The sequence below is a fragment of the Triticum aestivum genome, chromosome 1A, assembly GCF_018294505.1.
Source record: "Triticum aestivum cultivar Chinese Spring chromosome 1A, IWGSC CS RefSeq v2.1, whole genome shotgun sequence".
Lineage (NCBI taxonomy): Eukaryota > Viridiplantae > Streptophyta > Magnoliopsida > Poales > Poaceae > Triticum > Triticum aestivum.
In genome coordinates this window covers 548,694,870-548,765,708 of record NC_057794.1, presented here as the reverse complement: position 1 = coordinate 548,765,708, position 70,839 = coordinate 548,694,870, and the positions used below count along the sequence as shown (strand labels likewise).

The 70,839-nt window shown below is 46.1% G+C and overlaps 4 protein-coding genes, 1 long non-coding RNA gene and 1 pseudogene across 6 annotated transcripts; 2 read left to right on the top strand and 4 right to left on the bottom strand.

Annotated features, from left to right (window-relative positions):
* Nucleotides 1–36,608: 36,608 nt before the first annotated feature.
* LOC123065864 (protein HEAT INTOLERANT 4) lies at nt 36,609–42,526 on the top strand. Of its 2 annotated transcripts, none has more exons than XM_044489076.1 (14): nt 36,609–37,060; nt 37,665–37,703; nt 37,803–37,856; nt 37,946–38,009; nt 38,594–38,647; nt 39,349–39,473; nt 39,612–39,671; nt 39,859–39,917; nt 40,821–40,894; nt 41,442–41,480; nt 41,563–41,625; nt 41,752–41,799; nt 41,883–42,011; nt 42,099–42,526. In XM_044489076.1, the coding sequence occupies exons 4-14, from the start codon at nt 37,974–37,976 to the stop codon at nt 42,144–42,146; spliced, it is 735 nt and encodes a 244-aa protein (XP_044345011.1). In that variant the 5' UTR covers nt 36,609–37,060; nt 37,665–37,703; nt 37,803–37,856; nt 37,946–37,973; the 3' UTR covers nt 42,147–42,526. The 2 variants fall into 2 exon arrangements, with proteins under 2 accessions (XP_044345011.1, XP_044345005.1); XM_044489070.1 differs by having other exon boundaries at nt 38,589–38,647.
* A 633-nt stretch (nt 42,527–43,159) lies between these two features.
* LOC123065859 (uncharacterized) lies at nt 43,160–45,366 on the top strand. The gene is made up of 3 exons (XR_006431155.1): nt 43,160–43,640; nt 44,435–44,511; nt 44,671–45,366. It is a non-coding gene; the product is annotated as an uncharacterized lncRNA (long non-coding RNA).
* Nucleotides 45,367–53,597: 8,231 nt separating this feature from the next.
* LOC123180444 (transcription factor bHLH14-like) lies at nt 53,598–54,388 on the bottom strand (annotated as a pseudogene).
* Nucleotides 54,389–57,042: 2,654 nt separating this feature from the next.
* LOC123065850 (uncharacterized) lies at nt 57,043–60,231 on the bottom strand. The gene is made up of 7 exons (XM_044489056.1): nt 60,120–60,231; nt 58,311–58,386; nt 57,933–58,225; nt 57,663–57,849; nt 57,479–57,586; nt 57,180–57,408; nt 57,043–57,107 (listed from the first exon to the last, which is right to left on the bottom strand). The coding sequence occupies exons 1-6, from the start codon at nt 60,206–60,208 to the stop codon at nt 57,271–57,273; spliced, it is 891 nt and encodes a 296-aa protein (XP_044344991.1). The 5' UTR covers nt 60,209–60,231; the 3' UTR covers nt 57,043–57,107; nt 57,180–57,270.
* A 52-nt stretch (nt 60,232–60,283) lies between these two features.
* Nucleotides 60,284–61,517, bottom strand: LOC123046495 (ubiquitin-like-specific protease ESD4). Its single transcript, XM_044469907.1, has 4 exons — nt 61,376–61,517; nt 60,859–61,286; nt 60,570–60,761; nt 60,284–60,475 (listed from the first exon to the last, which is right to left on the bottom strand). Exons 2-4 carry the CDS (start codon nt 61,078–61,080, stop codon nt 60,284–60,286), a joined length of 606 nt encoding a protein of 201 aa, XP_044325842.1. The 5' UTR covers nt 61,081–61,286; nt 61,376–61,517.
* Nucleotides 61,518–63,282: 1,765 nt separating this feature from the next.
* Nucleotides 63,283–68,553, bottom strand: LOC123046425 (uncharacterized). Its single transcript, XM_044469820.1, has 8 exons — nt 68,490–68,553; nt 68,341–68,406; nt 68,189–68,266; nt 67,165–68,100; nt 67,004–67,081; nt 66,837–66,914; nt 66,476–66,732; nt 63,283–66,387 (listed from the first exon to the last, which is right to left on the bottom strand). The coding sequence occupies exons 1-8, from the start codon at nt 68,551–68,553 to the stop codon at nt 63,283–63,285; spliced, it is 4,662 nt and encodes a 1,553-aa protein (XP_044325755.1).
* Nucleotides 68,554–70,839: the final 2,286 nt, after the last annotated feature.

Genomic DNA, 70,839 nt, shown 5'->3' with positions numbered 1-70,839 from the left:
TGACTGCAGCAATCTCTAAAGCATAGCCCCAAAATGACAGCGGTAAATCGATAAGAGACATCATAGATCGCACCATATCCAATAGAGTGTGATTACGACGTTCGGACACACCATTACGCTGAGGTGTTCCAGGCGGCGTGAGTTGTGAAACTATTCCACATTTTCTTAAGTGTGTGCCAAATTCGTGACTCAAGTATTCTCCCCCACAATCTGATCGCAAGAACTTGATTTTCCTATCACGTTGATTCTCAACCTCACTCTGAAATTCCTTGAACTTTTCAAAGGTCTCAGACTTGTGTTTCATTAAGTAGACATACCCATATCTACTCAAGTCATTAGTGAGGGTGAGAACATAATGATAGCCACCGCGAGCCTCAACACTCATTGGACCGCACACATCTGTATGTATGATTTCCAATAAGTTGGTTGCTCGCTCCATTGTTCCTGAGAACGGAGTCTTGGTCATCTTACCCATGAGGCATGGTTCGCACGTGTCAAATGATTCGTAATCAAGAGACTCTAAAAGTCCATCTGCATGGAGCTTCTTCATGCGTCTGACACCTATGTGACCAAGGCGGCAGTGCCACAAGTATGTGGGACTATCATTATCAACCTTACATCTTTTGGTATTCACACTATGAATATGTGTAGCATTATGCTCGAGATTCATTAAGAATAAACCATTCACCATCAGAGCATGACCATAAAACATATCTCTCATATAAATAGAACAACCATTATTTTCGGATTTAAATGAGTAGCCATCTCGAATTAAACGAGATCCTGATACAATGTTCATGCTCAAAGCTGGCACTAAATAACAATTATTGAGGTTTAAAACTAATCACGTAGGTAAATGTAGAGGTAGCGTGCCGACGGCGATCACATCGACCTTGGAACCATTCCCGACGCGCATCGTCACCTCGTCCTTCGCCAGTCTCCGCTTATTCCGCAGCTCCTGCTTTGAGTTACAAATGTGAGCAACCGCACCGGTATCAAATACCCAGGAGCTACTACGAGTACTGGTAAGGTACACATCAAACACATGTATATCACATATACCTTTTGTGATGCCGGCCTTCTTGTCCGCTAAGTATTTGGGGCAGTTCCGCTTCCAGTGACCACTTCCCTTGCAATAAAAGCACTCAGTCTCGGGCTTGGGTCCATACTTTGGCTTCTTCCCGGCAGCTTGCTTACCGGGCGCGGCAACTCCCTTGCCGTCCTTCTTGAAGTTCTTCTTACCCTTGCCTTTCTTGAACTTAGTGGTTTTATTCACCATCAACACTTGATGTTCCTTTTTGACTTCTACCTCTGCTGATTTCAGCATTGCAAATACTTCAGGAATGGTCTTTTCCATCCCCTGCATATTGAAGTTCATCACAAAGCTCTTGTAGTTTGGTGGAAGCAACTGAAGGATTCTGTCAATGACCGCGTCATCTGGGAGATTAACTCCCAGCTGAGTCAAGCGGTTATGCAACCCAGACATTTTGAGTATGTGCTCACTGACAGAACTATTTTCCTCCATCTTACAGCTGAAGAACTTGTCGGAGACTTCATATCTCTCGACCCGGGCATGAGCTTGGAAAACCATTTTCAGCTCTTCGAACATCTCATATGCTCCGTGTCGCTCAAAACGCTTTTGGAGCCCCGGTTCTAAGCTGTAAAGCATGCCACACTGAACGAGGGAGTAATCATCAGCACGTGTCTGCCAAACGTTCATAACGTCTTGGTTCTGTGGGACGGGTGCGTCACCTAGCGGTGCTTCTAGGACATAATCTTTCTTGGCAGCTATGAGGATGATCCTCAGGTTCCGGACCCAGTCCGTATAGTTGCTGCCATCGTCTTTCAGCTTGGTTTTCTCTAGGAACGCGTTGAAGTTGAGGACAACGTTGGCCATTTGATCTACAAGACATATTGTAAAGATTTTAGACTAAGTTCATGATAATTAAGTTCATCTAATCAAATTATTCAATGAACTCCCACTTAGATAGACATCCCTCCAGTCATCTAAGTATAACATGATCCGAGTTGACTAGGCCATGTCCGATCGTCACGTGAGACGGACTAGTCAACATCGGTGAACATCTTCATGTTGATCGTATCTTCTATATGTCTCATGCTCGACCTTTCGGTCTTCTGTGTTCTGAGGCCATGTCCGTACATGCTAGGCTCGTCAAGTCAACCTAAGTGTATTGCGTGTGTAAATCTGTCTTACGCCCGTTGTATGTGAACGTTGGAATCTATCACACCCGATCATCACGTGGTGCTTCGAAACAACGAACTGTCGCAACGGCGCACAGTTAGGGGAACACTTTCTTGAAATTATTATGAGGGATCCTCTTATTTACTACCATCGTTCTAAGTAAACAAGATGCAAAAACATGATAAACATCACATGCAATCAAATAATAGTGACATGATATGGCCAATATCATATAGCTCCTTTGATCTCCATCTTGGGGCTCCATGATCATCTTGTCACCGGCATGACACCATGATCTCCATCATCATGATCTCCATCATCGTGTCTCCATGAAGTTGCTCGCCAACTATTACTTCTACTACTATGGCTAACACGTTTAGCAATAAAGTAAAGTAATTTACATGGCGTTTCTCAATGACACGCAGGTCATACAAAAAAATAAAGACAACTCCTATGGCTCCTGCCGGTTGTCATACTCATCGACCTGCAAGTCGTGATTCCTATTACAAGAACATGATCAATCTCATACATCACATATATCATTCATCATTCATCACAACCTTTGGCCATATCACATCACAAAACACTTGCTGCAAAAACAAGTTAGACGTCCTCTAATTGTTGTTGCAAGTTTTTACGTGGCTACTATAGGTTTCTAGCAAGAACGTTTCTTACCTACGCCAAACCCACAACGTGAATTGCCAATTTCTATTTACCCTTCATAAGGACCCTGTTCATCGAATCCGATCTGACTAAAGTGGAAGAGACAGACACCCGCCAGCCACCTTATGCAACTAGTGCATGTCAGTCGGTGGAACCGGTCTCACGTAAGCATACGTGTAAGGTTGGTCCGGGCCGCTTCATCCCACGATGCCGCCGAATCAAGATAAGACTAGTAGCGGCAAGCAAATTGACAATATAGACGCCCACAACTACTTTGTGTTCTACTCGTGCATAGTAACTACGCATAGACCTAGCTCATGATGCCACTGTTGGGGAACGTTGCAGAAAACAAAAAAAATTCCTACGTTTCACCAAGATCAATCTATGGAGTCAACTAGAAACGAGAGGAGAGTGCATCTACATACCATTGTAGATCGCGAGCAGAAGCGTTCAAGAGAACGGGGATGATGGAGTCGTACTCGCCGTGATCCAAATCACCGATGACCAAGTGCCGAACGGACGGCACCTCCGCGTTCAACACATGTACGGAGCGGATGACGTCTCCTCCTTCTTGATCCAGCAAGGGGGAAGGAGAGGTTGATGAAGATCCAGCAGCACGACGGCGTGGTGGTGGATGCAGCAGTGATTGCAGCAGAGCTTCACCGAGTTTCTGCGAGAGGGAGAGGTGTAGCAGGGGAGAGGGAGGCGCCAAGACTTGAGGTGCGGCTGCCCTCCCTCCCCCCCTCCTATATATAGGCCCCCTGGGGGGCGCCGGCCCTGGAGATGGGATCTCCCAAGGGGAAGGCGGCCAAGGGGGGTGGAGTGCCCCCCAAGGCAAGTGGAGGCGCCCCCCCACCCTAGGGTTTCCAACCCTAGACGCAGGAGGGCCCAAGGGGGGGGCGCACCAGCCCACTATGGGCTGGTTCCCATCCCCACTTCGGCCCATGGGGCCCTCCGGGATGGGTGGCCCCACCCGGTGGACCCCCGGGACCCATCCGGTGGTCCCGGTACAATACCGGTGACCCCGAATCTTTCCCGATGGCCGAAACTACACTTCCTATATATAATTCTTCACCTCCGGACCATTCCGGAACTCCTCGTGATGTCTAGGATCTCATCCGGGACTCCGAACAACTTTCGGATTACTGCATACTTATATCTCTCAACCCTAGCGTCACCGAACCTTAAGTGTGTAGACCCTACGGGTTCGGGAGACAAGCAGACATGACCGAGACGACTCTCCGGTCAATAAGCAACAGCGGGATCTGGATACCCATGTTGGCTCCCACATGCTCCTTGATGATCTCATCAGATGAACCATGATGTCGAGGACTTAATCAATCCCGTATTCAATTCCCTTTGTCAATCAGTACGTTACTTGCCCGAGACTCGATCGTCGGTATCCCAATACCTTGTTCAGTCTCGTTACCGGCAAGTCACTTTACTCGTACCGTAATGCATGATCCCGTGATCAACCACTTGATCACATTGAGCTCATTATGATGATGCATTACCGAGTGGGCCCAGAGATACCTCTCCGTCATACGGAGTGACAAATCCCAGTCTCGATTCGTGCCAACCCAACAGACACTTTCGGAGACACCTGTAATGTACCTTAATAGTCACCCAGTTACGTTGTGACATTTGGCACACCCAAGGCACTCCTATGGTATCCGGGAGTTGCACAATCTCATGGTCTAAGGAAATGATACTTGACATTCAGAAAAGCTACAGCAAACGAACTACACGATCTTTGTGCTATGCTTAGGTTTGGGTCTTGTCCATCACATCATTCTCCTAATGATGTGATCCCGTTATCAATGACATCCCCATGTCCATAGCCACGAAACCATGACTATCTGTTGATCAACGAGCTAGTCAACTAGAGGCTCACTAGGGACACATTGTGGTCTATGTATTCACACATGTATTACGATTTCTGGATAATACAATTATAGCATGAATAATAGACAATTATCATGAACAAGGAAATATAATAATCATTTTATTATTGCCTCTAGGGCATATTTCCAACAACGGCCCCTTCTGTTTTAACACCATCCCTTTCGGGCTCAAAATCACCGGTGCAACCTATCAAGGCATGATTCAGACATGCCTGGAAACACAAATCGACAAAACAGTGGAGGCATACATAGACGACGTGGTCATTAAAACCAGACACGTCGAATCTTTAATTGATGACTTGAGGCTCACGTTCGACAATCTCCGAACATATGACATCAAGCTCAATCCGGAAAAATGCGTTTTCGGCGTGCCCGCCGGAAAACTCTTGGGCATCATCGTCTCCAATAGAGGAATTGAAGCAAATCCAGCTAAAATCCGAGCTTTGTCACAGTTGGCTATCCCAACAGACCTCAAGCAAAGACAAAAATTAACTGGATGCGTGGCTACCTTAAGCCGCGTTATCTCCCGATTAGGAGAAAAGGCACTACCTCTTTATCGCCTTCTTCGATGCACCGAACACTTCGAGTGGATCAATGCGGCCACGGCCGGATTGGAAGAAATAAAAGCAGTATTGGCCACCAACCCAATCTTGGCCGCACCAAATGTCGGCGAACCAATGCTGTTATATATAGCGACAACACACCAAGTTGTGAGCGCAATGCTCGTCATCAAACGAGAGACGGACGGACATAAGTTCCCGCTTCAAAAGTTGGTATACTATGTATCCATTGTCCTCACTCCATGCAAATCACGGTACCCACATTATCAAAAGATAGCATACGCGGTCTTCATGGCATCCCGGAAACTACGATACTACTTTCAAGAGTGTTTAATTACGGCGGCCTCCGAAGTACCACTCAACGACATAATAAATAACCGCGATGCCATGGGCCGGATTGCCAAATGGGCTATCGAGCTCCTCCCGTTCGACATAACATATAAACCACGGCGAGCCATTAAGTCACAAGTACTGGCTAATTTCGTCGCCGAATGGATGAAAGCCGAACTCCCTAAAGAGTACGACGCGTACTCCAATTGGATCATGCACTTTGACGGCTCTAAGATGCTGGTTGGTCTGGGGACAGGCGTCGTTCTGACATCCCCCACCAAAGATACAGTCCAATACATACTCCAAATATCATACACAGACTCCAACAATGCAGTAGAATATGAGGCCCTGTTGCATGGTCTCCGGATGGCAGTCTCCATGGGCATTCAATGCCTAGAGGTGCGTGGGGATTCGAACCTCGCAATATCTCAAATAAATGGAGACTTTGATGCCAAGGACCCAAAAATGGCGGCTTACCACAACGTCGTCCTCAAAATGTCAGCTCAGTTCGAGGGGCTTGAATTCCACCATGTGGTCCGGGAAAACAATCAAGCGGCGGATATCCTCGCCCGCATCGGCGCTAAGCGCGACCCTGTCCCACCTAACATCTTCTTGGAAAGGCTGTTTAAGACATCTGTGGTATGGGAAGGAGAGACCGGCAACAACAGTCCAGACCCGACCACAACGCCAGATACCGAACACTCTGACATAATCGGAGGCTCTGCCACCGAAATAACGCCTTCGGCCCATGTGATTATGGTTGTCATCGCCCCGTGGACAGAACCCTTCTTGGCTTACCTAACTAGGCAAGAACTCCCTGATGACCCAAACGAGGGACATTGCATTATGCGGCGGTCTAAAGCCTACAAGGTCCACGAGGGAGAGCTTTATAAGAAAAGCGTTACCGGAGTACTTCAAAGGTGCATCTCCGAAGAGGAAGGACGGCAACTTTTGGTAGAAATTCATGCTGGACTCGGCGGCCACCACGCTGCAGCTCGGGCCCTTGTAAGCAAGGCCTTCCGTACATGTTTTTTCTGGCCGACGGCCCAAGCAGACACACAGGATCTCGTTCAACGATGCGTCGGTTGCCAGCTTTTTGCAAACCAAAGCCATATGCCACCTACCGCTCTCCAAACAATCCCCATTACTTGGCCCTTTGCGGTTTGGGGGCTTGATATGGTAGGACCCCTTAAAGGGGGAAGCCATAAGAAAAAATACCTATTGGTCATGGTGGATAAATTCACCAAATGGATAGAAGCCAAACCAGTTAAAACGGCTGAGTCTGGACCAGTGATAGACTTCATATCCGGGGTTGTACATCTTTACGGCGTCCCCCACAGCATCATCACCGATAACAGCTCGAACTTTATAGCCGACGATGTAAAAACTTGGTGCAGCAAAATGGGCATTAAGATCGATTATGCCTCTGTCTATCACCCGCAAAAACGGTCAAGTCGAGCGAGTAAATGGTCTTATCATGAGCGGCATTAAACCTAGATTAGTGCGATCCTTGAAGGAATCAGACACGCATTGGGTGGAGGAGCTTGAGTCCGTACTATGGGGGCTGCAGACCACGCCGAATCGCACTACCGGATACACACCGTTCTTTATGGTGTACGGCGCAGAGGCGGTACTGCCCTGCGACATCATTCATAACTCACCTTGAGTGCGCATGTACGAAGAGAAAGAAGCCGAGCTTGATTGGCAGGACAGTTTGGACGCCCTGGAGGAGGAGCGTGACATGGCAAAAGCCCGCTCTGCATTCTATCAGCAATAGGCTCGGCGATATCAAAGCAGAGAAGTACAGGCCAAAACTTATAACGTTGGCGAACTCGTTCTACGCCTACCGGAGAAGAAAAAGGACAAGCTCAAGCCCAAATGGGAAGGTCCCTTTGTTATTGACAAAGTTCTGACCGGTGGAGAGTACCGCCTGCGGGATGCATCGAACAATTGACTCGAGCCAAACCCATGGAACGCAGCCAGACTCCGAAGGTTCTACACCTAGTGCCGGACTCTGTGTTCGTCTCCTTACCTCCGTGATTTTTTTAATATATCTGTTATCTGTCTTTTCTTTCTTTCTTCCCTTTTTCTTCACGGCCTTAAAAGGTTAAAATGTGTCTTGACTACACAATCTTGACACGCTAGGCGTGCTCATTATACCTGGGGGCTTCTTATACAGAAGCTTAATATAACTATGTTCCGGGCTCTATGCCCCCCGCACATGTGTTACTTTTCCACATGTACCTTTTCTTTGCCATTATATGCATCGATATGACTTAAGTTTTGTCCAAGCTGGGTTGCCTAGCTCTTGTGTTTATTCCCTATGTTCCCGTTAATTCGGCTAGGGCATAAGGGGAGCACCTCTGCGATTGTTACTATCGGGTCAGCCGGATGTGTACCTCAGACTGGATGAAGCCGAAAGCTAGCGTTCTTAAGGGAATATTCGGTCGGTGAACAAAAGATGGCTTTTATTTATTATAATACATGCCCCCAGATGTTTATATCCTGTGTCTTTTCTCGCAGTTCGGGCATGCACATTAATGCATGCGTACCCAGGGAAAGGAACCCTTAACGGAACTATTCTCCCTAGAAGATGTTTCTTACTATCCATGTAATATAACATAGCTAGTTGGGTACTTGTCTGTTCAAGCACTTATGACCCCTACACCTGGTTTCCACGCGTACCCCAGTTTTTACATAACTGAGCAGGTATTCGGATACACTCCGGACTGTCGGATCCGGAGGTTGAAGCGAAAAGGTCCGCCATGACAAATGATTTACAATCCGGCTAGGGACAATATATGTCACTTGAATTACACAGTCACTTAGACTGACTAAATTCTTCTTCTATACCATCCAACGGGTTGTCTAGCCTACAATCCTGTTGGGAATACTTTGCGGCTAATTTCACCTGGTCATACACCAAACTAATGAGGATCTCTTTCCCATCAGACCCCACAGGTCCGACCTCGGCCATGTGGTTCGGGTCAGCCTCTGTATATCACGTCTTCACCATGCCCCAGGCTTCCCTTGCACCTTGTCGGCAGGCTGATATCTTCCATAATCGGAAGCGGTGTCGAGCTCCCTTAAGCATCTCTACAAGCTCCCACATGCCTCCTGGCAAGGAGGTGAATGGCCACAAGGCTTGGGCAATGCCCTGCATCACCTGCCGAACTTGTTCGTGCAGTTGTGAGAGCTCTGGCAGAAGATCACCCGCAGACCCGGGCATCTCCTCTGCGGGACGACCCGTCAGCATACCTACAGATATAACTCTGTTAGCCAGTTTCCTCGCCGAACTCTATAAAAGTTCGTTCAAGCACTTACTAAAAATGCCACATCGAAGCCTCTTATTCTCCTTTACGGAGTCAGCAAGCTGGGCCCGAACATCTTTCAGTTCAACGCCCAGCCGGGTATTGGCATCTTGGAGATCGTTTTTCTCCAGCCTAACCTGCGTAAGCACGTGCTCGCCAGCCTTTAACTGTTGTTGAGCATGTTGCTCATCCCCTCGCACGACCTCTGGATTCACTCCGGGATCATCTGCAGAATCTATTGTTAGATTTGCATGCATGCTGAATACTAACTGGTACATGTCATTATTTTAGATAGAAACGAGTGTTACCAGATGGGGCTTTGCACTCCTTCATTGCGGCAACTGCGGCCCGTAGCTGGGCTTTGCAGTCCTCCAGCTCTTGAGACAACTGGGTATTCTTCTCCGTAAGAAACTACACAAACAATGATCCTTAAATCAGTTGTGATAGCTGTTTCAAGTCTCAAGGGCTACTGATATACATAATTATTAGATTTTTCTTACCCATATATCCTTCACATACTGGTCCATGTCTCAGGCAAGACCATTTTGAGCAGCTCAGATGTACGTGTCTCCTGAGTTGAAGGCATCGAACGCCTCTTGAGAGAAACAAGCATAGCGGAGTACGGCCCAGCGACGCCTGTGATTCATAGCACTCTCCACTTCGGAATTCGTAGCGGATAGCCTATCCGCATCCTGTGTAGGAGGAACATCCGGTGTTGGCCCCACATTAGCATCTGCCTCTAAGTCCGGCTCTGGAGCCCGGCTGGTGGAGGCTTGGCTAGCAGGCTCTCCGGATATGGTCCGACGAGCGTGAGGGAGTCCTGGATTAGGGGGTCTCCGGACAGCCGGACTATATCCTTTGGCCGGACTGTTGGACTATGAAGATACGAGATTGAAGACTTCGTCACGTGTTCGGATGGGACTCTACTTGGCGTGGAAGGCAAGCTAGGCAATACGGATATGCATACCTCGTCCTTTGTAACCGACCTTGTGTAACCCTAGCCTCCTCCAGTGTCTATATAAACCGGAGGGTTTTAGTCCGTAGGACAACATATAATCATACCATAGGCTAGCTTCTAGGGTTTAGCCTCTCTGATCTCGTGGTAGATCAACTCTTGTACTACTCATATTATAAGAATAATCAAGTAGTTCGTAGGGTTTTACCTCCATCAAGAGGGCCCGAACCTGGGTAAAACATCGTGTCCCCTGCCTCCTGTTACCATCCGACTTACACGCACAGTTCGGGACCCCCTACCCGAGATCCGCCAATTTTGACACCGACATTAGTGCTTTCATTGAGAGTTCCTCTGTGTCGTCATCATTATGCTTGATGGCTCCTTCGATCATTGATAGCGATGCAGTCCAGGGTGAGACTTTTCTCCCCGGATAGATCTTTGTATTCGGCGGCTCCGCACTGCGGGCCAACTCGCTTGGCCATCTGGAGCAGATCGAGAGCTACGCCCCTGGCTATCAGGTCAGATTTGGAAACTTAAACTACACAGCCGACATCCACGGAGACTTGATCTTTGATGGATTCGAGCCCTTGCCGAGTGCGCCGCACGGTCACAATGAGCATGGTTTAGCTCTACCATCGGATAGTGTTCGGGAGATGGCACCGGCGACCGCTCCGACCCTCAATTCGGAGCCAATTGCGCCATCCAGGGACGGGTGGATAGACCCCACCACGGAGGCCACATTTTCATTGGCGGTCGAGCCGAATATCGACCTTACCCTTCACGAGAGCTGTGACATCAAACTGCCGGATTCTTCCCTGGCCACGGACTCCGAACCGCCTGCGCCCGTGCCTATCGGATCCGACTGGGCGCCGATCATGGAGTTCACCTCCGCGGATATCTTTCAGCACTCGCCCTTCGGCAACATACTGAGCTCATTAAGGTCTCTCTCCCTGTCAGGAGAGTCCTGGCCAAACTATGTTCGGCGGGATTGGGATGCGGATGACGAAGAAATTCGCCACCCACCCACCACCCACTTAGTAGCCACTGTCGACGATTTGACCGACATGCTCGACTTCGACTCCGAAGACATCGACGGTATGGACGACGATGCAGGGGACGAACATGAACCACTACCCACAGGGCGCTAGACGTCCACTTCATCATATGATGTATACATGGTGGACACACCCAAAGAAAATGACGACGAGGAACGGAAGGACGCAGTGAAGGGTTGTCCCCTCGAGAAGCAGTCAAAGCGGCGGCGTAAGCACCGCTCCAAATCCCGCCTCGGCAGAAACAGTGATCATATAGACCCGGCGTTAGAGCAGGGTGGACCATCGCCCGACCACGGTAACACGAAGAATCAAACCGAACAACCCGACTCCGTCGAAGATAACAGTCCGGACGACATCACACCGGACAGGCGCCCGGAGCAACAAAATGCCCATCAAAGGCTTGTTGCCACTGCGAGGAGTCTGAAAAAGCAGAAGCAAAGGCTCAGGGCTGCACAAGACACTCAGAATCAGATGGAGTGAAGTACTCATCACTGCAGCGAAGTACAGCGGTAATCGCCACACCAAGAGCTACCCGAAGCGAAAGTTGCTACCTGAATTCGATGAGCAGGCCTTAGATCCCCCGCAATTAAAAAACAAAATGGCCATCTGGTCGGATAGACGACCTCGTGGCTAACATAGAGCGGCAAACGACGTCGCACACAAGCTAGTACGCGATCCACGCGAGGGCTCGCATCAAAAGGACGGCGCAACCAGATCCATATACGGGCCACGCAAGCGCGCTCCAGCATGCAATGCAACACAACAAACATCCGAACACCACGGTACACCCAAATACAAGGGTGCCGCGCACCCCCTATGTTTCACCGATGAGGTGCTGGACCATGAATTTCCAGAGGGATTCAAACCCGTAAACATGGAGGCGTACGACAGAATGACAGACCCTGGGGTCTGGATTGAGGACTATATCCTCCATATCCATATGGCTCGAGGAGACGATCTCCACGCCATCAAGTACTTACCCCTCAAGCTCAAAGGGCCAGCTCGGCACTGGCTTAAAAGACTCCCCAAAAACTCCATTGGAAGCTGGGAAGAGCACGAAGATGCCTTTCGGGCAAATTTTCAAGGGACCTATGTCCGACCACCGGATGCAGACGATTTAAGTCATATAACTCAACAGCCTAGAGAGTCATCCCGAAATCTTTGGAACAGGTTCCTCACTGAAAAGAACCAAATAGTCGACTGTCTGGACGCCGAAGCATTAGCAGCTTTCAAGCATAGCGTTCGAGACGAATAGCTTGCCAGACACCTCGGCCAAGAAAAGTCAAGAACAATGGCAGCATTAACAAGCCTCATGGCCCGCTTTTGCATGGGCGAGGACAGCTGGTTAGCCTGATGCATCACCAGCGACCCAAGTACATCCGAAGTCAGGGACGGAAACGGGAAATCACAACGCAGCAAAAACAAGCGCCAAAATAAAGAAGACAGCCCGAAGAGCACGGCGGTAAACGCCAGATTCAGAAGCTCTCGGCCAGGTCAGCAAAAGCTGCCCTCCAAAGGCAACAGAGACGAACTGCCCAGCCTAAACAAGATTCTGGACCAAATATGTCAGATCCATAGCACCCCCGATAAACCTGCAAATCATACCCATAGAGAATGTTGGGTCTTCAAGCAGTCCGGCAAGCTCAACGCCGAACATAAGGGGCAGTGTTTTGAATTGAAAGTGATTGAATCCTTGATCGATGGTTACAAGCCCCCTTTTATATGACCCAGAGAGACACGACGATCCCTCGAGGAGGCGTCGGTTCCAGGAGATCGAAGGGAGACGTCGGTTGCGGGACAAACCGCAACGACGGTTTGGGCAAGGAGAGATTTTCCCCTAATTACAGAATTATTTTTAACACTCTCCCTAATCTATGCTTGACCATGTAGATCATCTTCACGATTGTCCGGGAAGCTCTATCATCTCAAAATTTTCTCCTTCAAAAGTTCTTCATAAAATCTTTGATAAGATCCTGAAACATATACTCACAAAGAAAGATAGCATAATGTGATGTCATTAAAATGAGGATATCTCAAGAAGAGATTCCCCCTGACACCTGCAAGTCCCTAAGTCTTCGCATACCAATTCCATGAACACATTTCTGGAATGTAGAATTTGGTAGAGACTTGGTAAATAAATCAGCAAGGTTGTCGCATGATTTGACTTGCAGAATGCTTTTTTCTCCGCTTTTCTGAAGATTATGAGGGAAAAACCATTTAGGAGAAATATGCTTGGTGATATTACTCTTGATGTATCCTGTTTGCATCTGCGCAACACAGGCCGCATTATCTTCATAGATAATGGTAGGTGATTTTATCGAACCCATTCCACATGACTGTTGTATGTGGTTTATCATTCTGCGAAGCCATACACATTCGCATGTTGCTTCAAATAATGAAATTATTTCAGAATGATTGGTAGATGTTGCCACCAGAGTCTGTTTCGAAGACTTCCATGATATAGCAGTGCCACCATGTAGGAACACGAAGCCGGTCTGAGATCTGGCATTATGGGGATCAGACAAATAGCCGGCATCTGCATATCCAATCACATCAGAGTCCTGATTTTTCAGGAACTGGAAAAATAGGCCAAGATCCTTTGTGCCTTGGAGATATCGAAAGATATTCTTCACTCCAGACCAATGACATTTGGTGGGAGCTGCGCTATGTCTAGCAAGTAGATTCACTGCAAATGCAATATCAGGTCTTGTGCAATTTGCAAGATACATAAGCGCTCCAATAGCACTAAGGTATGGAACTTCAGGTCCCAACACCTCTTCTCCATCATCCTTTGGTCTGAACGGATCTTTCTCTACGTCTAGAGATCGAACCACCATGGGAGTTTTAGATGGATATGATTTGTCCATATTGAATTTCTCCAATATTTTCTGGATATAGGCAGATTGGTGTACCATGATTCCTGAGGGAAGATGCTCAAGTTGAATACCTAAGCAAAATTTGGTTTTACCCAAATCCTTCATCTCAAATTCCATCTTTAAATGATTGCGTGCTTCATTAATGTCTGGTGTGCAGCCGATGATGTTGAGATCATCAACATACACAAAAATGATGCAAAATCATGTAGAGGACTTCTTGATGAAAACACATGGGCAATCAGCACTATTGGAGTAACCTTTCCGAAGAAGGAACTCACTGAGTCGGTTGTACCACATCCGTCCCGACTGCCTTAAGCCATATAGTGACTTATTCAGCTTTACACAATACATGTTGCGTTTTGCATTTTTATTCGGGACAGAGATTCCATCAGGAACCTTCATATATATGTCCGAATCTAGTGACCCGTAAAGATATGCGGTCACGACGTCCATCAACTGCATAGATAGACGATTTTGCACTGCCAAAGATATAAGATATCGGAAAGTGGTTGCACTCATTACTGGAGAATATGTTTCAGTGAAATCAATGCCGGGTTTCTGCGTGAAACCTTGTGCTACGAGCCTTGCTTTATATCTCACCACCTCATTGTTCTCATTCCGTTTCCGGAGAAAAACCCATTTGAATCCCACAGGGAAAACACTGGGAGGTGTAGGTATTGCTTCAGTGAATACCTTTCTTTTGTTAAGCGAGGCAATTTCTGCTTGGATTGCATCCTTCCATTTAGGCCAGTCGGAGCGCTTTTGGCACTCAACGATAGACCTTGGATCATGATCAGTGAGAAGGGTATCTGCAATCTTTTCAGCAAAATATATGTCGACAGTCGTAGTCTTACGGTCAAATGATTCTCCAGAATCAACATAGTTGATGGAAATTTCCTGCACCCCTAGTGACTCTTCGTGATTTCCCAATATGATCGAGTCTGGGTGTTCCGATGTTCCAGTCAGTTTGTGCACACTGGAACTGGGTTGTGGAGGTTGCCCTTCCACTGGGTGTATACTACCCATCAGGTGTTTGTCAACGTTGAGTTGACCTGCATTTACTGACTCCGAGGTTTTTCTCCTCGATTTCCTTTGCTGCTTGCTAGAAGCATGCTCCGAGGTCAGAGGCCGTACTACTCCCCCTCTTTTTAGGAATAGGGAGTTGAGTGGTTTTTATTGGTACCTCCACTCTTTCTGGCGCGTTTCTGGCCGGGTTTAAGGATTTTGTAACACCTTTCAAATTAGTAAATGAATCTGGCAGATTATTTGCAAGATGTTGCAAATTAATGATCTTCCGAACTTGAAGTTCGGTCTCTTGGGTACGTGGATCAGAGGATGAAATGGCATGAGCATTCCAATCAATTTCCGGGCATTCTTTCTGGTACTTGAAATCTCCCCCTAATGCCGGAAAATGTTCCTCATTAAATATGCAATCAGCGTGACGGGCTGTGAACAGATCCCCAGTCAGGGGTTCCAGGTACTTGATAATCGACGGCGATTTGTACCCCACATAGATCCCCAACTTCCTGTGTGGGCCCATAGATGTCCGCTGTGGTGGTGAGATCGGGATGTATGCAGCACATCCGAACTTACGCAGATGGGAAATGCTTGGAGGATTTCCACGTACCAATTCCAGAGGGGAAGAACTGTGATATGCAGTTGGCCTCAATTGTATCAAGTCAGCAGCGTGTAAAACAGCGTGACCCCAACAAGAGGTTGGCAAGTTGCAATTCGTCAACAAAGGTCTTGCAATGAGTTTGATCCTCTTAATCAATGCTTCAGCCAAACCATTTTGTGTATGGACATATGGAACAGAGTGCTGAACTTCAATCCCCAAAGCCATGCAATAATCATTGAAAGCACGTGAGGAGAATTCTGCAGCATTGTCCATTCGAATTGATTTAATTCGACTTTCAGGATAATGGGCTTGCAACTTAATGACTTGCCTCATTATCTTGGCAAATGCATGGTTTCGTGTGGATAGAAGACACACATGTGACCATCGTGTAGATGCGTCAATCAGAACCATGAAATACCGGAAAGGTCCAGATAATGGCTGAATGGGACCACAAATGTCTCCTTGAATACGTTCAAGGAACTGAAGTGGTTCAGCTTGTATTTTGAGGTGTGAGGGCCTCAAAATTAGCTTTCCCGTGGCACAAGATGTGCACACAAAATCAGAAGATTGAGGAAATTTTGACTCAAGCAAATTATGACCAATGGAATTGCTAGTAATTTTTCTCATCATCCCTATTCCAGGATGGCCTAGACGATCATGACAGGTTTGGAATGCGTTAACATTTTGAAAAATTACTTTGCATGCAACATGTTCCACGGGTTTGATGTACGTATAGTACAAACCAGACGATAGAGAAGGAATTTTCTCATGTACCTTTTTGCCATATCCGTCATCTTTAGTAAAGAGTAGATACTCTTCTTTGTTGTCTTCATTGGTTTCAATATGAAAACCATTTTTACGGATATCTCGATAACTGATCAGGGTACGTGCAGAATTGGGATACAGTAAAGCATCCTCAATTGTCACATATGTATCACTTGGGAGGGTGAATATGGCACGTCCAGTACCAACAATCACAGTATCGCGTCCAGCGATAGTTAGAATATCTCCATTTGTCTTTTTCAGAGTTTCGAAATATTTCATCTCCCTCGGTATGGAGTTTGTGGCACCACTGTCCACAAGGCATAATTCCTCTTCCATCGGATTGTCCCCGTAGAAAACTATATAAAACAAAGAATTTTTAATAAGAAAACCTCATAGTAATATATATCAAATGTGCTGATACAATACAATATAAAGACAACAACAAACTTATGTTCTTATTACAATCATCACAAATGGACATAATTAAGTAGATCACTAAGGAGATTGAGGGACTAGTCGAAGTCGCCAAACACGTTGTTTGCAGTGTACTCAATCAACGTGTTCTCCATTTCAGCAGTAGCCTCAGGCAGATAAGGAACCACGGCATTGCTTGGTCCAGGAGGAACATTGTGCGAACCACCAGCTCCTTTTGCGCTATCCGGATGAAGGTTGAAGTTGGCTTCAAACCTTTTCCCTTGAGGTGCTTTGCGTCCCTGAGATTGCTGGTACAGCATAACCAGATGCTTGGGCATTGTGCACTTTTCAGTAGAATGCGTGGAGCATCCACACTTGTTGCAAAGCTTAGATTTATCAAACCTGGGCTTTGAAGTGCCTTTTCCCTTGCCTGGGTATCTAGATCTCCTGTTCCCATTGCGCTTTCGCTTATGCTCAGAATTGGATTGTTTACCTCGAGAGGTACCATTAAACTTTTGTCTATTTGCAACATTCATATGAACTTCAGGTAAAGGTTGGTGCTGAGAGCCATTCTTAGCGAGTAGCTCATCATGCTTTTCAGCCTGAAGTAACATGTGAATAAGCTCGGAATAGACAGTGTAGTTACGAGCACGGTATTGCTGTTGGAGGATCCTATCTGAAGGGAGCATAGTAGACAAAGTTTTCTCTATCTTCTCCCCCTCAGTAGGTTCCTTCTCACAAAAGTGCAGTTTGGAACATATCTTATGAACAACATGATTGTACTCACCGATGGACATGAAATCCTGAAGACGAAGATGAGTCCAATCATGGAGTGCTTCGGGCAGGACTACTTCCTTCTGCTGTTCATACCTCGTTTTGAGGGCCAGAAACAGAGTACTAGGAGATTCCTCCTGTAAATACTCAGACTTGAGATCTGGATGAATATGGTGCCTTATGATGAATAAGGCAGCATAGTTCTGCTGTTATGTTAGCGGCGTGGCCCCATCCGGGAGAGGAGTCTCCGGGGGTTGTATTGCACGCACTATCCCACGAGACGCAAGACCGATCTTGATGTCCATAGCCCATGTAGGGTAATTGTGGCCATTGAGGGCAAGCTCCTCAAATTCTTTGGCAGTCATCTTTGCCTACATGGGAAAACCAGAGATAATTAATTTACGGGTGGTAAATTAAAAACCATCATGGTTGTGTAATAAGAATGCAAAAATTTGATACTCAAGTGTAAACTTGAAAAATTCTCAACCTGAATTGTGTGAACATAACACTTTGAAGATCACTTAGATCTCACAGTAATAGGCTACATCGCCATTACCTTGTGTATGCTACAATTCAGATATAAGGAATACACGTTGGAGGTAATCGTTTATCGAGAATGAAAAAGCATAGACCTCACAGTAAGAGAGGATAGTATGCAAAATGAGCAGTAGATCACAACTCATTACCTTGTGATTCCAAATAAGATGAGGGAGAAACATTCAAAAAATTGCAAGTTTGATATGCGAGAGAAGATCTCAATCGCAAAGACATGTTCGATAAAAATGAGATGTGGTAAACACATGGAACATGTCATTCTTCCCAGATGAAATCCGGTACTTTATTTATATTATCAATCCATTACATAATATAAACACACCTACTAATAATTACACGAGTCCTAACATAGAATGAATCTAGAACAGGACTAAAATGTAAGTAGTAGTCAATCTATGTACTAAACAGTACTAAATAGAGACTAAACTTGCACAAATACGATAATTAGTACTAGACTAATAAAAACAGAGAAAAACACTTGAAGAAAGTAGGCTGATCGCCTAGGCCTGGGCCTGCCACCGCCGACCGAGGCCAGCCTGCAACCACCCACACCGCATAAGAGGAGGTGAGAGGTGGGGCGGTTACGGATAAGGACCCGCACCACGCTTGATCCCCACCACCACCTGCGCTCGCAAGGAGCAGGGAGCCCAGTCGCCTCCCCTCGCATCTTCAGGTGTCAGCGACGCGACACTGATGAGGCCTCATCATCTGAAGAGGAGACGACGATGGTGGAAGCCTGGCGCAGTGGAGTAGCAGTGAAACCGAGGTTCGCCGGAGCCCATGAGCCTGGGCGACAGCCGGGGCGGCGGTCGAGGGCTGCGACGGTGCGCCCGAAGAGGCGGCCGAAGCGCCACTCCGTGCGGCTGCTCGAGCCCACGGCAGTCTCCTGTTGAGGCGTGCCGCCGGTGGCGGCGCCCTCCATGCCGACTCCAAGGAGGACTACTCCGGAGGCACCGGTCGGCGCGGAGACGAAGGCGGGCGCCTCCTCCTTGTTCACGATGGTGTGCATGGCACAGGGGCGTAGCCAGGCGGGCGGAGGCTCGGTCCAGCGGCCATGGCATCACGCGTTGGCGTCGACGGCGGGATCCATGCAGCCGGCGGAGGAGGTGGTGGAGGCGGAGACCCAGTGGGCAGGGCAGGCGCGGTAGCGGCCCCGTGCATCATGGGGGCGCTCGGGCCGGCCACCAGCCAAGGGTCGTACCCCATGGACGCTTGTCCACGGGCGCGGGGAGCACCGCAGTGGGCGCGTCCGGGAGCACGGGGACCGTGTCCAGGGGCGTGGTGAGCACCGCGACTGGCGCATGCAACGGCACTGAGGCCGAACCGTCGGATGGCTTGCATCCACCGACGGAAACGGCGGTGTCCACCAACTCCATGGCGGCGAAGGGCAATGAGGCGGTAGCGGCGACCGTCCTCGCGGATCAGACGGAGGAAGAAGGAGAAGAGTCCTGTCATCTCACTGGCGGCGAGTGCTTCCTCTCTTCTCCTTTCTCTGTTGCCTTTTGCTCTCGCTGGCTGTTCTACGTGCGTGATAACGTGTTTTGAATCAAAAGTGATTGAATCCTTGATTGATGGTTACAAGCCCCCTTTTATACGACCCGGAGACACATGACGATCCCTCGAGGAGGCGTCGGTTCCAGGAGATTGAAGGGAGACGTCGGTTGCGGGACAAACCGCAACGACGGTTTGGGCAAGGGGAGATTTTCCCCTAATTACAGAATTATTTTTAACAGGCAGGATACACCAAGCGAAGACGAGGATGAGCCTCGCAAGCAAAGCACTGGGGAACAGAAGAAATTCCCACAAGAAGTCAAATCAGTAAACGTGTTACACGTGACAAAGGAGAGAAACAAAGCGGCACTCCTAGAGACACATGCCCTAGGGCCTATCACTGCGGAGTTCTGCCACTGGTCGTCCCAACCGATCACCTTCGACCATCGGGATTACTTGGCAAGTATCCGGCATGCAGGATGGGCTGCCTTGGTGTTAGACCCAATAATTGACGGATACCACTTCACATGAGTCCTGATGGACGGCGGCAGCAGTCTAAACCTGATATATCAGGACACAGTCCGCAAAATGGGGATAGACCCAACAAAAATTAGCCACAGCAATACTACCTTTAAAGGAGTAGCGCTAGGCCCAGAGGCCCATTGCACGGGCTCCCTGCTACTAGAGGTTATATTCGGCTTTCCTGATAACTTCCGCAGCGAAAATTTAACATTCCACATCGCTCCGTTCCAAAGTGGTTATCAAGCACTACTCGGACGCGAAGCTTTCGCTCGCTTTAACGCAATACCGCATTACGCTTCCCTCATGCTTAAGATGCCCAGTCCACGCGGCATGATTACAGTAAATGGAAATATTGAGCGCTCCTTGCGCGCGGAAGACCGTGCGGCTGCCTTGGCAGCCGCACACTAAACGGCATCACCAACTAAAGTATCTGACAGGTCGTTAAGACCACGAACGCGGTTAGACGAGTCTGGCACAACTATATGTAATTGATACAGGTTTGATGGCTATACCCCTATTACAATACAAGGGGCTCAACGCGCGCAAAGAAGTGGCAATTAGACTCAACTTTCCTCATCTTGAACTTACATGGTTTCTTTAGTATAACCTACCTTTTTGCACGACAACTTTTCAACTAAGTTCCTCTCTTTCACAGATGACAATCGTGCTACACCCGTCCAAGATACGGCACAACAGAGACACAGGCGCAGACGTGCAGCAGGGACCCGTTCCAAGGATTCTTTTTAGATTAAGACCCTGCGTAAACCCTTTTTACTATCTCTTGTTGATACACATCCCTCGGATTCTCAGTACAATTGAGAAGGATGTTGACGTATTGGCATGTGGCCATGTCAGAATATTGTACGTACCTGGACACCAGGGGCTTATTACAAAGGGCACTGCTTAAGCCCGGTTTCCACCATAAAGACCGAATACCTTAGGGAGTGTTCGGCGTCGCGAGTTTGGCCTTATATGCATCAGCTCCAAATCATGTCTTTGGTCAAATGTTGGGTTTGCCCGGCTCCTGTGTTTTGCTGCCTTACGTTCTGCTATATCGGCTAAGGCGGCACCAGGAGAACTACTGCGATTGTGCCCTGGTTCATCCGGATGAGCACCTCAGTAGAGAAAGCCGAAAACTGACTATCATGATATAGCGTGAGACTGGTCAACCACTCGATAACCTAGCGGAATCTTCGGGATTCCTCCGCCTTAATGAAGGGTCGTTTGCCGGCCAGGCATGTACACCCCGAATTCGGATGAGTGCGGAGCCACCAGGGGCTATATAGTAGCCCCATTGTCAAACTCCTCTGGCTAAGTGAAAGTGTTAAAGCATTGTAGTTCCGATTGCCTAGTTCGCTGTGCTATCACCTCCTTAATGGACCAAGACGTTGGATCAAGTGTGAACATGCGTCTTCTGCGAACACCCCTACATATATGTGTGGGGGCTGAAGCCGATGACTGCCATCTTTCAGGTTATATACATATATACATAAACGGCCGCACAGGAGGCATCATAGTACTTTCGGGCAAAAGTATAAATACAGCCTTGATAAACTCAATAAAACATTGTTTTTACAATGGGAATACATGTCACTCAAACATAATATTCTTTGAGCACTGAGCCTCTATCGAACGTGCGCCTTCAAGAAATTCTTCAAAGTAGTGCTCGGCAGCCACTCGGCCTATGGCCGAACCTGTGCCGCAACAGTGGTGGCATCCATCTCCGCCCAGTATGTTTTGACACGGGCAAGGGCCATCCGCGAGCCTTCTATGCACGCCGACCTCTTTACAGCATCGATGTGTGGCACAGCGCCAAGGAATTGTTGCACTAAGCTAAAGTAGCTATTCGGCCTTGGCCCTCCTGGCCACAAATGATCCAGAACGCACCTCATGGCCAGTCCGGATAATCTATGGACCTCGGCCCAACCAGTCAATCGCTCATTCGGCAACAACGGACGGACTGGAGCGTGAAACTATGACTAGAACAGCTTCTCCGCTTCAGGACCTTTCTGATCCTTGAAGTACTCGGTCGCATCCGCAGCACTTGCAGCCATATCCATGTACTCATCCGCAGAACTCCATAGCCGGTCCAGAGGAGCATATTTCGGATCTCCGAACTTAGTCCGCAACAAGAGGGGCTTCCTAGAAACGATATCCGCAGCTTGATTCAGCTCCTCCTTCGTCGCTCTAATTTTGGAGCGGGCTTCCTTGGTAGCCACCCGGGCATTCTCCAGGTCCGTCACCTTCACCCGGTTTTCTTCTTCAAGAAGCCGGTAACGGTCAGCAGCATCTTTTAACTCCACGGCCATCTTGGCAATTTTTTCTTTGCTCTCGCAATGTGCGGCCTGTTCGGCCCTTAACTCTTCGGCCGCCTTTAAAGCGGCCACATTACTACTCCTTGCTTGCTCCTTGGCTCGGGCAAGCTCCGCCCGAAGGGTCTCCATGGTGGCAGCTCCATCTGCAGTCACAACATATTAAAGATACTGGCATCATGCTGCTCTTACTATGTGACATTCACCAGAAAAATCACCTACCCTGTGCCTCGTCAAGCCGCTTGTTAACAAGCACGATGTCGGCATCTGTCGCATCTAGTTGCCGCTTTAGTTCGGCAAACCCGTCAGTCTGGCTAGCCACCGGAGCTTCAACTACCTGCACATACAAGCGGTCTGGTTATTACCTGGGACTATGATCCCCTGTTTGCCGCCGTTTTCGACGACAACCAAAGTCTCAGGGGCTACTATCTACACAGGGCACACCTAAACATGTGCGGTACTGTCAAAAATGTACATCATTTCACGTACCTCAAAACCCGTCAGTAGACTCATAAAGGCTTCATGCAACCCGCTTTCGGTGGATGAAATCCTTTCAATCACCGTACCCATCAACGTATGGTGCTCTTCTGAGATAGTCGCTCGCTCTAGCAGGTCCCTTAGTACGTCCGACCGCATACCAGATGGTGCCGGACTCTTTTGATTGCTCTCTTCAACAGCCGGATGCTGGGGACTTCGGGTGGCCATAGGATTACCTTCTGGCCTTGCCGGATCAGGAAAAACCCTCCGCGACGACGCCTCAGGGTCGCCCGCCTCGTGAGGCGGTGTAGCAGGGGGAGGCATTTCGCTCTCCATCATCTCTAGAAGAAGATCCCCTGAAGACGAGCTCTGCTAAGAAGGGCTAAGATCCGAACTGCAAGATAAATGCTTCGGTTATTTTCCTCAGAAGTAAGGTAGGATATCTTCACTATTAAGTACTTTTTGATTACTTACAGCTTGGTAGAGGGCTAATCCCCGCGCGGATAATGTGCGGCAAGAATACCCTCCGAGGCAGGACCCTCTGGTGGAGATTTCTTCTCCTATTTGGAAACCTTGGTTTCCGGATCTTCAGAGGTAGTCCTCTTCCTTCCCCGGGGAGAGAGAATGTCAGATTCTTCCCCTTGGTTATCCTCCCTCACGGAGGCGCTCATTCCCTCGATTGGAATAGGTAGCGATGGAGGCCCGCTTTTGCCCTCTTTATTCCCCCCTTCATCTTCCTTTGAGGGCACCAGACAAGGTGCTGGCTCGAGCATCTTTTCCAGCACCTGATTATCCAAGCCTTCAAGAAGGGGGGCCAAACACCGGATCATCTTCGCCTTTGTTATCCAGTCCTGGTCAAAGAGCGATTCTTCAGAATGATGTCATGATAAATAAAAGGACAGTGTGTTCGGCCATGGGATTACTTACTTGGGCAGTGGGGCGGTTGCAGCTCAGGCCCACGTCCTCGGTAGTGTCCGGACACTCTATTTGGGGTCCGAAGAACGATTTGTACATCTCCTTGTGCGTCATGCCGAGGAAATTCTGAATAGTGCGCGGTCCTTCCGGGTTGAATTCCCACTTGCGAGCGAGCCGACGTTTGCAAGGCTGGACTCGACGAACCAGCATGACTTGCATTATCATAACCAGACTGAAATCTCCCTCGAAGAGATCTCGGATACGGCTCTGCAGTATTGGCACATCCTTGTCTGGACCCCACCTCAGCCCCCTGCTGATCCATGACATCAGTTGTGGTGCAGGGCCCGAGCGAAAGGTGGGGGCAGCTACCCACTTGGCACTTCGGGGAGCTGTGACGTAAAACCACTCCTGTTGCCACAATCCGGACACCTCTGGAAAGGAACCCTTTGGCCATGGAGCGTCAGCAATTTTGCTTATTAGAGCACCTCTGCGCGCTGCGTACTTCCCCTTGACCATCTTCGGCTTCACATCGAAGGTCTTGAGCCACAGGCCGAAGTGAGGGGTAATGCGGAGGAAGGCCTCACAAACGACAATAAATGATGAGATGTGAAGAAGGGAATCCGGGGCCAGATCGTGAAAATCCATCCCGTAATAGAACATAAGACCCCTAACAAAGGGATCCAGAGCGAGGCCTAGCCCTCGGAGGAAGTGAGAGACGAACACAACGCTCTTGTTGGGTTCGGGAGTAGGGACGACCTGCCCTCAGGCGGGCAGCCTATGAGAAATTTCGGCGGTCAGATATCTGGCCTCCCTCAACTGCTTGATGTCTTCCTCCGTGACAGAGGAAGGCATCCACCAGCCTTGAAGGCTGGATTCGGACATGATTGAAGGTCCGAAGCACCTGACCTGGGCTTTGGGTGTTAGAACTCGAGGCGGGGGAAGGATTCGATTGAGCACGGGAGAAAAAAAAAGTCTTGTCCCTTTATAAAGGGGATGAATATCAGGTGTCGTCCTCGTGGCCATTCGAGACATACCTAAGATCTAGGAGTCATACCAATAGGCACGGTTGGGTTACCCACGTTTGTATTGATGAGAATCCCGTAATAAAGGGAACACGATCTTTGCTTTGACAAGACGTGTCAAGAAACCGCCTCGCGTTATGTGCGGGGCTAGTTAAAGAAAAATGGTTCGAATAATTACCGGGCCATGGCGTGATGTCATGCTGCCAAAACATGTCAGCAGATTAGATTTGTGGAAATATTATTCTCTCTATGGTGGTATATGGAACTTATTTTGTAGGGTCGGACACTATCCTTGTATTCAAACTCTTCTGTGGTGTATTCGGAGGAGGAACCCGCCTTGCAATGCCGAAGACAACACTGCACGCCGGACTCATTGTCATTGAAGCCTGGTTCAGGGGCTACTGAGGGAGTCCTGGATTAGGGGGTCTCCGGACAGCCAGACTATATCCTTTGGCCGGACTGTTGGACTATGAAGATACGAGATTGAAGACTTCGTCCCGTGTCCGGATGGGACTCTACTTGGCGTGGAAGGCAAGCTAGGCAATACGGATATGCATACCTCCTCCTTTGTAACCGACCTTGTGTAACCCTAGCCTCCTCCGTGTCTATATAAACCGGAGGGTTTTAGTCCGTAGGACAACATATAATCATACCATAGGATAGCTTCTAGGGTTTAGCCTCTCTGATCTCGTGGTAGATCAACTCTTGTACTACTCATATATCAAGAATAATCAAGCAGGACGTAGGGTTTTACCTCCATCAAGAGGGCCCGAACGTAGGTAAAACATCGTGTCCCCTGCCTCTTGTTACCATCCCCCTTAGACGCATAGTTCGGGACCCCCTACCTGAGATCCGCCAGTTTTGACACCGACAGAGCGTTTTTCCTGCCAGGAACCATGGACGTTATTATATGTTAAAAGACGACAAACCATGGAGCGGGGTTCTTTTTCATACCTCTGCGACGACGTCTCAGTCCTAACCGCCTTCCTTTTAAGCCTACCCGGCTTTGGTGCCCCTTGTTGGTGAGTCACTACGGGTTCGGCATGGCGTCCCGAGGGCCATCCCTGTAAGACACCATATGTGTGCGGTAGGTGAAGTGCGGAAAATAGGGATCCTTCTCGGAAGTTGGGACTCTGGTTTTACTTACATGCGATGCAGGGAGCAGTCCAAGATAATCGGCTATGATGGCCACCAAGGCACCGTCACAGCTTAACTGATAGAACATCATGTCGATGAGCTCCATAGATGTGTCCGGATCTTCTTCGAGTCCGGGGTCGAGGGCTCGGTCTGGATCCTCTGGTTGTGGAGACGGGCTGTGGACCTCCCTCACAGCTTTTCTAAGTTCCTTCTATGAAATAGCAAGGTAAATACTTATGACGAAGAATGCAGGAAGGTTTGGAGTAGAAAGTAGCAGCTCACCCAGTTTGGGGGGTTGTACATGGAGAATCCATCCCGTGGCTTAATGCGGATGAACTCCTCTTCCTCTCCTTTATATAAATTGGACAGTATTTTCGCTAGAGCAGCGGTGGAGTCCGGTCCCTTACGACCGCAGCGGGTGGCATCGTCTTCTCCATTAAAGTGCCACATGGGTTATCCCCGATATTGAAGTGGCTGCACCCCTGCATTATACATATTGACATAACCTCGATTATTGTCAATCCTGATTTGGCCAGCGTTTTTATCCGACCCATCAGGTAAAGGACCTCTCTATTATCTTCCTCTTGGGGGCTCCGAGGGCGCCAGCTACGGCGTTTCTTCAAAGGGGCGTTATCGAACTCAGGAAGGCCCATCCAAATAGGGTCCGGAAGGGGAACGTCCTCCATATAAAACCACTCCAAAGGCCTGTCTTCGGATGTCTTCTTCGGAGTACCGGACAGGTATCCGGTCCAAGCGATGCGCCATATCTCGGCTCCACCCACTTGATATATTGACCCCTCCTGTGTATGGGGTACGGGGCAGAATAGCCTCTTCCGTAGCTCGAAATGAGCTTCGCAGCCCAAAAACATCTCGCAAAGGGCAACATAGCCAGTGATGTGTAATATGGAGGCGGGAGTAAAGTTATGCAGCTGGAGGCCGTAGAACCCTAGGAGCCCACGGAGGAACGGATGGATTGGAAATCCAAGTCCCCTCAATAAGTAAGGGACAAGGCATACCCGCTCCCCCATGGATGGGTTGGGAAAGCTCTCCACTTGCTCCCCGCCGTTGTAAGTGGCAAGTCCAGCTCGAACGGGGACCATATACGCTGGAGGGAGAAACCCTTGGGGTCTGTAACTCTACTAATTGGCTATGGGGGATGGAACACTTCTTCCAATCGCTTGGCTTAGGGCTACGGGAGCGAGAGGAGGAGCTGCGATGGCTGGCCGTGATGGGATGGACTTTTTCCGGGTGCGCTCCGATGGATACTCGCTGTGGGAAGATGGTGTGATCTGGATATGAGGATCCCCATCTCTTTAAATACACAATTTACTCACATGGTTAGGGTGGCAAGTGTGAAAATGCCCCGACTTCTCGCATTCGCTCAACATGTGGAGGATAGCCATTATTAGGTGCAGAAGCCAAGGAGTGCAACATTCATGGGAAGCCGAACACTACTCGACAGCTATTCAGAATTTGGAGGAGAACCCGCCTTGCAATGCCGAAGACAATCTGCGCGCCGGACTCATCGTCATTGAAGCCTGGTTCAGGGGCTACTGAGAGAGTCCAGGATTAGGGGATCCTCGGACAGCCGGACTATATGCTTTGGCCGACTGTTGGACTATGAAGATACAAGATTGAAGACTTCGTCCCATGCCCGGGTGGGACTCTCCTTTGCGTGGAAGGCAAGCTTGGCAATTCGGATATGTAGATCTCCTCCCTTGTAACCGACTTCGTGTAACCCTAGCCCCCTCCGGTGTCTATATAAACTGGAGGGTTTAGTCCGTAGGACAAGAACAATCATAATCATAGGCTAGCTTCTAGGGTTTAGCCTCTACAATCTCGTGGTAGATCAACTCTTTTAATACTCATATCATCAAGATCAATCAAGCAGGAAGTAGGGTATTACCTCCATCGAGAGGGCCCGAACCTGGATAAACATTGTGCCCCCTGCCTCCTGTTACCATCCGCCTTAGACGCACAATTCGGGACCCCTTACCCGAGATCCGCCGGTTTTGACACCGACAGGCGCCGCACACGGCTTGGAACAATTGTGTGTCTACGAGGCGCCCCCTCCCACGTATATAATGGAGGGAGAAGGAGAAGGAGAAGGAAAGGGGGGCGCCACTTATGTCGTCGGCTTAATCACAAGGGCAGCCGGCGAACCCGTGCCTGTTTTCTTCAAAAACTAAATATCTGAAAGATAACTCAAGATGAAACCATTCGTGACATGGGAGTTTGATAAATGCCTTCGAGTACCACCTTGCGTCGGGCAGACCAAATGCCCCACATGGTTACGATCAGGACAGGAAGTTCATCTTCAGTTACGGTTTCAATCATGGAGTGTAGCCAACGTTTTGCATTGTCATCTCGGTTCGAGGACATATGTTGAACAAGCTCCTCTTTGGACAGAGACCATGTGCATCTGGACATGGCACAATCAAGTATTGCGTGACGACAACTGTCTTGTGCTCCACAGATCATACAAATTTATGTTGTAGCCATGTTTCTATGCTAGAGGACATCCTTGGTTAGCAAAGAATGTTGGGCAAGCCTCCAAGCGAAAACCTTGAGTTTGGAGGGCACATTCATCTTCCATAGCTTTGACCAGCCTCTCATCTCCCCATCTAGGTTTGATAAGCCATCAGTCTCTTCTAGCCATGCCTCCCTACCCATTTTTATTCTGAGGATCATCCTGTAAGCCGTCCTAACAGAGAAACGACCCCATGGGTCCTCAGCCCATGCCTTCGACCTGCCTAGTACATATTGGGATCCGTAGTATGGCCTCGACATCTAGAGGGAGGAAACTTGCCGGACTACTTCTTTCCGCCATGAAGCAGCAGTGGCGTCAATTAGCCGAGCAACTCGTTGGGTGTGGGTCTTGTATCAGTGAGGTAATTGGTCTCATTAATCCCACGCTCGGTATTCAATTGTCCTGTACTATATATTGGTTGTCCATCCATCCCCAATCCTTCTGATGAACCCCTGTCTAAGAACATTGCTTCCATCTAATATTGCTCACCAAATCTGAGAGGGGTGCAGTCCAGGTTCTGATTCAAGTATAGAGCATCCAGGATGATAAGTCGCCTTCAGTATATGTGCACTGAGTGAGTTGGGTTCCACCAGACACCTCCAAGCCTGTCTTGATAGTAGTGTCAAGTTGAAAATTTCCAGGTCGCGGAAACCCAATCCACCCAAGTTCTTTGGTCGTGTCAACACATCCCAGGCCACCCAACATGGCTTTCTTCTTCCTTGCTTACATCCCCACCAAAACTGTCTGATTGTTGATGTCACACTTTCACACAATCCCCTAGGGAGTCTAAAACATGACATAGAGAAAACAGGGATGGACTGAGCCACATATTTTATGAGTACTTCTTTCCCTGTCGTAGATAGGAGCTTCTGCATCCATCCTTTAATCTTTTCCCACACTCTATCCCTAAGGTACTTGAAAGTGCCATTTTTAGATTGGCCAACTTCAGTGGGCATCCCCAAATATTTTTCACTACGAGATTCATTCTGTACTCCAAGAATGTCCTTAACCTATTGTCTGGTTGTTGGTGAGCAACCTTTGCTGAAGAAAATGGAGGACTTATCATTGTTGATTCTCTGACAAGCCCTGTTCAAGAATTCATCCGATTAACCAATTAACTTGCCGATTAATCCCTACTCATAGGGTCACCGAGTAGCCGATAAACCGAAAAATCATCCGATTAATTGATTAAATGGCCGATTAACTTGCCGATTAGCCCCCTACTCGCTAGCCAACCGAGCAGCTACCAGTTAACGATTTCCTCAACAATGCTGACAAGAAGCATTACCATAAGTATTCATAAGGTTTGAAACAAAATTTGCATCCTCCACACTAGACTTTAAAAGCAGTAGGTTCTCATCTACAAATAAAAGGTGGTTCACCTCAGGAGTTGTGGGAGCTACCTTAACACCACTGAGAGCGGATTATTGAGAACTGGATTTTAGTAGGCATGAAAGGCCCTCTACTACAAGTAATAATAGGTAGGGGAAATTGGATCTCCCTGTCGAATACCTCTTGTTTGTTTGAACTGCTCAAGCTTTTCACCATTGAATAACACCGAGAAAGAGACTGATTTGACCATACCCATGACCACTTCAATCCAAGATGGAGAGAAGCCAAGTTTGTTCATAATTTCTTGTAAATATTCCCATTCTACTCTGTCATAGGCCTTCATCATATCCAACTTCAGAGCACAGAAACTGTTAGTTTTAGACCTGTTTCTTGTCATGAAGTGTAAGCACTCATAAGCACAAATAATGTTATCCATGATCAACCTACCAGGCACAAAAGCTGACTGCTCCTCCGAGATAATTGCACGAAGGATTATTTTTAACCTGTTTGCAACAACCTTGGAGGCAATTTTATACAAGACGTTGCATAAATTGATGGGCCTAAACTGTGTCAACTGGGTGGGATTTGTTACCTTGGGGATCAAGACCAATACCGTATCATTTATACTTTCCGGGCTCTCCTCTCCTTTTATGATACACATAATTACTGTGGTGACCTCGTCACCACAAATATCCCAATGCCTTTGATAAAAATGAGCACAGAAACCATCTGGGCCAGGAGCATTGGTCGGAAACATTTGAAGTAAGGTGGTTTTTACCTCGGCATTGGTATATGGAGCACATAAGGTCTCGTTCATTGCAGGCGTAACCTTCCTCGAGACATGTCTCAGTACCTCTTCCATCCCCTGCACCCCTTCAGAAGTATACAGATTCTTATAGAACTCCACTACCATAGCCTTCAATTCTGCCAGGTCCTCAGTGTGTACACCCAAAGCATTTGTGAGTGCCCGGATCATCTTTTTCTTACGCCTCATACTTTCCCTCATGTGGAAGAACTTGGTATTCCTGTCACCCGCAGAGAGCCATTCCAACCAGGATCTTTGACGCCACATTAATTCTTCTCTATGATACAGTTTAGCCAACCTCTCATTTAGTTTCAACTCCACATGTGATGGCCTCACCCTCCCTGGATCATTACGCAATAATTCCAACTAAGTCTTAATCTGATTAATCTCCTTTCTGACGCTACCAAAGGTGTCTCTACTCCACGAGGGCAAGTCATTGGTTATGGCCAGAAGCTTGTCACAAAAGTCGCCGACTCCATAGCATGCACTCACTGCGTTCCAGCTATTTGTAATTGTGTCCTTCCACGAATCATGGGATTCCCACATCACCTTGTACCTGAAGGTTTTCTTCGGCATAGGATCACTTTGGCGCAGCATTCAACTTCAGTAATATAGGCCCATGGTCAGATGTAGCGGCAGACATGTGTGTCAATATTGCATGTGCGAATCAATCCATCCAGCTCGCAGAAGCTAGTGCCCAATCCAACCCGACTCTTGCGTATGACCCTCATGCTACCTTCTTTTCGAACGTCCAAAAGCGCCATTGGTAACCTATATCCATCAACACGCAAATGTCAACTGCATCCCTAAAACCCTAAATCTGGGCATTACTTCTGTTGGCTGCTCCTTCGTGCTCCTCCAGCCACAACACTTCATTAAAATCTCCAAAACAAAGCCACAGTAGATCACTGACAATACTTATTCCTTTCATGAGATCCCAGGTTTGGTGTTGGAGGTGAGTTTGGGCCTCACCGTATACACACGTGATCCTCGACGGGCTGCCTCCTAAATTTTGGCGTCATTGTGATAACAAGAGTCTCCCAAAATCTCAAGCTTTATTGTATTATTCCAAAAAATACCAATACCTCCACTTCTCCCCTGACTATTAACAACATATGAATTATCAAACCCTAGAGTACTAGCAAGAGCTTCTACACGTGTCCCACTTATCTGTGTTTCGACAATACAAAGCACAGTAGGGGTAAACTTCATTGCAAAATTGCGAAGTTCTCGAACTGTCACAGGTTTACCCGTGCCACGACAGTTCCATCAAAAAGCACTCATTGGTCTCGGCGGCACTCCTCTAGGGAGTCCGCCAATTTTTTTTGCAGCAGTATAGTAGCCATCCTTGCCTTCTAGACCAGTCCTTGCCTTCTTCGGATCCCTAGTGATTGGTGGACTAACAACTGTAGTACCAGCTAGAACTAGAGTCAGTTGGTTCTCCTTCGGGACAGTACCATGCACCAGTGGTGGAGCCAAAGAGTTGCTACCCTGTTCTGCTCTCTCCATCCTCTTTCTTGTTTGGTCCTCCATCACCATACCTAAGTCAGCACTCGCTCCACCTCCCTCCTTTAGCACCAAGGTCCTTCCATCAGTAGCGCCTAGATCACCATCCTCCTGAAAATCCTCCTGCGTCCCTGGTGTAGGGGTTGGGCCTCGCCCACCATTGTGACCTCCTCTTCTTCCTCCCCGACGACATCGTCCACCTCCTAGACCTTGGCCAGACCTCATAAACTAGTCAGCCCGTAACTCCTTGAAGACGAGAGCCGATGCAGGATGTATTCCTGTGCCATGCTCCTTAAACAAGTGACCAAGCATTCAACAAACTGTGCACCAGTCTGGCAGCTTCTCATACTTAACTCGATAAATCTGGCGCTTAGTTTCACGGATCATAGACATGGCGTTCTTTAGTGGCTTTGTGACATCAATTCTTTTAGAGAAAAGGCGTCGGTCGAGCCTGAGAAGAGATCGAACCTAGCCCGACTTTGAATTAACAAAGCCATCAACCAGCCAGGATACGAGGGCACCACATTACAGAGGGGGTGAATGCAAAGCAAATCGGAAAGAAGATACAAGGTGCTAGGCAGAACAACACAATGGCAACAACTGGAGCCAAGCACACAACACCGTTGCCAACGACTAGCACTACGCCTACACCTACTAGCCAACCGGGAGCCCGAGAGGAGGGACACCCCGTGCAAGCATTGAGCGCCGGCTGCATCCATGACCAAACTTGGGCAACACTCGTCTCCATCGTTGCAAAGGGCCACTACCCTTTCACCCAGGCTTGATGGGTGCTGCACCGGTGACCGCAGAGTGGCTACCACATAAACCATCTCAAGGTGACCAAGCTACCATAGGAGAAGCAGACAACGCTAACCCACGAACAATGGAAGCCCATCCAGACGAGAACCAAAGCCGGCAAAGGCAACACGAAGCACATGACGTGAGTTGTCGGACGAAGACGCACCACCATGAAGAAGACCAAAGAAGGTTCACCACGCAAGGGCGAGCCCGAGCAGGATGAAGTAGGAATATCAGGCCGTCGTGCTTCGGAACTGGGACACCGGCCACTCCACCACCAAGAGCCAATCCCGACTGTCGCCTTCAAGAAGGAGCACGCCACCGAGGTGTCGTCGAGCCCAGACCAAGGGAGAGCCGGCTTTCGCTGGAGCTCAAGGGGTAGGCGGGAGGGGGAGGGTCCACCCCAAAGCCTCCAGGAAGGGAATCGACGCTAAAGACGTCGACTTTGGGGAGGGGCGCCGCGCCGGCCAGGGGTTTCCCCCGGAACCACACCCAAACGCCAGATCCGACCGTCCGGCAGCATAAGACGACGGACTCCGCCGCTAGGGACCACCGCCGACGCAGATCGGAGCAGATCGAGCCGGGATCGAAGCTTCTTCAAGGGACCCGGCGGACTACGAGGAGCCACTGACCGCGACCTCCACACTGCCCACACTGCTGTGGGAAGCCACCCAGCACCCGTCGGCGCCGCCCGCCGCCCAGGCCGCGCCGCACGCCATTGGCCGGGGCCGCCGCCCCGGGAGCCACAGCCCTCCATCCGAGGAGGAGGCGCCGAATCCCCGCCGCTAGGGCTGGGCGTTCGGTTTACCCGAACCGTTCGGGTCAGTTCCTCGGTCTATTTTAAATTTCGGTTTTGCCAAAATGCTGACCGATCGGTTAGTAGAAAATAAGCTAACCGAAGATTAGCTGCACCGAAATTTCGGTTCGGTCGTCGGTTCTACCGAACACCACCGAGATATATTAAAATAGCAGACGTAAGAGCAACTCCAATGGGGTGACCCATTTCGTCCGCCCGCGTCTGTTTGGGTCGGCGCGGACAAAAGTGGCGGCTCAACGCGCCGACCCAAACTCAAATCGTGTCCGCCCGGCGTCCGCGCCGACCCATTTCCGGCCCAAAATTGCGCCTGGAATGCGTCGGTGCGGACGCAAAGCGGACGCGCCGCGCGTCTCCTCGCCGTCCGCCGTGTCCCCACCTGGCGGCCATCCAACTACTACGGTCAACATAATTTATGACGACCACCCACCTTGGGCCCACGCGTCAGCGATGGCGGTCGTCCTTTTTTAAGCCGGGCGTACGGCGGGCCATCCTCATCCACTACCACTCGCCCCCCGTCCCCATCTGGCCACCCCTGCCCCCACGCCAGTGACAACCCTAGCCCCGCCAGCATGGGTTTCTTCTCCGGCATCGGCAGCAGCCGCAAGGGAAAAGCCCCCGCCCACCATTCCCCCTCCCTCCCCGCCCTCCCCGCGCCGGCCCGCGCTCCCCGGCAGAGGCAGCGCATCAACGTGCCGGTGCACCAGGCCGAGTGGCACTGGCACCACCGCGTGCCTCTGCTGTACCCGGACGTGACGCTGTCGCACGACTGGCATTTCGATCCGGACAGGATCCCAGTGCCGGCGGCGCCGCGGACGGCCAGGGCCCATGCGGAGGAGGTGCGGCGCCGGCGGGCGTTGCTGAGCGAGAGCGGTGCGCCGACCCGCGCTTCGCCATCGACTCGCTCAACTGGGCTCGATGGTTCGCCATCGAGCACGAGGAGGCGAGGCGACGCGGCGTCCGCGGCGTCGACCACAGCCTGCCGCCGCCCGCGCTCGTCGTCTGCGACGAGGACCAGGAGGCCGAGGCCGCCTACTCCACGAGGCGACCATCAAGGAGAGCGAGGAGGAGGATCGCTAGAGAGAGGCGGACGAGGCGGCTTTCGAGGCTGCCATCAAGGAGAGCGAGGAGGAGGATCGCTAGAGAGAGGCGGACGAGGCGGCTTTCGAGGCTGCCATGGCGGAGGCCATGGCCCTCTTCACGGCGGGCGACTGCGTCGTGCCGCCGGTGGCCCCGCCGTCCCCGCTCAAAGCCGAGCCGGAGGAGCCGGCCTACATCGAGCGCTACTCCTGGACCGGAGTAGTCCGCGAGTGGGTCAGCGCTCTGCCGATCTGGCTCGGGACGACGGAGAAGCAGGAGGCGGCCTACCTCGACCACTGGCGCCGCGTTCGGCTTGCCGAGAACCGCCGGGAGGGCCAGCGCCTGCAGATGCTCGAGCGCGAGGCCGAAGAGGAGGCGCGCCAGGCCCAGGCAGCGGCGGCGCAGGCTGACATCACCGCCGTCTGGAACACAGCGTTCCCCTGGGCCGGCCCTGCGCCGACGTTGATCGACCTCACCGGTCCCGACGCAGACGCCGCCGCCGACGAGGACGCCTAGGGCAGCGCATCGTCTAGTTTTTTAGTATTTTAATTAATGTAATGTGGACTTTCACCGGCCTTCGTGGCCGGTTTTTATGTTTAATTAAATGCATGTATTTATTTTCAAAATGCTTGCAATACTTTTTTGAGCGCGCCGATGAATTGGGTCGGGCCAGCGTTGGGCGCTCGCGTCGATCCAAACACAGCGCCGGACGTTTGTGTCTGCCGGGCCGACCCAAACGGACAAAAGGTGAACAAAAGCGCCGTCCATTTGGGTCGGCCCGTTGGAGTTGCTCTAATTGCTGTCTCCATTCTGAATGTACAGTACCCGTACTAGCAGCAGGAACCACCATTATTGATTGTCCCGAGGTAAAACATTACTCTGTAAAATTAGTGGTGGCGACTCCTTTACTAGTACTACTATACCGAGAGAAGTGTACTACTTTGTTACACAAAATTTATAGCGATGGTGGCTCACTGTGTCAGCTACTCTACTCATGTTCACCTCTTTCTGATGCGACGTGGGACTTGTGCAAAAAGCACTTGAGTAGCAACAGGCGGGACCTTTGTGTTTACTCGGTTCTCGGTCCATTCGGGTATCCAAGGGCTAAAACCGAATACACCGGACTAAGTTTGGTTTTCATCGAATGCAAACCGAACGTACAACCGAGGTTCTCGGCTTCGGTGAATTCGGCTCCGGTGCCGGTTAGTTTGGTTCGGGACATCGGTTTTCGGGTTATATGCCCAGCCCTACCCGCCGCCACCGTCATCAGGGCCACGCGTCAGTGCCGAGCGCCCCTGGTAGCGGCGGAGACGAGGAAGAGGGAGGGGGAGAGCTCGGAGGCGGCGCTAGGGTTGCCCTCGAGTCGCCTCAGAGGAGATGAAAAGGAAGGGGGGAGGGGGGGGAGCTCATCAGTATTGATAGTTTATCTATATATTTCTGTGACATCAATTCTGACCCAAACGCGATAAAAGTTGTCGGAGAAGTCTTGCGACAGGGGCTCGGTGAACAGAACTTCCTCCACTTTAGCAGCAAGAGATGAGACTAGATGGGCGTACAAATCTAGTACATCATGGATTTGCGCCCATATCTCGATCGTGTCCATCTTGACGGTCGTTGGCTTTGTCACCTCATCATAAGGTTTGATGACCACCGCGTCTCCTAGGAACTGTCATGGGCCATCGTTCACGACTCTCTCCCAATCCCCAAGACATCAGAATTGGACTGTGTATACTGTATAGGTTATCTTCCAGCGGTCTGAACTTGACCTCTTGTAAATCCCAAGCAGATCTCATATTCTAGAGGAACCACGTCTGGCTATAGTTTTTTTTTAACTGTCTGGCTGTGCCTCACGTTTAGATGGCTTTACAATGTAGCAGCATGCCCTAGGGCGTTGCACTTCTTTCCCCGGCCCAGGGACGGCCCTGGCCGGGGCTCCTTTTCCCCATCGCCTCCTCTCCTGCCCCCGATGGCGATCTACACCACCGCAACCTCGCAAACCGCAGCCGCCCCGCGCCGAATACCAGTCGGACTGAGGGCGGGTTCGTGCCGGATTTGGATCGCGTCGATTTGACGCGCCGGTTCGCGTCCAATCCACGCGAGGCGCCAATATAAGCGGCATCCCTCTCCCCAAATTCCAAACCGAAACGCGAGCCCCTGGCCTGCCCTGTCCTCGTGCGGCGTTCCAGTTGAGAGCAATGGCGGGGCCCAGGAGCAGGAAGCGCGCGGCCGCGGAGGCCGCCGGCACGAGCAGGACGGCGGCGAGGCCGGTGAGGCGCGCCAGGGTGACGCCATAGCCCATGCCCGAGGCGGAGCACTTCGCCGAGAGGCGGAATCTGGTGAGCACCGAGCAGACTCGATGAAAGTCGCCGACGACTCTTCCGGTCTTCCCCGGATGCGTTTGCTAGGCCTGTAGCTCCGGTGTCTTCGAGTAGGGGAGCTCTGATTCTGCCGCGAGGCCTACATTGGTCGGGTCTCTCTCACAAGGAATTGGGGTGCGGTGCTGACTAGGAGTACTTGCCGATCAGTAGTTGCAGCCTGTTGGACTACAGCGCCTGCATTGTTGTATCAGATGGATCAGTAATTACTTGTCGATCAGTGATTTTGCTGCGAGGCTTACAGGGCATGTTTTTGCCAGCCCAATCACAGCATATTTTCCCACTCTAGGAACAGATATAGACGATCACTGCAGTGGCAGTTTTCTACACGCGCACTGGCCTGCAAGATATAATGTGCTAATGGTTTTGATAGAGCTGTCGGTCACAAGTTTCTTTGACCACACTACTATCGCTGACTCTGATAGCCGCTTTTTGATGCTCTGTTATAGTATGATTTAAAGTGTCTGGCCACTTCATGAGTATGCATAAATGCATTGTCCCTTGTTTACGATGTTGCTGTATCGCTTTTCGTTCATCCTGACTTATGGTGTGTTGCTGTGTTCAGGAGGATCTTTGGTTGTCGGCCTTCCCCATTGGAACCGAGGTCTGTGCACATACCTATCTACTGTTGCGCATTATTTTGACAACTATGCATTATGCACTTCTGCTTGCTCTTATTGATTGTCTATATCTGTTCCTACAGCGGGAAAACATTGACAAGATAAAGGAGTTCAACTGGAACTTTCAAAATCTAGAGGTATATATAGGACATGTAACGCTGCTGGGCTTCTAGTTGGTATTATTGCTTCTTTACCGCATGATTCATGGTTCATTGTTGGTGGGCAGAAAGCTCTAGAAGAAGGGGGAGAGCTGTATGGGAAGACAGTTTACTTATTTGCAAACACCGAACGTAAGTATGCTGTCCCTTGGGATACGTTGAAGTTTACATCTCTGATGCATTCTACATATCAGCTTTCGAAATATTTTTGTAACCGGCAATAGACTGGTGTCATTGAGGGCATTGTTTCTTGTTTGAATCATCTGGGGTAAATTTTGTTGTGAAGTTAATGATATAGCCAAGGAATCTGTTTGTGGTTTAGAAAGTTTCAGTAATGATGCCGTAGAGCTACTTTTGCGTGGTTTATTGGTGCTGAAATGTTTCCTCTACACAGCCACCAAGTAAATGATCCTTTGTTAGATCTTTTTAAAATTAAAATTACTCTGTTGTTTCCCTATATGATGAGAAATGTCAGGGTCGGTGGCTAGTACATTGGCACTTTGCAGTTGATTGGTATTTCTGGGGTTTATGTCTGCTAACATTGATTTGTTTCACCATTCACATCATAGATATACTGAATATTGAAAGTGGATGCGTTGCAGAAACAGAATCATCACTGTTATCTGTTTAATTTTTTCTTGGACTGTACTAGCATGTCGAATAGTTACCTCAAGCAATTTCTCTGATTGACTTATTTCTGTTGGTCTGCAGCTCAGCAATTGCATGTTAACGGCGAACAGAAGATAGTACTTGTTCGTACTGTAGTCGCTGTGGGTTCTCATTCCTTCCCTTGATTCGAACATTTATTCCATAGTTATGTTTACCATCTTGTCTTAACTTCTGTAGGCACTGATAAGAAATGCATTGCCTGAACAGGAAAATGTTTCTCCGATACACCATATCTTGAGTTACATCTTCTCATGGTTATGCTAGCCAACTATTTTTGTTTATCTCTTGCATTACAGAAAGATGCACACCTGTCTCACCATTTGTAGCCTTGTAGGCATAAACTACAAGAACTATTTTTTAAAATTACATATCTTTTTGCTAGCAATTCCCTTGTTCTTGCTGGTGATGTTACCACTGTGAACCTTTGTACCGCGGGACTAAAAACCTTTAGTAATCGTGATCCTGATAAGAACATTTACTAGTCTGTACCTCTATTATTCTGTAATAATGCCAGTCTCAAAGCATTCCTTCCTAGTATACCTCTTATGTAATGCGTAAGGAGTCAATAAGCCCCATATTCTTGCCACATTATTTACTCCAAAACATTTCACTGGTGCGAGTTACTGCCTCTAACCCATGCTCTGAAATGTTTTTCATATTCTGCTGAAAGTAGCTTGCAGTGGGAAATGTTTCTTGGCATATTTGTAGCTTATGATTGTTTCATCGACTGAGACTAGATATTTGCTATTTATTTCCTGATGCTGGATCTCATTTAGCTCTTGCAATTATGTGTGTGGTTCAGGTTGATTGTCCTTGCGCCCCGTCAGATAAAGTTGGTATAAATTCTGTCCAAAGGGCATATGAAGAAATACTACCAATGAGAGCAATGAAGATGTCCTGGGTGCCCTATGTTCCACTCGAGGACCGGTATGTCCATGCTATCTGTATGAGTCGCATTTGTTTATTTCTGCTTTGGCCTTTTGGGTGACTATATGTTCTTATATTTGTTTGCCCATCATCGCAATTTTGCAATGTTGTTCACTTCACTTTTTACTTGGTCTATAGGCTCAGCAGGATTGAGGGTTTGAAAACAAAAATATTCACTCTTCATTGCTCCCAGCGAAGGTCAGTTTTATTCACAGTATTCTCACTCCTCGCTTACAGTTGGTGCTTGAAGGCATACATTCATGTTGCTGTTATTTTTTAGTTTACGGGGGATGTTGTCATGCAGTAATATGTGGCGTGTAACTGTCTCGAACCTCGACTTTTTTTTGTGATTTGATACATTATCTTAAGTTTGTATTTATTACAGGTCTGCACTGAAGCATCTGAAAACTGAGCAAGTCAAGAAGTTTGACTACTGCATGCCATGTAAGCTGCATTAATTGGGATTATTTTTCGTAGGGTCATTGCGTTTGGATCTCCTTCTATCTAATAACTTTAGAGAGGCTCTATTTCTGTACCTATCTGTGATTTGGTCCAGCCTAGCATGTTAACTACACTATCTGAATTTGCGCATGAAGTTCTGTGAGGCTGCGACTACCTGTAGTTAAAGGGTTGCAATGCAACAGTATGTTATGGAGTTAGTAGCCCTTTCCTAATCGATTGCTGATTAAACTGAGTGATATTTGAGTTGCATGTTATGCTATGGGATTAGTAGCTCCTTCCTACTTAATTGCTGATTATACTGATTGGGAGTCAGGTTACATGTGACTGAGTTGATTGCTTGATTTGCTCTTGTTGGATGCCCATATTGCATTAACAAAACTATAAATTGCATACATTTGTACTCCCTCCGTCCGGAAATACTTGTCATCAAAATGAATAAAAAGGGATGTATCTAGACGTATTTTAGTTCTAGATACATCATTTTTTATCCATTTTGATGACAAGTATTTTTGGACGGAGGGAGTACTCTTATAGGTATCTAATAACATTTTAAGATTAACGCTTGCTTATTCTCTGTCTCAATCAAGACTTCTCTTGCAAAAAATGGTCTTTCTTTCCAATTGTGTATTGCATATGCGCATTGGTTTGATCTTTGATGGTCTTTGTACATTCAATCCAAATTTGTCACCACATGCCAAAGCTCAAGGTTCAGATTATCACACAAATAACCTCAGCTCAACACATCCACCTAAACAATTAAACAGCAGACCGTGGGATTTAAAAAAAAAATACATGCACACATCCTCACGTTGTTCGACGGGTAGATTAGATGGTTTGAGTTAGATACGTTATATTTGAAGTGTTTGATAATATGGTTTTCTGCAGATTATATGCCGCTTATTTCTCCTGAAGAGGACCAAGATACAACTGTCGATATCATATATCCTCTAGAACGCTCGGTAAGCTTCTTTTAGTAGGTCCATTGTTATGCGGCCTAATAGTTATGAACTTCTGTTGCATCTCTTATATATACTTTCTTAAAGTAAGCAGTTCACTATATTTCATCTAGGAGTCATAATTACTAAATTAATAAATCTCGCAAGAGAACATTTTGGTTTTTGTCGCCGCAATCTGCATCTAAACTTAATCCACATGAGCTACCTTTTTGGGCTTATATGGGAATAAACAAAGTTGGGTTAGCAGATAACTCGAAGTGGTGAAAGGTGTGACCCCCTGCTAGGGGTGCAGAGCGGCGCCCGACCTGACGACCCGTCCCGCATCCAGCTTTGCAGAATCTCATCCCTTCATTACGAGAGTTTAGAGCTGTCAGTTTATTTTGAACTGACTTACCATGTTATGCGGGACCAGCAGGACCCGCATCTGCATCCCTACCCCCTGCTACGAAATCTCACCCCAAGTTCCACTTAGTAATATTGTACACAGGATTTTTGATTGCAAATAGCTGTTAATTGTTGTTATCATAAACTTTTTTGATTTCTGTTGCAGATAGTTTGCCCGTTTGACTGGGAAATGGATAATTATGAGGTGTGTGTATATTTGGTTTTTACTGTGATGGCGCACTATCCTTTGAAGAACATCTGTGTCCAATCATTGTGTTGCAATGCAGGAGTTTACTGACGACCTAGTTAAAGCTGAGGAATTGCCAGAGGATGAGAGAGAAAAATTTAAGGTGCACATTGCAGTGATTTATGTGCTTGGTCTATTATAAAGGATACTTAGCATAGCCTATGATCAATTAATCATTGCCTCGATAAGTTTTCTTCTTCCTAACTTTACTGCCTCATTTCGTCAATAGGAATTCGTAAAGGAGAAGGTTAGAGAAAGGAAGCGCGAGCTGAAACAGGTTCACAACTAACCAAGATGTTATTTATTTTCGCCCGAGATTTTAGTGTATCCTAATACTATGCTGCTGCGAAACTTCTGCAGGCCAAAGAAGCCAGAAAAGAAGCTATTGATAACATGGACCCTGAGAAAAAGAAGGCGTTTGAAAACATCAAATTTTACAAATTTTATCCTGTAAATGCCCTGGACGCTCCTGATTTAAGCATACAAAAGGTACGCATAAATGCTACTCGGTATTCTAGACTGGACCATAAGAGCTTGTGCTGGATTTGATTATGTATCTATAATTGTGTTTTGCAGGCAGATTACATCAATAGATATTATATGAAGGCGCACAAACAGAGTTGAAGACCAAAAGATCTATCCTCACATTTCGTGTGGGCATTACAAATTAAGTTGGCTTGAAGAGCCAGTAAAGAATTTGAATGGCAGGGGAGATTATCTTACTCAATATATTCAGATGCAGTTCCTTGTTGAACCATGGATCGGATGAATTGTGGCACCCGAAGTGTATTTGTCCTACAGTTACACTCAAGACAGACTCCTGCCAAGCCTTAAGAGCATCTTACTTGTGCATTCTTTTTCATTGCGCACATTGTAAATCCTACTAGTTACGGTAAAGGATTGGCTTAGAAATGAGCTCTATGTGAATCTTTGAGTCCTCAGATTTTGCAACGTTGTAGCAATAGCTCTATTTGATTCCGTATGGTTTGCTGCTGTGTTGTTAACACGTTTGTAGCAATCTCAACTAGGTGAATTATTTGGATGCCCATTGCCTGGAACATTTTTATGTATGAATCCCACTATGGCACTCGCTCCCTGGGTGACACCGCAGCGATACCTAGCGCCACCGCAAAACCAAGCCGGAGCGCGAAGGCCGCTTCTCAGCATTGCTTCTGCATGTTTAGAGAAGAGAAGAGACCAGTCGGTATGGCTACTGGTACAAGCAGCTGCGCTCGTACCGTTCTGGAACTTTGGATGCACTCCTTCAACATCATATAAAAAAGAAATGAGTCCCACTTTGATACAACGGCACCGATGTTAGCTATGTTTGTAGCGCGAAAAAATAGACTTGTACGTTGTAACCGAGTACTGCTAGCCACTAGAGACAACGGCTGCTAACGACTGATCCAAGTGCAAATAATTTATAAATCTACTACCACTATAAAAGAAAGAGAGAGCGAAGAACCAGATCATCCTATTCATCGAAACCTGCAATCTGATACATCCCTCCAGCATATTAAACGCGTTTTACGCTTTAATTACCCCATTACCGCCGCCGCTCTCCCATCGCGTGCGCATACTCCCCACCTCGAGCGAACAGTTAAAAAAAGAGGAACACGGCCACCATCCACGCACGCGCACCTCGAGCGAACAGTTCACCAAAAAAGAAACACGGCCACCATCCACCCACGCGCCGCCGCCAGCGCTCCTTTGCCGCCCCTCTGTCGTCGCCGCCGTCCGGAATAGCCCATCCTCGTCGGCGCCCGCAACAGCAGCAGAGGGCCCTGGCGTTCCTTCGTCCTCGTCGTCGTCTGCAAATCCCGCACGGCCCCTGCCCACCCCGACCATCCTCGCACGCTGCCTGGGCGACTTGGCGGGCCGGCGGACCGGTGGACCTCCGCCTCCACGCGCCGAACGACCTCCGCCCGACCACCTCTTTCCCGACGTGTCGGCTGACTGGCGACCGCCTTCTCTACGCGCCGGCGGACCCCTGCCTCGACTTGTGCCGCCTCTACCTGTTTCCCGACGTGACGGCGGAATGACGGACCTCCGGCTCGACGCGTCGGCGGACCTCTGCCTCCCCAACCAGCTGAGCGAGCCTCCCTTTGGTTTTTTCTGGTATGGATTCCTTCCCCTCTCTGCGTGTGTCTACCACTGTGTGCGTCCGTGCTCTGTGTGGGTGTTCTGCTTGTGAGTGTTCTGTGTCTGGATCGCTGGCATGTGTGTGCTCCGTTACTGAATGACAAATTTCTGAATTTTTGCGATGAACAATATTCACGTTCTTTCAGGCAGCTCGCCGGCATCCATAATGGTCTGCCATTTTAGAATTAATCAAGATTACCTTTCAGGCTTCTTCCGTTTCCTAGCTAATTCCCTCCTTGTAGGCCCTGTTGTGGTTTGAAATTGGACGTATACACCTGATCCTGCTTTTTCTACACCACCAACTTTACTGTTGATTAGAACTTAACTTCAGGATAAAAGCATGTATAACATGGAATGAGAGGAAGAGGGCTCTCAACTACGCATGTTGATTATACTGTTTAGTGTTAGCTCCATCAATACTGATACAGATAGGATTTCCTGTTGTAGATAGGTAAATATTTTGCAACTAATGTAATCTGGTAAATAAGCTAAAGTATTATGATAATGCCACCTTACTGCTATCTCAAAATATGATGCGATTATTCAGTATCCATTGCCGGATATAGTCAGACATAGGCATCAAATCAAGTCCCCCTTAAATCATTTAACTGCACATCACAAGTATCAGCCTCCAACTGCCACCAATATGGCAAGAAACAAGGCATGCTGATCTAATAATCATCTTTATAAATATTTTTAACCTAACAAGTGAGTTGATGATCAGGAAATCATGCTTAACTATCAATAGGTGATCTCATTTCTTGGTTCAGTGAAGTGATTATGTGGAGCTTGTGAGGAAAAAAGATAGGACAAGAAGCCTAGGAGGTTGTCTACAGCCACTGCCCTGGTATGTGACCTGCTTGCATCTTTTCCTGATTACCTCACAACTGCAATTGTCTAAGTTTTATATTATCCATCATTTTATCAGTTTATTTCATGAGTTTGTTTTCTCGAATTACATGTATGCATTGATGACCTGAAATCTTAATATATATTTGTTTGACAGTGAGTGCTGTTGAACATGTAAGTATAGTCGGGAGAGTCATGTACTCGCTCGATGCCATAGCTCACCCACCCCGAGTTGTGCCACCCTCTTCTAGCCGGAGGTGCCGCCGTCGCCGCTGTCGAGGACATCTTAATATTAAACAATAAGTATTATATTCATCAAGAGAGTTTCCTCGCTATGTGGTGTTCACATTTGTTCTCTCCAAGATCATGTAGCGGTGTGATTATTTTTTGCAGTTTCCCTAATTACCCTTTTCTCTTATTCTAGCTTCTATATTGTTGTGTTCACAACACTGGAGGGATCTTACTGAAGGAAGATTTAATAATAGGTAGAGTTTTTGTACTTACTGATTATATATATTGACATATGACCATAACTGAACAATGTTGAGTTTTATCTTCTAAATTAGCATGGATTTTTTTCTGCTAAAAACATTTTCCTATGATATTTTGCAATTTCCATGTTTCGATTGAGCTTGTTATGATTTATCGGTAAGTCCTCTCTCAGCTTTTAGATTTGTGCTTAGATTGTTGTATATAAGCCAAAATGAATCTATGATAAGGGAAATAATCTGACTAAGCTTACTGTATGAATGAAACTGAAGAGTGAAGTGATATTTCTTTCTACCATTGCGTAGCTTTACCATCACCGATCCAGGTTAAGTGTATAATTTGTTTTTCTATGCATTATTCGGATACAGAGGATTCAAGCTGTAAAAAATATGCAGTGGATTCAAGGTTATGCAGAACATTATCGCAAGCTAGCATTTCCTGTGAAAAGAAGACAATTATCTAGAACATGATTAATTTGTAGAAAAAATGCTGATAGGTAAATCTAGATGACCAGCCGACAGAAACTTTACCAGGTTGTTTATTTGTATGAGTTACAATCTATGTTTCTCATTTGATGTTATAGAAAATGTTCTGATGGACTCACTGTTTTTGCTATCTTGGCCTATGTGTTCATCGCAAGTTGTTAGATTTGTCTATAGGGTTTACCATGTGCATTCATTTTGATCACTTTCATCAAATTGCCTTTCTACCATTCAAATTCTTAACAATGTGAATTTTCTTCATGCTGATGGATTGGCCAACTTGTTTTCTGCATCTATGCGATTGCCGATGGAGCAAACAAATTTTTGCTACACTATGAAGTTTCTTTATCTGGGACGTTGAGAAGATGTGAGATTGCATTGTCTTCTTGTTATTAGGGAGACATGGACTTCCCGACAGTTCGAACTTAGGGTTTCAATTTTGTAGTCCAAATATGATCTCCTGACCAGACTGGAATAAGCCTTTTTGTTTTGTTTTCATTTTCGCAGCCCCAAGAGAAGTGCAGAAATGGGTGTTGTGTTCCATGAACACTTGAAATAATTCAGTTCTGGTTTCTATCAATATATTGTTTGTACTGCATATATATTATTTTTAGCTACGCAATTTCCTTCGACAGGCAAAGACTTGTCTATTATTATCTTTTGTATTTGATGGAATGTTGTAACGAGACAAAACCTTCGAGGCAAGAAACAGGGAACAACAAGCTTGATAGTATTGTACATTTTTTTTATCACTGGAAATTTATGTGTACTCATTATATAGCTGGAAAACTGAATGAAAATTAATATGTGCAACATTATTTTTGCATTAATCAATACGTGCATTTGCACGTACACGATTACTAGTTAACACTAACGGCACATTCACTGTAGCAGCATTCCTTGCTGCACCGTACAGAATTTTGAATTGTTTGCAAACATTTTGGAAAACATGACCAGGTTTTTGAAAAACAAATCCGAATAAAATTTGAAATTTCTATACATTTTTTTGAAAAACCTGAACATTATTGGAAAGTTCCAACATTTTTCAATAACTGAAAACCATATCATTTTCCAATATAACAAACATTTTCTTGAAAATGTAAACATTTCAAAATTTCCTCAATTTTCTTTGAGTTTACGGAAAATTTTAAAAACATGCACAATTTTTAATTTGTGATTTTTTTGAAAACGAGAACATTTTTTGAAATTCCCCGCACATTTATGAAATTTTCGAACAAATTTTCAAACAAAAATGTTTTTTGAATTTGTGCACAAATTTAGTAAACAAGAATATTATTAAAATTCCCAAACATTTTTCAAACTTCGGCAAACATCCTTGAAATTTATGAGCAAACTTTGAACTTGAATAATTTTTAATTTGTGAACAAATTTGGAAAACAAGAACATTTTTTGCAATATCTGAGCATTTTTTTTGTGAGCATTTTTTATTTCCGAATATTTCTATATAAGTGACAGTTTTAACATATTGCAAGAAAAATTGAAAATGGGAACATTTCTTAAATTTGGGACAAATATTTGAAAATGCAATATTTTTAAAATGTATGTACATTTTTTAAAAGGATTAAAATTGAAGAAAAGGAAAAGGAAAAAATAATTAAAAAAGGGGAAGCAGAAACGAAAAAAATGAAAACAAATATAGCAGAAAAGAAACTACATAGAAAAAACCGATAAAGGTTTCCAAAACCGGTTGGCTGCACTGTGAAAAGCTGAAAGTTGGCTGGCCCTTGTATCGTCACTCACATCGAGGTCTATGCAAATCCCCGACAGTCTGCCCAGCGAGAGGCAAAGACGGCTTCACGCACAGGAGGCCGCCCGTCTAGGCCGTTCCCACCATTATTTTTCTTTTTTTTGTATGTTTTTTTGTTTCTTTTTCATTTTTTTCATTTTCCCTTTTCGTTTCTCTTTTTTTCCCAAAAAAGTCGCACTTTTATAAATTTGTTCCAAGTTTCAAAAAAAATCTTTGTGCTTTTAATTTTGTTCATTAAACACAAATATTCGTAACTTGCATACGGTATCGAAATCGTTAAAACTAGGCATGAATGCCTACCATAATGCCCACTTGCTTGCAAAAATTGGGATCATTTTAAGAATGAAAAAAATTAGACCGTATTCAACGAAGGATGTCCAAGTGGCTAGAAGGCTCCGTCTGAGAGCACATTGTTTTTTGACATCCTTTAAAATGACTCCAGATTTTTTTTTGCATGCCCTTGTATGAACAATTAAAAAACCATGTTAGGATTTTTGGCAAGTTTTGCATTTTCTGAAGTTTTCTTGGTTAAAAAAGGCTGATAAATGGCTACACATGCCGCAACATGCATATGGTGTCTGAAGTCGTTCAAACCTGGCATTGATGCCTATCATCGGCATTATCACCTGCTTACAAAAGTTGGGATCATTTAAAGGATGTCCAAAAATACACCATGTTCAATTAAGAGTGTTCGGGGTATGCCAGAAGGGTCTGTTTGAAAGAACATTGTTTTCAAATATGTCAAATGGCCCCAATTTTTTTTCACTACCTTGTATGACCGACTCAAGGCACCATGCCAAGTTGTTTGAATTTTTGACAAGTTTTGCATTTTCTAAAGTTTTTCCAGTGAAAAAGGCAAATACATGGTTGGACGTGTTGCAATGTGCGTATGGTGTCAGAAGTCATTCAAACTAGGCATGGATGCCTAACATGGACATATCCACATGCTTGCAAAAATTGGGGTCCGTTTTGAGATTTTCGAAAAAAATACTATGTTCAACCGAGAGTGTTCGGGTAGACGAGAAGGGTTTGTTTGGGAGTACCTCGTTTCTCGACATCCCTTAAATAGCCTCGATTTTTTTCATGGCCTTGTATGACCAATTTGAGGCACCATGCCAAAATTGTTTGGGTCTTCGACATGTTCTGCATTTTCTAAATTTTCTTGGTGAAAAAGGACGATAAATGGTCGGATGTGTCGCAACGTGCATACTGTGTCGGAAGTTGTTCAAACCTGACAGACGTATACCATGGACATGTCCACATTCTTGAAAAATTTGAGGTCATTTCATGAATGTCTATAGATCATATTCAACGAAGGGTGTTCAGTAGGTGAGAAGGGTCTGTCTAAGAGCACATTGTTCTTGACATTCTTTAAATGAACCCAATTTTTCCATGTTCAGGTATGACCAATTCAAGGCACCATGTCAAATTATTTGGTTTTTGACACTTCTTGCATTTTTTGAAGTTTTCTCGGTCCAAAAGGCGAATAAATGGTCGGACGTGTTGCACCTTGCCATATGGTGTCAAAAATCTATCAAACCTGACAAGGATGTCTACCATTGGCATACCCACCTGTTTGCAAAAGTTGGGTCATTTGAAGGATGTCCAAACATAGACCATGTTGAACAGAAGGTGTTCGAGTAGGACAGAATGCTTCGTCTAAGAGCACGTTGTTTTCAGACATCCTTGAAATGGTCCCGATTTTCATGACCTTGTATGACCAATTTAAGGCACCATCAAAAAGTTGTCTGGGTTTGCACAACAAGTTTTGCATTTTTGGAGTTCTTAAGGTGAAAAAGGCCAAAAAACGGCCGGATGTGTTGCAACATGCAAACGGTGCCATAATCTGTTCAAAACTGACATGAATGCCTAACATGAGCATGCCCACCTCTTGCAAAAGTTGGAGTTAATCCATAGTTTAGAAAAACATCAGTTGAGGAGTGTGGCAGACAAGGCCAGATGGGTGCCTCCGTGAGCATGTATTTTTTTCCTAATTTGCATGCTTCGGGTTTTACAATTTTTCTCATTATCAATGAACATTTACTTATGTCCTAACCATTTCTTGAAATTTATTAACAATTTTGGAATTACAAATTGTGTATGAAAATTTACAATTTTGAACACTTTTTAAAAAATTCCTAACAATAGATAAATTATTTTAACACAAATTGAAACCACATAATTTTTTAAAACAGTATAATTTTTTATGAAACACAAATATTTCTTAAATTTATGAATATAAAATTTTATAACGGGAACATTTTTTGAAATTCTAGAATGTTTTTTAAAATTGTAAACAATATTTGAAAATAAGAACATTTTTGGGTATTCCAAATAATATTTCAAGTTTATAAACATGTTTCCAAAGGAATAATAAATTTCAAAAAGAATAAAAATGAATTAAGAAAAAAAGAAAATAAAAATGAAAAACTAGAAAAAAACACTTGGACCTTGGCTCAAGTATGATGGCAACCCTCCCGTCGGGCGCGTGTTGGGCCGGCCCAAGTACTCACAGATTTGAAAAAGAATCATCAATTTTGATTTGTTTTGTAGATTTTGTAAGAAAGTTAAAAAGTTACAAAAAAAGTTCTAGAAGTTGAAAAAGATTCGGAAATTTCAGAAAAATTAACGAAGTCAATTTTTTCTTTTAAAAAGTCACGCATATGATAAAAACAAAAAAGGAAAAAAGAAAAAGAAATAAGAATAAAAGGGAACAAAACCCGGTTTAAAAAATATATAAAACAAAAAACCCCGGAAAAACCAATGGGAATCTGGCTCTCATTTGGCCTCAAGTTGATTGCACCTTGCTACTCATCACGAACTTGATGTGGCCGAGCTAGCACCCTTGCCCATGATCCCGAAGACCTGGGTTCGATCCTTGGGTACCTTTTTCCTTTAATTTGTTCTATTCCAAATGGGCCGGCCCATTACTGCAGGCGAAGGTTTCGATCATCCTACCCTTTATTATGAAAGAGTATAGAAAGATCTTTACCATTGATGTGTTTATAGGGGTTGTGCTGAAGAAAAAGTGAAAAGGAATTTGCAGGTCGCAGACGCAGAGTCGGTTAAGAGGATTGGTACGGCCTACGAGCACACCCGCTTGTACTAATGCCGTGTTGCATCCTGGATGCCCGTGAAACCCCTGGGGAGGCTATCTCTTGTTCTTTGTCAATCTATAATCTTCACTGGATGGATATAAGTTCACCTAGAGAGAGGGAAAACACTCGAGTCCATGGCACGATCTTGGAACAAACGCCAAACATGTTCTCAAGAGGAAGATTGTCTGATCAATGGTACAAGTTTGTCGCACGGCACAAGCCCCTCTATGTTGAAGACGTCGAGCTTGGTTATGCCACACCAGACATGCGCACCAAAGGGGTGAAGAGTGACCGATTGTGGTGGGATCAAGAAGGAGATACATCTGAGGAAAAGTATGATTCGGGAGATGGAAGAGGAATAGGAACCAAGGAAGCTAAGGCATTGTACAATGCTAGGTGTTTAAGGAGGTGCTTAGAAAAATAAATCGAGTTTTTCTGAAGCACTGATGCCTATTTTTACAGGAGAGACGCCTAATTAAGCGTCAATCCTGTATAAATAAGCACCGGTGCTTAAGGAAAGCCTGATTTGTTTCGCTAAGCACTTTCCCTAAGCACCTTGCATTGTACAAGGCCTAAGAGCATCTACAGCAGACCCCTTAAGAGTTGACCCTTAATAACGTGTATAAGGGGCACTGTAAACCATTTTTATGGTGCGAAATTGCCTCGGCAGAGCAGACCCGTAAATAAAATTGTATCTCACTGTAGCTCATTTTTTTCTTTTATTTCCTTCTTCCTCCCTGCCGGCAGAGCTCGTCTCAGGCCACGGCGTGCCTCACCCTCGAACCCCGGCGCCACCCGCCTCGCCCCCGCCTTGCCCCGGCGCCACCCGCCCCGACCGCACGCTCCCTAGCGTGCCTTCCCGTCCCTGACTGACCCCGGCACCGCCCGCTGCCGCGCGCGAGCTCCCCGCCGCTACGTGCGACCCCCCCCCCCCCCGCCCTTCTCCGGCGCCGCCCCGCCCCGATTCGGGCCGCTGGTGGCTTGCTCCGCCCTGCCCGTGGACGGCCTTGCCTCAGCAGTGGAGGTCGAGCCGGCTGCAATTCGGACCGGCGGCGGCTTCTTCCGACATGCGGTGACGGATTCCGGTGAGTTCCGGGTAGATTCTGGCTAGTCCGGCGGCGGCTCGTCTACTCCGATGAGGTTTGACTGGTTTACGGGCTGAACTATATACTACCTCCGAAACTGTACATATAAGGTTCTCACGGATGGATTTTCAGTGCCCTTTAAAAAGTTTAAGGGCCGAATGAGTTTTACGGGATTTGCTAGGGCCGTTTTTTCGATCAAAACTATAAACACCTCATTTTTATGGGTTTGACCATTTTAAGGGGTCTGCTAGAGATGCTTTAAAGGGGGAGAAGAACTGGAGACACTAAAGACATCAGCTCTAGTGTCCTTGCACCTATGAAGTCAGTCTAGTGCTTTGGGGTGGAAAGCAAGATGCTCTAAGGTCTACTGAACAGAGCCGAGTGTCCCCCGCTCGGGCAGGTGCAAGGCCCCCGCGTCGCCCCCCGCTCGGGCGACTCGGGTGGCTCCCCAACCCTAGCCACCGCCGGGGCCTAGCCCATCTTCCCCCCTCCCCCGCCGCCGCCGGAGGACGCCGCCGGCTTGCGCCCGGAGGCCGACGGCGGTGGCAGGGGCTCTTCCTCCCTCCCGTGTCTCAGGGGTGGCGGGGCCCCAACATGCGTGGAGGTGCGGCCGATCTAGAAGCGATGGCGTTGGCTTCGACGGCGGCGGCGGTCGGCCCTGCCTCAGACCACGGGCGGTGGCTACGGCGGCTGGCCTGGATCGGGCGGCGGCGCGATGCGGTCTTCGGCGGCGTGTCATCTGGCTTTAGATCGGCGGCGGTGTCGAGGGCTTGGTGGACAGTGGTGGTGGCCGGCCAGAAGCTTGATGATCGGATCTCGAGATCCATCATCTAGTCCCGGCTGCGAGTTGGGGAGACATGGTTGCCGATGAAAACCGAGCCGACGACAAGCGATGGCGGCGTTCTACGCCGTTACCTTGATGAAGGCATCGTCGTGTAACTACTGTCGACCCACTCGTGCTGCTCCGGGGGAAACCCTAGGATCTGGTGTTCCAGATCGGACGATGGCGGCACTGCGGTGTCGTTTCTCTCTTGGGAGCATCGTTTGTGGAGCAGTGCTGGAAGTCAGAGGCAGGAGGTGGAGCGGCTTCGTCTTGCACGGAGCTTCGGTGGAGATGTCAAGTCATGCCTGACCGACAGATGCTACGCTTTGTCATGCCTGGTCGGCAGGTGCTATGCACGACAGATCTTTCAAGGACTTCAAGCTGTGTCGGCTGGTGGTACTTGGCAGCATGGCGCTGAGGTGTATCAGTGGCGACCGCGACGTGCTCAGCTGTTTGCGCGTAGGGAGGAGGTGCCGTTGGGCGCCGTGGTGGCATCGACGATAGCTAGACCGAGCAAGGTTGATGCATCAGTACAGTTCTGAAGATGGAGCGGTGACAGTTGACGGCGGAGGCCTCTGAGAGCACGCCGGATCCAGTGTGTGCCCCAGACCCGACAAATGGCTAGGTTGGGGTTTCAGGTCTTAGATGTTAGGCTTGGTTGCGATGTCTGTTTGGTATTAGGCCCAGGCTATCTGCGCCTTTTCATCAACTAGATAGGTGTTGCGAAAGTTTGTTGCTTAGACGGCGGTTTTAGTCTTACTGTTGTATGATTTTATAAAGTTTTGTAAGAATAATTAATAAAGTGGCCGTATGCGTCATCCAGATACAGAGACCGGGGGTCATCCTCCTTTTCTAAAAAAATTAGACTATCGCTTGGAGTCAAGGAAAAACTCCTGAATCGAATTGGCATGATTAAGATACAACACCGTCTGAGGGATGCTAAAAACGTGGTACACAAGATTGCTAGATTTCTTATCATTCAAACTCTCTATTTTCCGGGACTGCAAAGTTATTTTCCTTGTGCAATAGAGTGCGTCAAGTGGCATTCCCGTGAATAAAAAAACACGTATATTTGACAAAGCATGGAGAATCACTTCTCAGGTATTTAAATCACGTCATTATAGTAGGATAGAATACAAGCAATACCAATACTATAAGGTGGATGGGGCGACGTACGCTACGTACATACAGGAAATCCGCGTTCCGTGACTACACCGTCTACGTTGATAATATGCAATATATTTCATGTATAACATCAGGAAACCAAATTAGGAACGATGTCATAGACGTCCACTCCATCTGCTTCATTATCACGATCAATGCTCCGGCCGGCTAGCGGCTAGGCGCTGTCCTGCAGCGCCTGGAGCAGCGCCGAGCGGATGCCGTCGGCGTCCTCCACCGAGGCTGGCACGTCCACGAGGACGTCCTGCATGGTCACGCCTTGGACGCGGCTAAGGCATCCATGCTGCACCTGCAGGTCCAGCGACTGGAGCGCGCCCATCAGCCGCGCCGGAGCGTGGCTGGCCGCGGCGGTCATACCACCGCGGCCGCGTCACGTCCCATCATCCGCACCTCCACCGTTTCATCCACCTGCAGGAACTTGGAAGCCGGACCACCGCGAGAAGCGGCCGTTGGGCTTTCCTCCAATGCCTTGTTGGTCTCCTCCTCGAGGGACGCTACGCGGGAGCGCAGCTCCGCGATGTAGGTGGCGGCGTCAGCCAGGAGTGATGCCTTGTCCATACGGGACACGTTGGGGACGACAGCGCGGAGGTCGCAAAATCGACGGTTCAGTTTGTCGCGGCGCTGCCGCTCGGCCTGCACATGGCCGACGCTGTGGCGACCGTCAGAGCGTGGCCCGGGTTTCCGGCCTCGCCGCTTCGCATGGCACTGCGGATTTGCAAGCAGGAGGCTCGGCGGCGGTAGCTCGGAGAGCTGAGGGCTACGGGGGAGCGTGCTCCCCATAGGCCACAGCTCCCCGTCCACGTTCTTGGACATCATGCCGTCGTGGAACAGCCATTGTTCGGGAAGATCCTGGGACACGAACTCGAGTACCTGATGGCCCACGGTGCAAAATTGGGAGGACGACGTGGGTGGAAGGAAAGAGGAAGGCGGACAGAGTAGATCGTCCATGGAAGGCACCTCGATATCGCTCCTCTGTCGCCTCGAAATGACAAGCAGAGATGCTCTATGTACTATGATCGTATGGTAAGTTCGGGTATGCTTTTATACTGGCGGGTGGTGTGGCACGTTTTCCGGTTATAACCTCGCTGAACCAATTAATTATATGTTCAAGCAGCGGCCTAGGTTGTAAGTAGGGTGTTGTAATCTTGGAAACGATAGTTGATATGAAAAATATGGCGACAGAAAGAGATGCATTAGTAAGGTCTCTTACAGTGGTTAGTACCCTGTAGCAGTATCATATTGCATGATATCACATCACTTTCGTTACTAGTACATTTCCATTGCATTGTATCATAACCTAGTATACTGTGGTGCAACCTTGTTTAGACTAGTCTAATAGAGTATCACCACGGAAAAAAACCTTGTTTAGACTATTTAGATATGCCATCTTTAATTGTGTAGTGCCATATCGTATGAACCAAAAAGAAAAACAATGGTTAGCAGACTATAGCCGACAGCGCAGTATAGCCGACAGAAAAAGATGGATTAGTAAGGTCTCTTACAGTGGTTAGCACACTATAGCAGTATCAGAGACATGACTTTCAACACCCGGGTGCCCCCTACACACTCCCACCGCTATGAATTTTTTTTTCAAGAAATTTGAAAACAAAATCAAAAAAATCTGAAACTTTGGAACATCAAACATGATCAAACATTTGACGTTCTTGCAAAGTTTCAGCCTCAAATAAAATTTGAGGATCCCTAACCTAAAAAAACAAAATCAGTGTTCAAAATTTATGTGCAGTTTGGAGCAGTAAATTTTTTTGGCGAGTCCTCCTCGAATGTTATTTCTGCCTGAAAATTTGAAAGAACATCAAAAGTTTGATCCTTTTTTATTGCCCAAATTTTCAGATTTTTTGTAATTTACTGTTCATGAGGGTGTAGTGACACCCGGGAGCTGTCACACCTTTCTCAAGTATGATACTGCATGATATCTCTTTGGTTACTAGTAGTACATTTCCATTGCATTGTATCATAACCTAATACTGTAGCGCAACCTTGTTTATTCATTTGTAGAATCAGTTGTGTTCACAATCAATTTGCTATTAAATTCCTCGTTTGTGCTGATACTCTGTCAGACTAGTCAGTCGTGTTCACAATCAATTTGCTATTAAATTCCTCGTTCGTTCTCTATGGCACACTATCAGAATAGTCATAGTAGGTGTACTGTTCTCCTTTCGTTCAGTGAAGAATGTAGTTTAACTATAAAATTTGTCTATAAAGTAATGTACTTTCTATCTTCTCGATGCACTTTAAAGTACAAAAAATGATTTTTTCTTATCACACGGTAATCAAGACCAATAACATTTTACACATGGTCTTCTTAATTTCTATATGCACTTAGCTCCTTGGATGTTGGCTTATTAAAGAGGAGAGAGATGGTGGCTTGCATCTCCTCAGCTTTTTTTTACTTCACTCCATAATTTGTCCTAAAATTTCTACAAGTACACTTTTCACCGAATGGAGGGAGTACATATGTAGTAACATGCATCCTCATCCAATGACAACTAGGCATATTGATGACATGACGTATTATATTAAATGACAAAAAGGATAATGGTGGTTACCATCACACAACGTTGCATCACTAGGCATGAGACTACTGATGCGTTGCATCTATCAGACCAGCCGGAGGCCGTCGGATCGAAAGCAGGATCTACGTCCAATTGGATAATTAGGCGACACGATATATTAGGTGATTGCTCCTTCCTAACTACATCCGCAAAGCACGCCCTCAAATCTCAGCGTCTCTTTCCATCCGTTCTTACTCCGTAAATGTTGCTTCCAACCCTCGATTATTGCGTCTCCGTAAATATTGCTTCCTGACTGCATACTTGCATGGTTTTCTCTAGTCTCTAGATCAAGAAAAGGGCAGGACGATACGAAGCAGTGATCGGTGCTTCCCTAGTTTGTTTCCTTCACAATTACTCCACTGGTTCCATAAAACTGGGCCGTAACAACTTCCATAAATAACGCGAGTCTCCGTTTTTGTTTTCACATCAGACTATTTGCTTCCACTAGTAAGCGTGCACGTGCAACGCACGTATCCTAATAAACTAAAATAAAAACATGAACTTTTGTATTGTTGTACCGAAACATTTAAATGTGCTGTCATACTCAATTTTTAATGTAATAATTTATTTTAGATTAAGTCATAGGTCTTGTTTGACGGTGAAAGATTTTCATTGTTGAAATGTTGTGATTCCAAAATTCGAAATACAAAAATGAAAAAACTCGTGCATGTAACACACGACCAATACACATGTCTTCACATAAAATTAACGATCACATAAATGTATTGTAATTGTTACTTATTACAAAAATACTTAAAAATAACAACTAAGCAACATTATCTAGTAATCATCATTTGATGATAATCCTCTCTGGAAGGTCCATCTTTTGATTCGATCTATAATGCTTCGTTCTAAGACTGGGATATTGTTTAGAACTTCATTTTCTTCATACTTCAAAATATGAACCAAAAAGCGCTTCCTCAGTTCAAAATCATCCTACATATGCATTATATAACATTGTTATTAGAAAAAAACATGAGTAACGTGTGTAGAAATGAGCATGGTGTGAAATACTTACCTTGGGTACTGGAAAATGTAGTGTTCCATCATGCCATGAGTGCATTAAATTGAAAATCAAATAACCAGATAGGGGACTGCATGTATGAAATGTTACATGTGAGTTGAATGAATCAATTAAGAGTGTGATGTATTGACAATATTCTTACCCGTATGGATTTGTGGGAACAACAGGAACTTTGCATCCCCATTTCAAAACGTCGTCCTTAAAGGCAGGGTTTGCAGTTTGAAGTGCAAGGTTTAGATCGTTGACCATAGTTTTAAGTATATGCTTTCCGAAAGTAGGTATTGAAAGCGGGTCCAAAATAGAAACAATTTTTTTTGTTGGTCCAAGATGAACAACAAAAATAGTCCAAGAATATCACAAGGCAATAAAATCTGCAATGACGCATCAATCATTATCATTTATTAGGACCAAATAAACAATGACTTTGAATTGAAATCTTACCGTATCACATTCTGAGATATGATACTCATTGCTATTAGGCCAGCTATCAAATAGTTGTGCCAACATAGCAATGTCCATACCATCATGATGACTTGGGACTCGTGCATACTGGGACATGGACTAGTAATGTAAGAAAACATGAGTAGAATGAGGCAAACCGTAAAATGTGATTATAATAACTTACACAGAATCGTAGATCCATATAGTGTGTTGGGACGTCTCTAGCAAGCTGGACGTCGTGGCATGCTAGTATCCTCACAGCCATGTTAAAACAATCAGCATCCATGTACTCATCATTCTTTAATATGTTCTTTAATTGTCTCAAGTTCAAACTAATAGGATAAGGTTGAGAGCTTTTCACCCATTCGCTCCTGTGAAATGGGAATTCTGTCAATTATAATTATACATGAGTAATAATTTATTAGAAAAAAAGAATTGAAAAAATGTGTCTTACTCTAGCAAAGGGATATCATCAACCATGCTGATGAACAAGCAAAGTTCATCCATTAAGTTGTCGTTTGTTGGAGTGACAAACGGCGAAAGGATAAATGATTGCGAGATGAGCTCAACTTGTGATGATGAGTTGGATGCTTTGGGTTTGTTAGGAGGTCTTTCGACGATCATACAATCGGTGGGATCCGTGTTGGTTTCATCATCATCCAAGTCTCGGTTTCTTATATCATCATCATTGAATTCCAAGTCGACTAAAATGACAGCTAATTTTGTTCTAAAATCTGTCATATGAACCTAAAGTGAAGTAGTAACAAGACTTAATTTTCAAATAATGATAAAATACGAAATAATTAGTATCATGATATGATGCAAATTATACCTGTTCGGGAGTGTCAGACAGACTATCTCCTGTGAAGTACTCCATGTAATTTAACATCCAGAGACCACAAGATGACCTGGATGATTACAAATTTTTGATATGATTAATAACAAAAATATTATATTAATACTAAAATATTAGTATTATAAAATGATGTTGACCGAACCACAAGTCATATCGAACACGCTCGATTAAAAAGGAATTGAACAACGTTTGCCACTAATTTAAATCAAATGACCAAAAGGGCTATCAATAAAATAATTGAATTTGTCAACACATATTTTTTATTATAAATCAACTGAACAAAAAGGCTATCAATAAAAAAATGAATTTGTCAATGCATAATTTCTTTGAGAGGAACCCATATAATTATCCCTTCATCAAATGGGTTGTCGATCATAGATATTAAAAATAAAACAAAAGGGACACGACCGATGATCCATTCGGCGACATAATTTGGCCACGCAAAAGAAAGCAGAGGTTGCATTGCAAAAGGAAAGAGAGCAACCAGAGGAACACTAATGAGGAGCTTCGGGCGAAAAGAAAATTAAAAAAAGAGCAGCTGATGCAAAGTATCTCAGTCTCCCCGCACACTAATGTGGAGCAGTCGTTTTCTCACAACAGTATGTGTGCGTGGTGAGACGGTGAGAGACACTCACTTTGCTTTCTCTGCCGCACGCCGCCGGCCGCCTTGTTTGGAGCAGGGCGCATGCCGCCGGCTGCCTTCTCTCGAGCAGGACGCATCCTCTCCCGCCACGACGTCTTCTGCCCCCCTCCCCCTCCCCGCACCACCACCACCACCACCACCACGGCCTCACCCCGTCTCCTATCCCCACGACGGCCTCGCCTCGCCGGCTCTTATCCCCACCACGGCCTCGCCCCGCTGCCTCCTCTCACCACCGCGGACTTGTCTTGCCGCCAACCCCGTGGATCTTCCCTAGATCGACTCTGCCGCCGTCATCATACTGCCGCAGAGCAGATCGAGATGCGAGATGCTGGACACGATGCGGGAGCAGGCATCTTGAATTGGACCGAGATCCAGTGCGTCGACCTCACACAGTCTCTCCGGGAAGGAGTTCGCAGCTCGCGTAGGTGTTTGGTTGCTGAAGGTATGCTGTTCGATTAGATGTTGTTAACGCACCTACAATTATCAGTGGGGATTTAGTCAGGTGACATTTTTTTAGGCAACCATGTTGTGATAAAGCTTCTTAATTTGTGGATTTGAATATTGGGTGGCTTAATTTTTCACTATCAGCTAGCTCTAATTGATGTTGAGTCTTTGCTTTTTGAGACGTTGTAGTGTCGCAACCAATTTGGTATCTGCACTGTTTCTATCAGAAATACATGTGAGTCCATTCTTTGACATCTGAACTTTGCTGATGCTTATGCCATTGTATGCACAACAGGCACCTTCACCACATTGTCATTCATTTGTGAGATGTTTCTGTTTCTCTATGTTGTCATGGATGCATTGGATATAGAGATTTGAAAGATTGTTAGCGGAACACATATACAGGTATGCTATATATCTGCTTCTTTCCATATGTGTAGTAACATATTCGTTGTTCAAATGTATAATATACAGCCTAATGAAATGTATCGCCTTGAGCACCATTATATAGGCCAGATCTAATGAGAGGTGCTGTGTGAATTGCATTGTCATACAATAAGGTAAAGAATTGCATTGGCATACCAAATCTGTTGATCAAATGTGCTTTAGGAATGCTATGCAGGGTAAAAATAAAAATAATAGCATACCAAATGTACCCTGTTAAGCATAAATGCTCTGAGTTATATTAGGAGGCGTACCCATCGTTCTGAAGACTGCTCTTAATATATTCTTCTCTTTTCCATGTTGTAACATCTAGATCAGTCCACTTATCGGATTTTAATTCCATGTGCTTGGATGCATATTTGAATAAATCCTCCAGTCCTTCTAGCTGGTGTACCAAAAAATGGAAAAAGTATAAGCATCACAAGTGAGAAATAAGAAAAAAAAGCTTCTTAGAAAAGATGGGGCAGTAGGATGAAGTGCAGACCGTATCAGTGAGGTCCTTGCGGCTCATGTATGGGCCTAGCGAGTCGAGCACCTGGACACATTTTTTTATGGCATTTATAACACATAGGTACCAGTGAACGTCCTCCATGTTTATTGGAAAGTATACCTGAAAAAAATGATTATTTTAGTTGTACTCGTACGTGGATGAATCGGTCATTGTAGCTGTAATTCATCCAATTATGTAGGACACAAAGACTAACCATATCATTTTCCAAATACGCTTTGGCTCTGTTTAGTACCCATGCTGGTGCAACATCCATGTCATCTGAGGGAAGATAGCTACCGATCTTTATCATCTTTGAGATGCATGCATTCTCTAAGAACACACTTCCACCTGACCTTACTTGTAGATGCTCCATAGCAGTCATGCAATTTATGTACGTATTTATGACCTACAATTAAAAGCATACATAGTATATTAGATGACACATACTGATAATCAAATAGCATCTTCTAGTCGTAATGCGATAATAATAATGATATACTCACTTCGTCGCCAACCCATTCTCCAGGAGTTAGAAGAGATAGTAAATGTCTTTTTTTCAAAAATGCGTCGCCGATGCTCACTAAATTTCTTTCTTTGCTTGGTTCAGACCGGATATTTTCTATAACAGACCAATCATCGCCACTGCAGGCATAATCTGTCACGATGGCAATGATAACATGTAATGATAATAACACAAAAACAATAATGTAGCAGTACAAGGACATTGAATGTTTTGTTCAGTGCCTTGTGGAGAAACAACATAGTCTTGTGCCTTCTTAGGCTTGTTATGCCGTCGTTTATGTTTATTTATATGCACGGGCATTGTTAGCTCGTCCTCTATAGTCTGAAGCCCTTCCGTGTCCCGTGTTTGTGCCAATTCCTCATCCTGAGCTGCCACCATTTGTTGACTTGTTTCGTTGTGGGTTAGTTTCTGAGAACAATATTGAATGAATTACCCGTGTGTAGGATATAATATAATTAGAATAATTTGGGAAGATATAGTTGGAAAAGGAAAGTCACCTGTGTATGCTCAGAATCTTCATCCTCTCTGTTTGCTATGTTTTCTTCAAGAATAGGTGTATATTCTGGGCTATCCATGCAATTATTTTCCTCCACTTCATTATTGTTGAGTATCTCACTTGTTTCGTCATCGCTAGGTAGCTGAAACCCATGGTAGTATAATATTATAAGAGCGCGAATATATTTTTCTAATGATATTGTACTAAGATAATTACAAACTGATCTTTGGCGTTAGACATGTGGAAAGAAAACTTGCCTCTGTTGATTCGGGGATTGTATATCCATCCTTGGTTATCACAGCATCAAAAAGCATGTTTAGTGGACCCTCCCTAATGGACTCTTGTGTAGCCTTTGTGGAGTCGGGATCTGTATCCTCTTGTACGGTTATCACCTCTTCAACCTGCATATTCTCTGTATCCTCCATAGTAGATTCTTCTTGTATCACCTCTGTCGCCTCGGTGTTTGTATCCTCGTCTTTCTTTACATCTTCAATCTGCATATTATCTATATCCTCATCCTTTGCTACCTTGTTGATGTTTTCCTGAAAACCCAAGCATGACATTTCTAGATAGAAAACCTTGTATAGGAAGAAGAGAGATATAATATGTCATTACCGTGTTGATGGCATCGGCAATAGTACCGGATCTGGTTGGAGATTGACCCGCATGGGGCACCGATGACGATGGCGCCGATATGGACGATGATGGTGCTTCACCAAGGGCTGATGTGTGCGGCGCAGTGGAGAGACTTGTTGTGGCGGTTTGTTGGGATGCGGCTGAGAGATCGTGAGGGGGGTGGAGGAGGGGTCTAAAGTAATGGTGTCAGGAAATATAAGGCAGAATCGTGAGAGAAAGGAAATAAGGCAGAATCGTGGGAGAAAGGAAACTACTATCGCGATAATTGGGGATTCCTGATTGCTATCATCCCCGGATTTATCTGACGCCCAGAATCTTATCTTGTGCTTTTTTTATACCCCAGTTTGCCAAAATTACTGGAGTTATTTCCGTAGTGCATTTTATCTGCATAAATATTGGGTGTGGCCCACCTTCCTTCTGTAACTGCAGGCTGTGTAATAATTCAGAGAAGGCACACCCTTTAAATATTTGTCAAACTTAATTTTTTGTTTTTGAAATTAAGGCAACTGCGGGGACTACCAACAGGCGGCGTACCTGCTACGTGTTGGTGATGAGCAAGCTAGCCAAGGGGCAGCATAGTGAATCGATGAAGAAGCTGGAATCCTAATAGGAGGAATATTTTCAACTGGTTTGACGCATGTTGGAGGAGGTATTCTCGCCCACTGTTATTATCTAGCATTTTAGCCTGTTACATGCCTTATCTTCTTTTCTGAATTCTATATAGTATATTCTTTCGATTTTTTTTCTGTAAAAACAAAGCATGTGAGCTCATCTGCTATAGATTCGGGAACAACATATGTGCAACATAGTAGTAATAACGCCTTTTAACTTCAATATATTCCATGAATGTCATAGATTCTTCCAGTTTTCATTACAAATATATCAGAGAGCATAGCACTTAGGCGTTCAAGAACATCTTTAATAGAACAGAATTCTGGCTGCTAAATTTAGATAGTACAGAATATACAACACAAAGTGTTCCTTATTATGGATGATCTGACACCATGACGTGGCATCATTCCACCATCTTCTTCTATTTGAAATAGGTTTACAAGTTGGCACATCTGGAGACCAATATAACCACATTAAAGCCTCAATTCTCCTGAACACGAAATATTTGTCAACCCTGAATCAGCAGAAATTATGAAGTGATTAGTGCATGGCAGGACTTACGGCTACTAAAATGATAAACTTCTAAGGAGCTTCTTTCATAAGTTGGTTTTCAACACAAACATAGTAGGGGAAAAGAAATATTGGAAAAATGCACTTGCCTCATCTCTCCAAAACATCTTTGTAGACAATGTTCTTGGTGCTTTTCCTGGATTTATCGACATCCTTGTTTGGCTTGGCCAAAATCCGTGTTGTCTCTCTCGACACTCCTCTTGACAATGCAACATATAGCTGACCATGTGAGAATACTGGCTCGGGAAGGTAAATGCCAACATTTGGGATGGTCTGACCCTGTGCCTTGTTAACTGTCATCACAAAACTCAGACGGATGGGGAACTGTGTTCTCTTAAGTTTGAAAGGAAGTGAGATGTCCTCCGAGGGCGACATAGGGATCCTAGGTATAAACACCCTCTTTCCAGCATGCTGACCACCAACAATCTCTGCATCGATTGCATTATCCTGAAAGGCTCTGATCATAAGCCGTGTTCCATTGCATAGACCATTATGAGGGTCGAGGTTCCGTAGCAGAATGACCGGGCAGTTGACCTTTAATTTCAAAACATGTGGGGGCAAGCCATTTGGTGTGATCGAGTTCAAAAAATCAATTGTGTAATTATTCTGTAGGTCATCCTCGATTGAGTCAAAACTATGATATAACTTTTCTTCACCTGGAAACCTGTAGATCATCTTGTCATTCAGGTCATCGACATGATCGTTCTTGGTCGATAGAATAGCACGTGCACTCATGTACTCTCTGGATGTAGCATTGGCATGCAACGATGGGAAGACATCTTCGATGAGCATGTTAATAGCTTTTTCATCCTCGGTATAGCCAATGACAATGTCGTCAGGGAGACGGACATAGTCGTCGCCAATTGTCTCTTCAGTTCCATTGCCTATCCTTAGGAGGTATTCCGAGAACCAAGGATCAGCCTGTGCCCGCATATTGCGTGTGAGACGTATCTTGCGGGTCTTCTCCCAAAGATAGGATCTCAGAAGTGTAGCATCCGTGATCTGCGCTCTTGTCCCATGTGTCACAACAGGTAGGACCTGCCTGAAATCACCACCAAAGACGACAACCTTTCCTCCAAACGGCAAAGAACATTCCATTATATCCTGTAGTGATCTATCAAGCGTCTCAACTGCTTGACGTTTTTTCATAGCGACTTCGTCCCAAATTATCAAGGACGCCTGTCTAAGCAACTCCGCTGTACCACTTTGTTTTGTGAAACTGCACATACTATTGTCAGTGAGCTTGATTGGTATTTTGAACCGAGAGTGTGCTGTCCATCCTCCAGGCATTATCGATGCTGCAATACCAGATGTAGCAGTTGCAATCGCCATTTGGCCCATGGAACGCACCTTAGCAAGCAATGCCTTGTACAGGTACGTCTTCCTAGTGCCTCCTGGACCATCAACAAAGAATATCTGGCTTTTTTTGTTCATCACATGATCTATTATGTCATTGAAACCAGCCAACTGCTCATTGTTCAAACTGCTAAATAGATCTAGATGTTCTATGTCCGCGGTGATTTGCCTCTCTTCTGTTACCTCTCTGTACTCACCGTCATAAGAACCATCGGTCTCTACTAGATCCGGAAGTCCATAGTTTTTAATATCCTTTCCCATGGATTGCAACATATCCCTAATATCTCTAAGGACCATCTGCTCAAGTATTGACTCATTTGATTCATTAAGACAGTAATCCTCACACATTGATGGTAGATGTTTCTCCCACAATTGTCGGATTTCTGTTGCCTCGCAAAAAACCAATATAGTCGCAAACAACCATCTTAGGGCACAAGGCATCTGAAATGTGGCCGCCTCTGTCATGCAATCATCAAGAGTCTTGTCGTGCTCAATGAGGCCTAAGTGTTCACATGCCTCTCTGAAGGAAGTGCACATGTTGCCATTTACTGTTTTTAAATCATCAAATGAAGTGGCACCTCGGACATGACTTAGCAACACACGCAAGTAGTACCTCTCTCCTTCAGCAGGGTGTGCGTAGACAAGTCTTCCAATCTGCGATCTGTTATTTCTTCTCTTCTGCCACTTCTTTTTTCCAGCTATCCATCTATAATGCTCTGGAAACTCTCTGTACAACAATTTCCGTGCTTGCGGAATCTTCCGGTTCATCTCAAAGTACTCGGTAAGCATGGACCTAGATGAAGATGGTCGAGCGACAACATCTTCTAGATTTTCACCAGATTTAAATGCAATTGTATGCATATTTGGCAAATGAAGTTGGAGCTGTAGCACTGATGGACTGACACCAAACATTTTAAAACCAAAAATCCTGTAAATAGCCTCTGGAGGAGATACATAGCGTGCATCCCTATATTGTCGGATTTCATTGATGATTCCACCATCATTGATTATGTCCTGCTCAAAAGCAAATGATGTCCGATCATGGCCTTTATATATGTACTTGAACAAATACTTCACTGCCTTGATGCTCGAGCATGCTTCAACATTAATGTGGCAGTTGTATCGCATAAGCAGACAAGGGTTGTAAGGGACCACCCATCTATTGTCCAAATTGGCTCCTCTAATCCTAACTCCATGCCCATCGTCCCTCCTCCGATAGATGGGATAAGAGTCTCTCCCTTGTTGTGTGGCATCACAAAAATCTCGCGGATAATGGAACCTACACTGTCCATCAATCATGCACGGACAACTTTTTTTCAACTCACCACAGGGTCCGTGCAACATGTGTTTGACGACCAGCTCATGCAGAACTGGGTGTTTCTCTTTGTCCGGTATCTCTGCGGATATCACCCGATCATAGTCATCCGGGGTTGCCAACTTGCTATTTGCTTTCATGATTAAAAGTATATGCTCATGAGGGAGGCCTCGTTTCTGAAACTCTGTGACATGTACATAAGCTGCGACTTGTCCGAAATGCTTACCCTTAATTAGCAAGTCCATCATATCTCGCTGTTTAGCCCTATATACCCTTGCCACCAGGTCTGGACGGTCTTGTGGCAGTTGTCCAGGCATCAGATTAAGTGTTATCTCCTCCCAGTAGTGATTGCAAGTCATCGTGATAAAATAATCCGGTTTACCCCACCGTTGGACTATTGTCATTGCATCGAGGAACCTTCGCTGCATGTCGCGATCACCACCAGGAAACGTGCGTGGAAGCACGATTCTCTTACCAATCCGATCACCACGTGACTCGCCGGCAATGATGGTGTCAACAAGACCCTGTAATAGTATACTTGGTCATGGAAAAGGCATGTTTTTCAAAATGTTGATGTAGTAGGGTGTATTAGTATAAACGCAAGCACGATACCTGGTAGAGGTCAGCTCGTATAACCTTTTGATTCTCTGGCTTTGAGTACCAGTCCAGCCTCATAGTCTCAATCTTGATATACATGTCAACAACCCACTGTTGGAAAAGGTGTCCACCAAACAAGACGATGTTAAAAAGCTTCTTCCTGACCTGTAGCTTGAAGCAGTAGTACTCCCTCGCACTAACAAATTTCCTGGATTGTGTTGCATTCACCTCATTGTCAACAAAATCCTCATCTTGGTTATCCTCATTATCATCTACAATATCGAATATAAATACAAGTATAATGGCTGGAATCATAATGATTGACAACATAAGATTTGTTTATTAAGAATAAGTGGTACACTATAATGACCGGCACCTGCATGTAAATCACTGGCATGGTCTTCATCTGGCACAAAATTCCCAACTTGTTCCCTTTCATTAATCAAATTATCTTCTGTTTTGTTGGGGGAGCAAGACATAAGTTTTTATTCACCAACACAATAAGTAGATAATGCCATAACAATTTAATAATGAACATCATACCTGCATGTAAATCAGTGACTCGGTCTTCATCTGGCCCAAAGTTGCCAACTTGTTCCCTTCCACCCATCAAGTTTTCATCTGCTCGATAGGTGAACGAAGACAAATGTTATTATATTTATAAAGATAGTATGTAGATAACACAACAATAATGAATAGAATACCTGTATGTAATTCAGAGGCCCGGTTTTCTTGCGGATCTGAATAATGCGCCGGATATTGGTTTGTGTCATTGTGTTCCTGAACATACGGCATCCAGCGATTCCAACCTGTCTCCCCACGTGGGAAAAACAGTGGATATGACAATGGATCATAGCACCCATAGTATGCTCTAATGTACAGGGGCCGGTCGCCTTTTTTTCCATGCACAACAACACTCCTGTCAAAACAATTTTGTGGGTCGCTCCCTTCAACCCATATAGCTGCCACCTGAGAAGTCGTTGGGGCATTATACCTACGTTGATCCAACTTGATATCTGTGTTTAGTGAGATCTTGTACTCATCTAGATTTGGAACGGACCCAAGGCTCTTGAAAGCCTGTGCATAAGGGTTCGGCTCTAGTATTAGCAGAATTTTACGTATGAGTTCTATATTCAGATCTGGAGACCTCTTAGCCCTGTGCACCAAGTTATGATCTGTATCATAAATATAGAGCTGCAAATGCCTAGGACCATTATCAGCCGGCACCAGATCATCAAGAGCATGGTACAACCCCCCACATGCACGAAAGGTATATACGCCGGTTCCTGCCACAGTGCTTACTCGACGATCAAGGGTGACTCCAAGACTTGTGAATGAGAAGTGAGAGTTGAAATACCGTATGTTGTCTCGAAAATATTTAGCATCGTCATCACCTTGACTTGTGAACAGCCGTTTCAACTCATCCGGAACCTCAGGTGTAAACAAACCTACTTTCCCCTTTCTGCAACAAAATGCAGGTCCCTCATACTGAAACCGCAATGCTCCACAGTGGAGGCAGTCCCTAACTTTTCTAAGGACGTGGTGATTTTTGGATAGGTTCATGTACACCATAGCATGAAGATCATTTGTGTGTGTTCCATCAGTGTGACGTCGTTCACGGTAGGATTCAAACTCAATATCTGGAACAAAATTTGAATATTCAGGCACCATTTGTTACAGAAATGACAATATTATATTATATGGTAACTCATCATAGCAATAATGTACCTTGGTGGGCGAACATCCTAGCTTCTTCATCAGGCTCAAGGTATTCAGCTTGTAGAAGGTTTCCGTCTCCACAACATTCTGTAGTAGGCAAATATTAGTTTGTAGAAGATATCGTATATTAAAGACAGAACCATGTATGCATTAATGCGAACCATCAATATTGTTTGTGTTGCCATCCGGCTCCAGTATTCCATATGCATCATTGCCGTGGTCGTTGCCTGACAGAATATTCAGCTTGTAAAATGGGCAAGACTGAGCGATGAATGAAAGGAATGAACCAAATAGTAGTCAATTAAAGCACCATTATAAGTGTCGATGGGATTGTGTCCACATGACGGCGCAGTAAGTATGTTGTCTGGGCTCATCCTCCTTTGAGAGTTTTGTATCCGATACGTATCATTTGTGTGTAGCCAATCACAATCTTCATCAGCTACAGAAACATTGAGTGGCTGTCAGTTAGGAAATCAAAGTTTGGATAAAAAGTGTTTTATGTACTGTGCATCACCTGTATCGGATTGATTTTGTTCTCCAGCTGTAAGGACTATTGTTGACGATTTGGCTCGCCTCCGCTTGTCACGTAGGCTTTGCAATATCCCTTGCTTATGTTGCTCATACCTGGCATTTTCCCTCTGCCTCTTGAGTGCTTGTTTTGCTTCTGTATATCAAGTGATAATTAGGTATAAGACAAATTGAACAACCATTGTTTTTTACTCGGTATGATAGTTAATATGAGCCACAATTGACTACCATATGAATTGCTTCCTCTGTAGGCTTGAAGTGGCGGTCGTAACACAATCAGTTGGGAGGACCCAACGCCAGAGTCAAAATTGTTGACATTTTCTTTGTTAGAAACGGTTGTATCTGGTGTTCTTAATGAAGCTGGACCATGAAGTGGAGTTAGATCACTCATTATCACATCAACAGGTATGCCTGCATCATAATTGTATGTACAGTATCAGTTGTTGACACACAAACGCCGGTGGGTGACACACAAATATCAGTTGTAGGACAACACATGACCTTCAGCGGCTGTTGTGTGTTGTTGGTGGGTGACAGCAGACTGCACACTTGGCCTCTCCACAGTGTCTAAATCTGTCAGAAATAACACTTAATCAACATGATTTTACTTGTCATTCACGACATGCATGACAAAGGACAGGTAAAATGGAGTAACCAGGTGACATGGCCCCGGATGGCTTTGATGGAGTGTTGGTTCCAGTTACAATAACGGTGGTAGCCTTCTTACGATCCCTTGCCTCCTGTCGTTTTTTTAATATTGCATCCCTATTTAGTGCATACCTCTCCCTTTCCCTTTGTCTCTTCCGCTCTTTTGGATCTGTTGGTTGACCTGCGGGGCAATGACATATGCTGGATTTACAAGATATAAGTAGGCAAGAGTAGGTGATAACTATATATTTACCTGAATTGCTATTGTTCGTCACATCCTGAAAGGGAGTACGTACTCCACTACGCTGAGAGGATGCCATATTGTCTTCTCAATGATTTTTTTGTGAATTTCAACCCTTCGGCAACTCAGTTTGACATGCTGATCATGATTGTACTTTAAGTATGACATTTCAGAGTACAAATTATAGAATGTCAGATTAAAAGAGCAATTACATCTATCTTTTGCCTCATCTTCCACCTTGCAAATTAATCTAATCTAACCTGTGCACTGGCAGGGGTGATGACACCGGAGGTAGGGCAGCACGCCGGCTGGAGGCCGTCCACCGGGTGGAGGACGTCGCGGACGCCTGGGGTGAGGGCGGCGTGGCGAAGATGCCGGGGTGAGGGGAGGCAGCAAGTTGGGTGGAGGATGTCTAGCGGGTCGAGGACGTCGCGGAGACCAGGGGCGAGGACGGCGGGGCGGCTGGCCGAGCGAGGCGGGGCTGATGGCCGAGGCGAGGTTCGTGGACTGATGCTGGCGTTGATTGTGGAGTTTTGTGGTATGGTGGCTGCGTTGATTGTGGAGGTATGTTAAATTCCCTGGAAGGGTCATCGTTGGGCTCTGTAGCATCCTGGATGGGAGAGTCTGCCGGCAGAACATTTCTTTTGAACCGTAGATCTGATTGTAGTTTGCTGGATGTAACGTGGACAGTTGAATGTAACTAAGTGGGTTTGATCGGACGTGGGGGGTTACCCCGTGTGCACTTTCCGGTGTGGACGTAGGGAAAGTAATGTTTGGTGTTTTAATAGTAAGTATAGATATAGATATGAAGCAGATCTTGCTTCCATTATTGTTTGAATTTGCTTCCATGAATTTCACGCGACTTCGCGTACATTTACTTTCAATATAATGTGGAAATAAATCTGCCTCCGCTCATCAATGAATTTGCTTCCACGGTGAATTAACCGTTAATTGAAAATTGTTTTCTACCAAATTAAAATAAATCGATCGACCAGAGGATTGCTCTAACCAAATACGACTTCTTTGTACAAACAAAGTAACCATCATCATGAGTATATAAAACACATGCTTCGAGCATATTAGGAAAGTGATTCCAACAAATAGAAATGTGCTCAATTTGCTTTCACCGTATAAAAGTCATGGTTCCAACACTACAAACCATGCTTCAAACACTACAAACCGTGCTTCATAATCCATGTTCATTTTTCTCCCCAATGTCGTGTGGTGTGCTTCCTTTATTTTT

Excerpts from the sequence above, each read along its gene's own strand:
- LOC123065850 (XM_044489056.1), bottom strand. The coding sequence starts at position 60,208 with ATGGAATTAAAATCCGATAAGTGGACTGATCTAGATGTTACAACATGG. Across the intron at positions 58,387-60,119 it reads AGCAGTCTTCAGAACGATGG|GTCATCTTGTGGTCTCTGGA; the intron begins GTACGCCTCCTA and ends GTAATCATCCAG. Across the intron at positions 57,850-57,932 it reads GATGATATCCCTTTGCTAGA|GAGCGAATGGGTGAAAAGCT; the intron begins GTAAGACACATT and ends CCCATTTCACAG.
- LOC123065864 (XM_044489070.1), top strand. The coding sequence starts at position 37,022 with ATGCCCGAGGCGGAGCACTTCGCCGAGAGGCGGAATCTG. Across the intron at positions 38,648-39,348 it reads TTGTTCGTACTGTAGTCGCT|GTTGATTGTCCTTGCGCCCC; the intron begins GTGGGTTCTCAT and ends TGTGTGGTTCAG. Across the intron at positions 39,672-39,858 it reads CTTCATTGCTCCCAGCGAAG|GTCTGCACTGAAGCATCTGA; the intron begins GTCAGTTTTATT and ends TATTTATTACAG.
- LOC123046495 (XM_044469907.1), bottom strand. The coding sequence starts at position 61,080 with ATGTCCTTGTACTGCTACATTATTGTTTTTGTGTTATTATCATTACAT. Across the intron at positions 60,762-60,858 it reads GAGAATGGGTTGGCGACGAA|GTCATAAATACGTACATAAA; the intron begins GTGAGTATATCA and ends TTTTAATTGTAG. Across the intron at positions 60,476-60,569 it reads CGTATTTGGAAAATGATATG|GTATACTTTCCAATAAACAT; the intron begins GTTAGTCTTTGT and ends CATTTTTTTCAG.
- LOC123046425 (XM_044469820.1), bottom strand. The coding sequence starts at position 68,553 with ATGAGCCCAGACAACATACTTACTGCGCCGTCATGTGGACACAATCCC. Across the intron at positions 68,407-68,489 it reads TCCCATCGACACTTATAATG|GCAACGACCACGGCAATGAT; the intron begins GTGCTTTAATTG and ends ATATTCTGTCAG. Across the intron at positions 68,101-68,188 it reads TAGGATGTTCGCCCACCAAG|ATATTGAGTTTGAATCCTAC; the intron begins GTACATTATTGC and ends ATTTTGTTCCAG.